The 71920-nt window shown below is 43.6% G+C and overlaps 2 protein-coding genes and 1 long non-coding RNA gene across 7 annotated transcripts; 2 read left to right on the top strand and 1 right to left on the bottom strand.

The window, feature by feature from the left end:
- Positions 1–20219: 20219 nt before the first annotated feature.
- Positions 20220–29635, top strand: GLT1 (NADH-dependent glutamate synthase 1). 4 transcript variants are annotated; one of them, XM_078575501.1, is made up of 23 exons: positions 20221–20464; positions 20597–20698; positions 20781–20900; positions 20987–21100; positions 21391–21543; positions 21631–21731; positions 21819–21915; positions 22209–22318; positions 22412–22515; positions 22614–22793; positions 22889–23232; positions 23321–23391; positions 23531–24000; positions 24089–24958; positions 25044–25198; positions 25542–25703; positions 25810–27387; positions 27461–27670; positions 27761–28029; positions 28134–28439; positions 28513–28780; positions 28854–29111; positions 29190–29635. In XM_078575501.1, the coding sequence occupies exons 1-23, from the start codon at positions 20336–20338 to the stop codon at positions 29478–29480; spliced, it is 6462 nt and encodes a 2153-aa protein (XP_078431627.1). In that variant the 5' UTR covers positions 20221–20335; the 3' UTR covers positions 29481–29635. The 4 variants fall into 4 exon arrangements, with proteins under 4 accessions (XP_078431625.1, XP_078431623.1, XP_078431627.1 ...); XM_078575500.1 differs by having other exon boundaries at positions 20579–20698; XM_078575499.1 differs by having other exon boundaries at positions 20220–20698; positions 27464–27670.
- A 22350-nt stretch (positions 29636–51985) lies between these two features.
- ATG6 (AUTOPHAGY 6) lies at positions 51986–62678 on the top strand. Of its 2 annotated transcripts, XM_078575496.1 has the most exons (10): positions 51989–52204; positions 52478–52836; positions 59350–59520; positions 60277–60401; positions 61024–61072; positions 61397–61555; positions 61663–61748; positions 62004–62075; positions 62154–62303; positions 62383–62678. In XM_078575496.1, exons 1-10 carry the CDS (start codon positions 52063–52065, stop codon positions 62609–62611), a joined length of 1542 nt encoding a protein of 513 aa, XP_078431622.1. In that variant the 5' UTR covers positions 51989–52062; the 3' UTR covers positions 62612–62678. The 2 variants fall into 2 exon arrangements, with proteins under 2 accessions (XP_078431621.1, XP_078431622.1); XM_078575495.1 differs by having other exon boundaries at positions 51986–52204; positions 62004–62303.
- LOC144703823 (uncharacterized) lies at positions 56243–56964 on the bottom strand. The gene is made up of 2 exons (XR_013581636.1): positions 56855–56964; positions 56243–56507 (listed from the first exon to the last, which is right to left on the bottom strand). It is a non-coding gene; the product is annotated as an uncharacterized LOC144703823 (long non-coding RNA).
- Positions 62679–71920: the final 9242 nt, after the last annotated feature.

The following is a 71920-nucleotide window of genomic DNA, read 5'->3' as shown; positions in this document are numbered from 1 at the left end:
TTTCGCGGCCGGTGGGGGGCCGCTGGGCGATCCAACGGACCAGGAGGACCCCCCAGAGCTGCCTCTTTCCATCCGACGGCGTCTAGGCTTCCTCCCAAGCCGATAAGGGGCTAAGGACCCCTAATTTCAACTACCTTTCGACCGAGATCCGAGAACGACGTAGGACCCGTCCGGCGGCGGCGAGAATGGCAGGAGGGTCGTGACAACCTCCTGGCGATTCGAGAAGCTCCGGGAGGCTTCAAGGAAAAGCTGGGCGAGCTGAATTCTGCGCCAGCACGGGAGAAAAGAGAAGGGGAACCCGCATACCGACGCTAGGCGGCGGCGACCGGCGCTGCCATCCTCGTTCTTTTCTTTAGGGCAGAATCTGGTAATCCTAATTCTTCTTTGTTGAAACCTAGTTTAATACTTCAATTTGAATTAGGTTGTTCAAATTAATCCAGTTCGATCAAAAATCAGTTTCCGCGATTTCATCTGAACATTTCATCGAACACCTTGAGTGTTCGATGAATTGATCTCAGTTTGTCTAAGTTCTACCTTATTCGACATTATAAAAAAATCATATATATTCGGCCCTTCTATAGGGCATTCTGTTGAACACCCTGCGGGCGTTTGACAGAAGTACCCCTCTCATCCTCTACCGAAACGTAAACAACACCAAAAAATATATATATATATATATATATATATATATATATATATATATATATATATATATATATATATCACTCTCGCTTCCGTTCAGGTATTTTGTCGAACACCTAAAGGGCGTTCGACGAAAGGCTCTACTTACTTCGATTTCTTATAAAGAAAACTCATAGAAAATTACAGTATAATCGAATATAGTAAAGATCTTACCATTTTCGACTAAATCAACCGATTAATCGACTAAATCGATTATATAAACTATATATGGTAATATAAATCATATAAATAAATATATACATAAATACCTAAACTAAATTTAAATAGTATTCTCTTCCTAACTATCTTATTAATGCATAAATATTTCCCTATATTATCTTTCTCTCTTAATGTACACACTCATCTATACAACTCCTCTTCTTTCTTCTATCCTCTTATTACTAATTAATCTTATAAAGTACTCTATATTTCTTCACTAACTACATTACCCTTATTCTTAAATATAATACTTAAAACATTAATGCTTTCTTCTTCTTAGTAGCTATAAAGTATATAGCCATATCTCTAATATTTTCCCTTCTATATCTATCTTACTATAATAACATCTTCTTTAATTATACTTCCTCTTACTCTTATTAAACTACTTATTACTATTCTATTCTTCCCTAACTTTTTATTAACTCCATTATTATCCTTCTTGAATCTAATATCTAATATCTCACTTCTTTATTATTCTTAGTATCCTGATACATATACCTATGATATCAGATAAGTTCTTATTTTTCTTACTACCCCATTAATCTATATACTTACTAATTACTTAACTCTTCTTATTACCTTTAGTATTATTCCTATATTTTAATAAACAACAACTCAATTATTGAATTTACACCTAAAGGCCAGTCCATGTGGAGACGACCTAACTCATGCTATACATGAGTAAGCTTCTATACATTTTACAAATTTATTTGATTGTAGGCAAATTAAAATTACAACGACTATTAAAAATAACACCGTAATTTGCCTCCATCACCCGTCCGTTACGTGAGAGCACCGACAGATTTAATCCATTCGGCGCCGTAGATTCCTTTGTCGCTCCAAGGAGGGTCAGGTGGTCACCGTAACCGTCATTAGTCGGCCGTCCCGGAGCACGATGCTCGGTGAACCCCACGAGTTAGGGCCTACACGTGCCGTCACCTAGGCTTGCATCACATCACATAGTCGCATCTCGGTAGGTCCTCATCGACGAACGCCGTCTTCGACGACCTCCGTGATGGATATATATGTGGCCGGCAAGCCAATCACACATTCCACATCTCGTTCCATATTCATTAATAGAACATATTCATTATAATGCGTATAATGAAGTCCATGAATACATGATCGAATTTAGTGAATTACGATGAGATCGTAATACGGAGATCAGTAGTCTTTAAGCATGTATTTTAAACATTCCTATTCAAAGGATACGCGAGAAGGACATCGAAGTATCCATATAGAATAGCACTATCTAGCCTCACTCATATGATGAGTATGGCCGGTCCCGTAGCCATTAGTGTGGCGACACTAAGGATAGATAGTGGGTGCTCTTTAGTGGAAAGAGTTCACTGAATTGATCCGCATGAATCCATGAATGGTATTATACCGACAATCAGGTTGATTCACGTCGCGGTTGTGTAAGTGGTCCTTAGACCTGAGACACCAAAGACGTCTTGTGGACGAACGGTTGTACTTTGGCTATGGCCAACGAGTTTCTAATCATGGGATTCTAAACGGTCTTAGTTCGGGTGCATCAAGAAGTACACGAAGGCGATTGAGTGGTCAAGATGGGATCGTCCACCCTCGGTATAAGAGGTGACAGCTCAAGGAAGATGATGCGATGAAGTCCTTGGCCAAGGCAGTGAAATATCGTAGAAGAGTTCTCCGATGATTTCCGAATGCATCAGTACTAACTCGGGTGATCGATTAGGTTTTGACAGTTGACCATACCCTAAGTCGTCCAAGGAGCGTCAAGTGGATGAGGGATTATACATACACGGTAACTGATGACGAACAGGTTCCATGAGTGAGTCGATACACACTCCTTTGTATCTTCTAGGACACGAGGTGTAGCTTGGCACCCCACGTGTCGGAGTCTCGACCTATCGATTGGGTTAAATCGATCTGACATTAATTAATCTATATGATGATATAGTTAATTAATTTGGAAGGCCAATAAAGGTTATTGGGCCGCTGGAGTCGTTAACTAGACTAATACATGGGCCTAGAGGGTCACACGCAAATGGTCTTTTAGACGTTGGAAGATATACTTAAGTTTTGGGGGTTTATATGAAAAATACCCACTTAGTATAAATAGGGGAAGGCCCTGAACGAAATTCACCCAGGCCAGAATTGTTCAAGGGCCTTTCCCCTTCTTCTCCACTTTCCCCACACCCCCTCTCCATCCTTGATGTGATCGGGACGACGTAACGATGCCGACGAAGAAAGAATGGGGCTCGTCAACGAGAAGGAGGAGATCCGATGCGCCGAGGACCGCGTGGATACGTCTAGAGGCTGCACACTTGAGCAGCTCGACTCGTCTCGCTCTGGGATCGAAGAAATCACGAATGAGATTCGTGCAAAGGTATTTCGTTTAAATGTTTTATTGATGTCGTTCGATTCGCAAAAGTCTTCCGCTGTGCATCGTTTTGTTCTGTTCATCCATCTCAAGGCCTCAAGAACCCAAGACTCCGCATATTATCTCCCTCAGTATCCGAGCATCGCCTCGAAGACCCCTCCATCAGGACGACATCCGCGACGTCATCCTGCTCTCGCCTCGGTACCCAACCACATCCAGACGATAACACCGTCGTCGTCCTGCATGTATTCCAACGTTTGTCAGTCTTCCGCGACCACCAACGATGTCATTGCTATAGTTTGGCTGAAATCGTCCATGATTGTTGGTTCATATTAGGACAATATTTCGGTTTCAAAGCTCAGTCACAGAGATTGTTCATCTCAACTGCCGTCATCAACAGTTTTCTCCTGTAATAAATCTACAAGGGTATTTATCCCAGTCGAGATCGATAGGGGGCCGCGGTTGAGTTCTTCTTCTGGGGGCGTCCTCTCCACTGTTCTCTGAAATCCATCCGGATTCTTCCGACGCGAATTTCCTTCTCCGTTCATCGGACCCCTTCCAGATCCTCCCTCGCAGATTTTCCCTTTCTATTAATTGTGTCCTTGATTATTTAATGAGCATGAGTCATCACTTATGTCCAATAGAAATGCTTACAATTGACGACGTACAGAACTATGGAATTAAGGGTTGGGTCAACTGACCCCTTCCTCCTAGCTGTGCTATTGTCAAGGACTCCAACCTTCTTTGGGCCGGTCACTCCACAATATTATCTAGTTCCAAAAGCTTCATTGTCGGCAGCATATCCAGATCAGGTCACTTCCATTTTCCCTGTACTTCCTTTAAATTTACAGCTTAATTACTTTATTCAGTGCCGACAACATCATTTTTTGCCAGAGAGATATAATTTTATTTAGAATTAGCCACATCAACTCAAAACAGTTATATCTTTTTTGGTATTGGAATATATTAACTAGTTCTGAGGGCTGTGAACACCTATGGATAGTGATTGTCCACCTTATTTCGCCGACTTTCAGTCAAGTCGAACGGGTCATTGGGAGTCTACCGGCCCTAGAATAGTGGTGTTATCTCCTGATCTTCGTTCTAAATTGGCAACAATTGAACCACTTCTTGTTATTTTAAAAGTTGCATCATTCAAATCCTGGCATCGCATTCATCTATTTATTGTGGTGTAAACCAATTCGGTGACAATATCGTATTGTTTTATATCATGATTTTATTCATTTTTATTCCCCTACATAAATCTCATCTATTATTGTTAATCATGGTTTTACTAAAAGTGACCTTTAGATGAAAAAAACAAATTAGTTATAAGTTTACAAAAAAATGTCATATCTGATGGAATATTATGTGGCCATCAAGCTAATCACACTTCCATGCCATGTTTTAAGTTTATTGAAACAAATGTTTGTCGATTAATTTTCCTTTTCAATTTTTACAATGAAGTCCATGAGTTCATGAAATGACTTAGGAAATCATGATGAGATCATGCATGGATGGTTATATTTCGACTAAGATAGGCGTGTCCCTAATCATGGAATTTAAACATTTATTAGCTTGGATACAAGAAGAAGTCCACAAAGGTGATTGATAATGAATATGCGATTGTCTTCCCTCAATATAGAAGGAGATTGACTCAAGAGAATTAATCCCCTATCCATGTTAGTGGAGTTATTAGAGAATATGTTATCGAATGATCCCCATTATACATTAGGACTAAGTCAAATACAGATTTAGTTTTGATGGTTAACCATAACCTAAGTCATTCAGGAGTCTTTCAGGGATGAAGTATTACATATATATAGTAACCTATGAGAGTTTAATCACTACTTTATCTATTCTAGAGCACAATGTGCAGCTTGGCACCCCATGGGCTAGAAACTTGACCTATATTCTAGGTTAAACCAATCCTTGATTATTTAATCTTTATGTTGCTATATTTCATTGAGAAGCTTGGCCTACAAAATTATTGGACCATTAAATTAATTAACTATACTAATACATGGCTCAAGAGGATCACACACATAATATTAATGGACATCGATAGGTATAAATAAACATAAATAGAGGGGACACTCATTTTAGGTGCCCATGCTGGCCATACCTTCGTGCCTACTTTCTTCCCTTCTGTTCACTTCACTCACTCCATTAGTGAGACTTGATGGTGAACAGATCAACAGATCTTCAAGAGCAGTTCAAGAAGAAGAGGAAATCCATTGTCACATAGATACATCTAGATGTCAGACACATGAATGACTTGAAGAGCCTCTCCCAAGGAACACGTAAATGTGGAATTAGTTCTTGATAATGTATCATAGCTATTTGACCTTTATAGAATAATTATATATAAATCCATATCTCACACAATATGGAAAATGGTTTTTCATCACTCAATCAAGGCCACAGAACCCGCAATAATTTATCTATAAATATGTTAAGGAGAAATATTTGAGGCATCTTGTTGCATGGTAAAGACCTTAATTACCCATATGTATCAATAGGTTGTGTTCCACATAGTAATATTCATCTGATTTACTGTCCCTTTTGGCTTAGGGTTCTAATATCTGGAATATCCATGAATCAAGTATTTGTCAAAGTTATGGATAGGGATTTTTAAATATATAAAATGATAATTTATTTTGCGGATTGTTCCAATTTTTGATTGAAGAAAAAATCAACCTCAAGATTGACATGAGCAACAACAATAGCAAAATTTTCAAAATGAGATTCATTTCTCACAAGGGCATGTACCTCAATGATTGGTGGAAGTAGATGCATTAAAAGGATTTGAGTGTGAAGATGGGTATAAAATTCATTCATCCTTATATTAAAAATTCTTAATTGTCGTGTGATATCATCAGAATCATAAACACCACTTTCATCCAAAAATGTTTCATTTTTTTGAGGGGGTTTGTATGAGACTGAACCCTACACTTAGTCGCCTCACCTCTAAGAACATAATAAGTGATGTGTCTTGACCCATGCCACGTGAGCCCAAAGTATTGACCCACTCTAGGGAGTAAAGGATATCATGAAGCATACATAGTGACGTCAACATGGAGTTTGAAGATGCTGGGGGAAGGGTCTAGCCAGGTAACGGTTGTTGGCCAGATGTTGCATCCCTAGATAATGGGTTGGCTCCTATAAGTGCATTGTCTTTCTGAGTTTGGTGGCTGAGAAATACATCCAGAGATGATGAACTGAAATGGAGGGCATTCAAATGACCCCAAGCTCTACGCCACTATCTAGTGGTGGCAAAATGAATGGTGCAATCAAGACAAAAAGATGGCGTGATAAGTTGCTTGAGAAAAGTTTTACCTTGAGCCGCGCTCGGCAGTTGGCAGCTCTCTCCATGAAGAGTAAGTAATTAAAATTTCTTAGAGCATTAAATTTTTTTTTTTGAATTTGATGAAAAAGAAAAGTCCAATAATCTCATAGTTTGTGCAAAGTTAGAGGATCATGAAAGAATGATATATGTAGAAAGTGACCCTCAAATCCACACCTTTATCAATGCACTTTTTATCATTGAGTGTACCCAAATTATTGGAATTTTGGGGTGGCTGAAAACTCTCATCAGGGAAAGTTCTCTTCTTCTTTTCCTTGAATGTTGTTTATATATTATGATTTCTAGACAAACTAATTTAATAAGTTGGATTTTTTAGGTTGTCTCACAAAATCAGAATTATCAGTCATGATGTAGTAATGTAGGTAATGAGCACATAGTAATCATTTCAAAAATGAAAAGGAGTTCCTAAAGATAAATTTAAATAATATCAAAACTGTTGGGTTTAGTGCCTTGGTTCATCCATGGAAAACATGATTCCATGGATGCGGAGGCGTGGTAATCGATTCATAATCAATATTTAAAATAAACATCAAATGTACCTTGTGGGGAACTTGTTTCACCATTGATTTTGTCTCTCTGAGATCGTTCTGTAGGCATTCACGCGTTTGGCCTCTAGATGTATCCACGCAATCACTTGGTGCTTGGATCTCCACATCATCTTCTTCAACTCTTCTTGAAAATCTTGAAGATCTTCTCACCATGAAGACACTCTCCTTGGTTGAGTGGAGAAAGGGAGGGGCTCTCAAATCTAGCTGGCCTTGGGGTTCCCTAATTTTATTTTACTTAATTTTTTTCAAAGACCCTACAAAGTAAAATATATCCACCAATGCCCTATGATCTTGTGCATGTGACCCTCTAGGCCCATGTATCATTCTAGTAAATAATTTTAGTGACCCAATAATAATTATTGGCCAACCTTATTAATTAACTATATCAACCTGCAGATTAATTAACTAAGGATAGATTTAACCCAATAGATAGGTTAAGTTTCCAGCTCGTGGGTTCCAAGTTACACCTCGTGCTCTATAAAATATCGAGTAGTGTTGAACTCTCTCATGGAACTTTACCGTCATCGGTTACTGTATATGTATAATACATCATCCACGAGAGACTCTCAAAAAACTAAGGGTATGGTTTATCATCAAACCCTAATCCGTCATTGGATTAGTACTTATACGTAACGGGGATCATTGAAGAGCTCCTCCAATATCCTCACTACCCTGGCCAAGGATTTTTATGCATCATCTTCCTTGAGTTAATCTTCTCTTATACCTAGCGCAGATGATCATGTCTTTAATACTCAATCATCGCCGTGAGCTTCTTACTGTTGGATTCTAGATGCCTAGATCTGGATGAAGAAATACAAAGGATACATAGCGCAAAAATTTTGTAAAATCGTATGGCATCGATAAAACCATGAAACGAAGTACCTTTGCATGGGTTGCATCCATGATTTCTTGGATCACAGAGCGAGACAATCAAGCTACTCAAATGCGCAGCCTCTAGACGTATCCACACGATCCTCAACACATCAAATCTCCTCCTTCTCGTTGACAAGCCCTGTTCAATCTCCGTTGTCATATTACGTCATCTCAATCGCGTCGGGGATGGAGAGGGGGTGTGGGGAGAAGGGAAAAGAAGGAGAAAGGCCCCTAGACAGTTCTGGATGGATTAAATTTCATTCAGGCCTTCCTTTATTGGCCTTAAAAATTAATTAATTATATTGACATATAGATTAATTAATGTTAGATCGATTAAACCCAATCAATAGGTTGAGTCTCCAACACGTGGGGTGCCAAGCTACACCTCATGTTCTAGAAGATACAAAGGAGTGTGTATCGACTCACTCATGGAACCTTCTCATCATCGGTTACCGTGTATGTATAGTCCCTCACCCACATAACGCTCCTAGGATGACTTAGGGTATGGTCAACTGTCAAACCCTAATCCACATAACGCTCCTACTATTGCTAAGCCTAGGTCTACTCCGGTTGACTCTGCTCCCGCACAACCAACTACTCCTATGTATCCTCAGCGACAACTAGCATTCCCACCGACATCAGCACTACTCCTTTCCATTGAGCAATATTCTCACTTATCAGAATACCTCCGTAGAGCACAAACTATTTTTAATGAATCTGCGGAAAATCAAAATTCCAAGAAATTTTCATGAGGCTCTTGCTCAACCACATTGGAAAGCAGCTATGAATGATGAAATGGCCGCTTTATATGCTAACCAGACATGGGAACTAACTAGTCTACCTCCGGGTAAACGCCCTATTGGATGTCGTTGGATATACATGGTTAAGTATTAAGCTGATGGTCAATTGGAACGCTAAAAAGCCCAGTTAGTTGCACAAGGCTATACACAAAAACAAGGAGTGGATTATACATAAACCTTTGCACCGGTGGCAAAAATGAACACCATACGGATTCTGATTTACTTAGCATCTAATCAGCAATGGGATCTGCTACAGTTTGATGTAAAAAACACATTTTTATGTGGTAATCTGAATGAGGAAGTTTACATAAAGCCGAACCCCAGCTATGAAATGCCCGAAGGAAAAGTATGACGTCTTCATAAGGACCTATATGGACTCAAACAGTCTCCTCGTGCATGGCTTGAGCGATTTACCGAGGCCATGAAACAACTTAAGTATCAACAATCAAATGGGGATCACTCTATTTTCTTTCAACGGGTAACTCCCAACTCTATTGTGATTCTCATTGTCTATGTTGATGATATCATCATCACTGGAAACTCCTCTCAAGGGATTACCAAATTAAGCCAACAACTCTGTCACCAATTCAACATTAAAAGTCTAGGTCCACTCAAATACTTCTTAGGCATAGAAGTCAGTCTTTCATCAAGTCGTATCACTATTTCACAGCAAGAATATACATATGATCTTCTGGATGAAAGTGGCTATCTACAATGTCAACCAATATCTTTACCAATGTGATGCCGGACGTCGTCAAGACGTCGTCCGGTCGTCACCGAGGGTAACGGCTCGGTATCGAATCGAGGACTCAGTCGGACGACGATGAGCAACGTCGTCCTAGGATGCTAACAGACAAGTAAGGATGATGACGTGAATGCGAGAAAACCTACGTGTAGTACGTGTGTGCGCCGACGAGCGATGGATGCCGTTCCAGAGAATTGATGGGTCACTTTGAGTGAGGCCGGACGGACCTCCTGAACCTCACCCGAGAAGGTCGAGGGCGAGTACGTCGCCGAATGGGAAAATCCCGCTGAAGTGCTCACACGCGTCGGATGGATCCGACTCGTACCGGGCAGGTAAGACTCTCGTTAATGGCGTCGTTTTCTCAACCTGTCTCGCTCTCACCTATCTAACCCGAGCGCGGAGGAGGCAATACGAAAGTGCACTGAAGGACGTAAGAGACATAAAGGAGCAGGATTGGGAGTACCTTTGTCGCGCTGGCGACAAATATCTCGATCAAGGGAGGTCCGGAGAGGTCAGCTGGTCGATGACGCCGTGATGGTCAGGTGCGAGGCGGAGCAGATGTCGGCAGGTTGTCGAGGAGTGATGGTGACGGCGCTCGTGAGCAGAACGCGGGGCAAAGGACTCGGGCTCGGCGAGGTGTTCGGGCGAGAGGGCGCGCCGGGCATGCCGGGCATGCCGGGCGGCGGGCGTACCGCGCAGCGTGTGCGCGCAAATGGTCGACACTGGCGGCTGCGCGTAGGCGGACACAGCAAACGCGCACAGACGCTGTCCTTAGCGGCGGGGCGCGCGACGGTGCACGCGCATGCAGACTCCGCGTGCGGCCGGCGCACGCGCGGACGGTTGGGCGCACGGCTGGCACACACACAGGCGGCGAGAGACCCTGGCAGGTGCGGAGTCGTCCGGTAGGTGAACGGCCGGAAGAGCTTGTGCGGGGCTCGCGGTAGGTGGCGTGGACGCGCAGGCGGAAGGCAGGGGAGAGAGTCGCCGGCGGAGCCTGAGAGCGAACTGCGTCGTGGGTGCGGAGGAGAATTGGGTGGGTCGAGCGGGATGGCGGCATGTGGCTGCGGAGGATGGCACGACTGGCGTCGATGACGAGTCGGAACGGAAAAAGCGGGGCGGATGAGGCGAGCGGACGGCGGGAAGGGGCTGCCGACCGTGGTGGAGGTGCTGGCGGCTGGGCGGCCAGCCGGTGGCGAGCTCGGTCGACGAAGGCACGTCTCGTCAGCGGCGGTGAAGACTGACGACGAGGGTGACAGTTGCCGACGGAGGCGTGGGTCGGGCAACAGCGGCGACCAGGGGCAGGCGAGCTTCCCTTTCTCTCTTCTCTTCCTCTTCCTTCTCCTTCTTCTTCTTCTTCTTTCTTCTTCTTCCTTCCTCTCACGAAATGACTCTTCAACTTCCAATATGAAAACTTCCAAATTCAAGAGTACCTCACTTGGGCGCCCACCCCCCCTTATATAATAGGTGAAGATGGGCCCCTTTATAACAACAAACAAGAAAGAAAAAGGAAAATAAAAAGGGAAAATGGGCTTGTCAGGCCCATGGGAGGGGAAGATGTCCTCATATGGGCTCTTCCCCTCACTACACGACAACAAGGGAGACGACAATGACAAAAGATAAAGAAAGAGGACAAAAGTAAAGATAAGAAAAGAAAACAAAGGATAAGTGGGGTGCTTCGACGATGAGGTGGCGTGTGCGTCATGCCGAGTATCTGAACTCGGGGTTGCGCGTCGCTGCGGCGGCTCGTCGTGTCGGCTGGACACGTGTCGGTGGCGGGCTCGGTGATGACAGTGACTCCTCGCGTGATGGCTCTACGGCGTCCGGCAATGCTGCGCCATCACAATGGAAGAAAATCTAAAAATTAAACAAGACAATAATGAACCAGACATTGACTCTCTAACTTATCAGCGTCTCATTGGAAAAATAATTTATCTGGCTCATACTCGCCCCGACATTCCCTACGCTGTCAATGTCCTTAGCCAGTTTATGCATCATCCTAAAATATCTCATTTGCAGGCTGCGTACAGATCCTACATTACCTGAAGGGAACGATTGGGCTTAGTCTATCTTTCACTCAAGGTATCCCCTTGTTACTCAAACTGTATACTAACTCCGACTATGCTGGCTCACAGGTTGATCGCGAGTCTACCACTGGGTACTGCTCTTTCCTATACTAACTTAGTCACATGGCGCAACAAGAAGTGACAATCGTGCCTTTATCCAATACTGAATTCCGAGCCCTTAGTAAGGGTATCTGTGAAGCACTCTGGATTCAAGGCATCCTCTAGGAGCTAGGTTTCTCGCCTAGCCAACCTACACTCCTTCATTGCGACAATAAATCTGCTATCAGCCTGGCCCATGATCCAGTCCAACATGACCGCACCAAACACATGGAGATCAACCGTCACTTTATCAAAGACAAACTTGATTCCCAAGTCATCAACATTGTCTACATTCCTACTGAACAACAATTGGCTGACATCCTTACCAAAGCTCTGCAAAAGGATCAACATGATACCCTGGTGTCCAAGCTAGGAATGAAAGACATCCACTCCTCTGCTTGAGGGGGGGTGTTATGGGATTATTGTAGAGCATGTGGGGCCCACATGATGTATCGCATACGGCTCAAGAGTAGCCGTTAAAATTTCTAGCCGTTGTGATTTCCTTCTTTGTAATTTCCTTTATAAAACCTTTGTCAAAGTAATAAAAGGTGTGCAACGTTTTTAGGTTTCTTTATTGTCTCCAATATTCTCTAAATTTCCAAAAAATTGGCCCTGAGTCCTCAAGACTTTGTTTCCTAAGGAAATAGTTTTCAGTTTATTGGACCACCTGCTTTGATTTATGACTCCAACAAGAGAACTACCAGTCTAAATGGGACAAAATTCAAAAAGAAGCCAAAGACTATCGAAAAATCAAACTTTGGCTTCTATTTTCGAAGCAAGAAACTAAACATTAAAATAATTCAATGCAGGGCAAAGGAAGAAACGGCCCCTAAAAGGAAATGTAGAGACTCCTGCCCGACAAGGTCCCATTCAAGCGTATGTGTGGCCATAACTAAAAAAAGAAACTCTGATTCTTCGTCTAACCCAAGAAATATCATATTTTACATCCTTTTGTAAAGTTATAAATAAATTCAAAAGTCACCCTCTCATTGAATCTTTTAAAATCATGAAGCCACAATGGTTGGTCTGCAGTTTTCAGAACAGAGTGTGGCTTACACGGAAGCTTTTTCAGTGATGAAAGATTATCATCGCTTTTTAAAGATAAGGCAGTCCAAGTGTGGCCCATGAGAAAGAATCTAGTTTCTCAGTGTGTGATGCAGAATGGACCAATGCTTTTTTAGTTGATGGGTTAAAATGGTATACACCGCAGCCCCAGTGCCTTCCTTTGGCTGGCAGAATGGTCCCTGATGGGTTCTATCGGAAAGTAAATAAGTCGGAATAAAAGCAAAGAAATAGAAAATAGTTGAGGAAATTATGCAGCCATTCTACAGAAATATGAGAGATTCAGTGAGACGAAATTGAATCTCTCATATTTAACCGCATGCAAAGATATTAACCAGCATCATGCGATAATGAACCCATCCTGGCAGACTGATAGTTGTTTGAATTTCCTTGTCCATGTCCATCGGTTATTCTTACGATTGAAGAACCTAACCTGTGACGAGGATATCTTCTCATGTGACAGAGTAAGAGAAAAAAGAGAGAGAAGAGAGGGAGAAATGGAGACAGTGAGAGCAGAAAGAGACAGAGAGAGAAGAGAACACGTCCCCCGTCATCATCACGCCCAAGTGGTGAGCTACATCGGGCATTAAATCATGTAAATTTATATTGGCTTTCCGATGCGGCTATCGTAATGCCAAACGAAGAACCCATCCGGGGTTAAAACACGTATTTGATGTCACAGAAAGGACAAGGAAACGTTCAAAGAAAAGCTTGTAAAAATAAGTCTCGAGTGTTTATCAGATATCACTTATCAGATAACGACGAAAGATGATCTGAGAAGCTCGAAAAGAGAGAAAGACCACTTGTGCATGGCGACGGCAATTTGCAAAGAAGACAGCGCCGGGCCCATGTCGGGCCCAAGAGATTCGCCCTTTAGGGCCGATGAGCAGCCCTTTCTCTCATTGAAGAGCCAGGCCCACGCCTTAAACTTTTGGGAAATCCGCAGCGGCGGCGTTGGTGGCGGTATATATTAGAACTAGACGTGGTCGTTCTGTTCTTTTGGTGCGAATTTTTGCGAATTATTCGTTCTGTTCAGTTTTCCCGAACAGAACAAAAACGAATTCGAACAGAACATCGCACAGACCCGTGTGCGGTTCTTTTGTTCGTTTTGTGCGAATTTTAGTCTAATTTTGTGCGAATGTGCGAATTTGTGCGAATTTTGTTCGTTTTTGAAAAAGAAAAAGAACATAACAAAGAACAAGGCCATGTGCGGTTCTTTTATGCAAATTTTTTGTTCATTTCAAACAAACAGAACATAACGACCATGTCTAATTAGAACCCCCGCTATTTTGGTTTCAAGTGAAGAGAGAGCTGGATAAAATATGGAGATATTTTGTGAGTTTTTGTCAGCTTATTATTGTTCTAGAAGCATGCAGGAAAAGGATTCTCAGCTACGTATAAATCAATTTAATTGATTGGGAGGATATTTTCAAGGCTGAGGACAATCTAGCTAGACATGGTCATTCTGTTCTTTTTGTGAGAATTGTTCGTTCTGTTCGGTTTTTTGAACAGCACGAAAAAAAATTTGAACAGAACATCACACAGACCCGTGTGCGGTTCTTTTGTTCACTTTGTGCGAATTTTGTTCTAGTTTTGTGCAAATTTGTGCGAATGCGCGAATTTGTTCTTTTAAAAAAAAAAGAACAGAACGAAGAACAAGGCCGTGTGCAGTTCTTTTGTGTGAATTTTTTGTTCTTTTAAAATGAATAGAACAGAACAACCGTGTCTAAATTCAGCAACTTGAAAAGGGAGTGCCGTGTGCACACGACGTATTGAAAGTCATTGTTGAAATACAATATTTTTATTGCTTTAGCCAATGCCTTTATTGCATCATATTTCTTGAGTTGTCTCCAGTTATACCTAGGGTACACCATCTCATCTTGACAACTCCATCACCTTTGTGGACTTGTTGTTGCACCTGATCTACTCGAGATATTTTGGAATCCTTGAGGACTTTGTATGTACACAGTCAAAATGCAGGGGTCAATCCACAATGCGTCTTTATTCTCTCTGGTTTGATGACCACTTCTGTTATCAGGGCATGAATCTACTTGATGGAAAATTAAGTGCAATCTTTCCACACAAAGTACTCAGTGTTTGTCATGTAGGTCTCAAAAGTATTCAGTACTGGATCTCATCATAATTTAGTAATCATTACACATACCTTGGACTTCATTATAAGCATTGTACAATCAGTATATGAATAAATTTCCACCATTTCATACTCGAGTAGATGTGAAATGTGCAATTGGCTTGCAATCCATGTATAAATCCATTAGTACATTGTAAATCTTAAAAAATAATGTAATATAAAGAAACATTTCATCATAATGAATTGTCTTACCTAAAAGCAGCACAAACATTCTTAAAATTAAGAAATGATCATTTAAGTTTTTTACAATGCTTTTAGTAATTTTATTGGTACTTTAACAATCTAAATGTTCAAGTATTTCATACCAAAAACCTATAGTTTATGTCTTTCCTAAATTTAGGTATTTTTATTTACATTAAATGATTTAAATTTGAAATTATTAATAGTCATAAATTGAATGCATATTTTTTATTTTTCTCAAGATTTGAATGACATTACATAATTAAAATCAAAATATTTTGAATAAATAAATTCGACTTATTGTACTACCTGATTTTCTATTGAATTGAGTTGACATTAAAAAATTAAACCTTAATAGACTTTAACTCAAAAATATAAATAACTTGAAATATATGAGGTTTTGTTATTAATTTCTGAATTTTATGAGGTTTATTATTAGTAATCATAATTAGCCAAGTCATTTGATTATTTTCATAAATATGGATATCGTATAATGTATATCCAATAAAACTGACGACCAAATCTAGCTAGTGGCTGGAGTATTCACCTATGACCCGGAGGTCATAGGTTCTACTCCTATAGATCCCATTGAAGCACTCAGGTCAGGGCTTGCAACATGGAGTGACAGCCCATGTGGTGTAGGATATGCAATGCATGCTTCTGACATGGTTGAAGCCCATTTGGTGTTGGCCTTCCATGTCATCATGCCAACAGAATGGCATATGCCACTTGTGTGGCGCTATTCCACATGGTGTAGGCTGCTCATTTGGTGTAGACCACCCACTTGACTCTAGCCTACATGGTGCAAGCCATCCATGTAATGTAGCCCAACAGCACCATTTTGGGATCAAGTCTAACCCGATTCACATCAGTTTGAGGTTGGCCTTTCTGAGCAGGCCCCACAAATTACAGATTGGCACTCCTCTCAATCACGCTAGCAGGTAGCTCTCCTGGCATTCAGCCCCTCGTGATCACCTCATTCACTATGAGCGAGTGATTAACCAAACATTAGGGCAAATTACATCATTCAAGACATTGATTAATAAAATAATCTTTATAATTTTCCATATCAGCATAGAGTAACGAATAAGTGAATTTTAAGGTTAGTTTCAAATTATTTAGTAATTATATACATTTGATGAAGTAAAATTTAATTTATTAAAATAAATCTTGTAAAATTTGGTTTAAAATAATTTTAGGAAGGTGAAAAAATATTATTCTTTTTTAAGCTAATTTATTCAAAGTGTGTGTAAGAATGTTATGAACTTAAGTACATTTTCAAGTAAAAAATAGTAATTGTTGCTTAGGTAGCACAAGGTGGGGGGGGAGTTGTGCAAGTTTGGACAATGTTGGTGAGTATAACTAAATATTTTACTGCCACAAATTGCGGGTGATGACGATGGATGAGTTGGTGGTAGTATTTGGGATGGTGTTAATGTAGGTAATCCTCACTGATGATAACATCAAAAAAAGGACAAATATGTGTGTCTGAAAAAGATGAAAATTGCACTAACCTCATTGTCATGTGCACAATAGGCTGAGTGGTGCTTTCTCTTCACAAGTCTTCACAATAAAGTCACTTTTTTAATCCTTCACACTCAAAACTCAAGACCAGACCCAAATGAGAATTTGAATGACCAAATCATTATGCTAATCGTGATCAGGAACAATATCCAATAATGCCTTTCTTTTAGGGATATGGTTCTATATAGATCCAATACCATGGATGGATATAGAAGGTTAAACAGAAACTACCCTTAACAATTCATCCCTGAGCTACTCCTAGATAGTTGCATATCACGATTTGGTCTTGGAGAAATCATGGCCATTCATTTTTTTCTCTCTTCATCATGGATCACCATCATGTGATAGAATCTTATAATTTCCTAACTATTTTGAATCAAAATCAGGTGTAAATAGATGCTCCAATAAAAATATTGACATATGCCCTACATTTCCCCACAAAGTGCCAATCATTTGCATCAATTTATGTGTTGAAAACGTTGCACTGAATTATGGTATGCAACATGTAACAAAAAATATTGAAAAAAATAAAATGATTTTTTTTTATTAACTGCACTTTTGTCAGAGTGATGCCTGATTCTTTATGTTCATAAATAATAATGTATTATGTTAAAAATGCGCGTATTAGTCATTGGCTGTGTATTATCCATCATCAATCCAAACAATCAGATCGTGACACATGAGGAGAAATTTAAATTTTATCTAGAAAATTTTCATTCTTAAATATCTTTTGAGTGGAAATGATTGGAATTAGTTTTCAAAAATATATCATCACCAATTGTTATACCATCACTGTTCACTAATTGTTGCAAATATTCTTATACATCATTATAAGCATTGCACATGCATAATAATGAATGTATTTATATCAATAAAATTGAACCAGATGTAGGATTTGCGATTGGCTTGCAATCCATTCATTATTCCACTATTGTACAATATGTTTTGACTCACTGCCACTAGCCTAGTATGACCACTCCCACAACCTACTAGACATGACACACTCCATTTGACCACCCTGAAACATAGAATACAGATTTGACAATCCTATTTCTGAAAATAAATTTAAGTAAATACATAATGTGTATATATTCTAGGTTTAAATTATATCTATACAAATTTAAAAAGCTAAAAATACATAAGAAAACACATAATTAATTACAGATTTTGTAGAATAATTTTGGGCACCATTTCACACATGACATTTTGAAATTATAAAATTTGAAATAGTTAGCATGAATAATGTAAATATGTAAAAATAAATAATAGGATAAATCATTTTAATGACTCATACGCAAAAGTGATTAAAATTGATGTTTAAATGAATAATATAGGTGCATGTTATCAATGCCTAATTCATAAATTTTAGATATCATGTTATCGACTGGTTACAGAGCTCTATGCCAAACACAGCTAATAAATATTGGAGTAGATATTAATGAGCTTCCACTGTCAATTGGCCTAGTAGCTTGCATACAAACTCGTCTGGTTTGCTCTTGTTTAGAGAAAATCTGACAAAATTTTCCAACATTATATTTTATTCCCAAGAACTTTTGTTACTATGTGGGATTTAATATTTGATGATTGCAATTGTAAAGGTCTGGTGATGTTTAAACATTCACATGACTTTTATGACATTAGGTAAAAAAATTATGGTAAAATTTGAGGATTTAAAATTTAATGATTATTTTATGAAAATCTAATAGAATCCACATGCTTCGGAGAAAAAAATAGTTGATAGTCTCGTGTCCCCCTATGTCTCTTTTTAGTGATCAAAGATACTATACCATCAATGGCATATACATAGTTATTATGAGTTAGGGAATATAATTAGTTCTCTTGATAATATTTATAATCTCTCCATCATAAGTTAATCAAGAACAATAATTATTTATGAATAATTTAATCAAAATGTATTATTCCAATGGTAAAAAATGGTTTATAAAGTACTAAACCGAAAGATAGGACGAGAGTAATGCGCGCCTTTGGAATTTTCTATCTACAAAACTTAAGCTAAAACAATATCAGAATGGGAAAACATTTTCAAAAACTTGTCATCGAGTTCACAAAACTTCTTGTAGTAAGAAAATAAGTTTTGAGTCCCCATTGAAAACGCCTGCTTTGACTTATGGCTCCACAAGGACAAAGACCTCTCGAAATGGGAACAGCTTTAAAGAGAAGCCAAAAAATCTCAAAAGGTCAATTTTTTTGCTTATGTACGTGCGATTGGCAAGAAAATAAACGATAAAATAATTCAACGCAAGGCTAAGGAAGACACAGTCCCTAAAGCGGATTTCAAGATTCCAGCACGACAGGGTCCCATAAACTAAAAAAAGAAACTCTGTTTTTTCGTTTAATCTGAAAATTCACCTCCTCCCGCATATTAAACGTTTTTAAATCATATGAAGCCACAGTGGTTGGTCTGCAGTTTTCAGAACAGAGGGTGACTCTACAGAAGCTTCCCAATTGGGTAATGCAGACTCGAGCAACATTTTTTTAATTGATGGGTAAAACTGGTTCACCGCAACCCCAACAACCAATAAATCGTAGATGGGTTTTACCTTTTCGGTTTTAGCGATAAGCGATATCTATCTCAAATATAGTAAGTCAGAATAAAAGGAAGGAAATAGCAAATGATTATTGCAGTAATAAAAAACGAACAAACAGATTTTTACAGCAACCAGATGACTACGAGAATAGCAGAAGAACCAAAGGATAACGTCGGGTGCCCTTCTGTCTGGATGCGCGTAATGACGGTTGACCTTCATGCGAAGATATTTACCAGCACCATGCGCCATAAATCCCCGTATATTCTATAATTATCACGACAGGTGTTGGAATTTCCTCGCCCATCTCCATCGGTTATTATTATTCTAACTATGACGATTGACGAACACATCTGCCCTCCCGTGTCATAATCACGCCAAAGTATTAAATCTCTGGAGAATCTCGTAGATTTTAATTGGTTTTCCGATTTGTTTATCGTAATCCCAACGAAGATCCCGTCCGGGGTTAAAAAATCATTATGAAAAGTCACGGATGGGGACAAAAAAAGCCCAAAAAAAGCTCGTAAATAGGTTTATGGTAGCACTTATCAGATAACGACGAAGCTCGCAAAGAGGCAGGCCGACGCCTGAGACTTGTAGGATTCCGCGGCGGTGTTCGTAGAGAGAGAGAGAGAAATGGATAAAAGAAAAGAGATATTTTGAGAATTTTGGCGGCTTATTATTTTCTAGAAGCGTGCGAGAAAAGGACTCGTGGCGAATCAGGCGTCGCGGGGAAGAACAAAAATTGAATTTAATTAATCGGGAACTATTGGGCGGGGGGATATTATAAGAACGAGGACAACGCAGCAACGGAAAAAGGGCGTGCCACGTAGCAGCCGAGGGGCGCGTGAGAGGTGACGTCGGCGGGGAGGGGGGAAATATCCCAGCTGTAATTAATCGGAGAAAATAAATAAGGCGAGTAAATAAATCGGAGAAAAGAAGAGGGGAATGGGAGGGGGGGGGGGATGGAATCTGGGGAGAGTCTATATAAGTCGATGGCTATGGCGGATTTGGGAGAGAGGAAGGGATTTAAGGGGGGAGGAGTGAAGCGGAGATCGCGCGGAGGAGTGGAGATTTTTGTGTAATTTTGATCCAGATTCGTGATTTTTTTTTGAAAGGAATGGCGGCGATGGCGGGGTCTTCGTCTCTGCAAATGTTGAACGAGCCGCGGGTGTTGCGAGCCGTCGTCCGGGGGAAGAACGTCAGCGCGGTGGGGCGGCGTCCCGCCGGCAAGCGTCGCGGAGTAGAGGTAGTGAAGATCGAGAGCAAGTTCTTCGGTGAGAGATTACGCGCCGGGGAGCGGTCTCATCAATGGAGATCCGCAGGCCCGGGTCAGTATCCAAAGCTCAGAGTTGTTAGGCAGTCCATGTCCTTCTCTCAGGTCCCCGAGAAGAACCTGGGGCTCTACGACCCGTCTCTCGACAAGGATGCTTGCGGGGTTGGGTTTGTGGCCGAGCTCTCCGGCCAATATAACCGCAAGACTGTAAGCGTCGTGCTGCCACTGATGAAAAAATTCGGGGAGATGTTGTTGATCGTGTAAACTGATGAATTTATCGTTTTTATAGGTTGCGGATGCGGTGGAGATGCTGGAGCGCATGGCTCATCGTGGCGCTTGTGGGTGTGAGACGAATACTGGGGATGGGGCTGGTATCCTTGTAGCCCTTCCTCACAGTTTCTTCGCCGAGGTTTGTTTTGTCTTCTCTGTTTGCATCTTTTTGAAATTGATTTGATCGGTCTCTGATATTTATTTGTCATGGGTTTTTTTTTCCAGAATACCAAGGCTTTGGGATTTGAGTTGCCACCCCCAGGTGAGTACGCTGTGGGCATGTTTTTCCTGCCAACCATAGAAAGTCGCCGAGAAGAGAGCAAGGCAGTGCTTGCCCAGGTAATTTTACCCGACCCCCGCCTCATGTTCTTTCTTTGTTTGATTCATTATATCGAGTCTACCAAATTTTATTGAATTTTATGTATATCTAGGAGACAATATGACAGATGGAGTGGATTCTCTGTTGTTTTTTTTTTTTGTAATTGTTTTGGTAATGATTTTTTTTATAATTGTTTCTTTTGCCTTTTATTTCATTTCTTAGTCCGCTGAAGCGGATGATAGAGCTTAATGGGTAAAGAAGTGAGTTATCGATTTGACACCCACATATGTTACTATCGCTATTCTTATAGGTGGCGGAGTCGCTGGGGCATACTGTTCTTGGATGGCGGTCTGTCCCTACTGATAATTCTGGCCTTGGGAAATCTGCCGTCCATACCGAACCGGTGATCGAGCAAGTTTTTCTAACTCAAAGTTCAAGGTCCTCTATCGATTTTGAGCAACAGGTATTGTATTTACCGTGAAATTTAGTGAGCAACAGGTCTCTATCTGTATGAGCCGCGACTAACATTTGGAGGCCTCTGCGTGGGAAGATGTACATTCTGAGGAGAGATACGACGGTTGCCATCCGGGCTACCTTGAGCATGGAGTACGGAGTAGATAAGGAATTCTACATATGTTCCCTGTCCTCAAGGTTAATAGTCATTTAAGCCAGTGCATCTTATCTGAGTTATTGTGCTTTCGATTTCTGACTGTAGTTTTTCTTCCCTCTGAAATCTAGGACTATTGTATACAAAGGCCAGCTGAGGCCCGATCAGCTGAAGGCATACTACTATGCTGATGTTGGCTGTGAAAAATTCACAAGTTACATGGCCTTGGTAGGTGAACTCGGTGGAATTCTTTGTACGCCACTGTCGCTAATAGACTGATAGCTGCAGGAAAATTGGAGTTCATGAACTTCTTCCGTCTAATACGTTTCGAATTAATCAAGCGCATCGATTATGGAGTTTGTAAAAGTGTTTGATGCTTGCAATTTTTTCTAGTAAATTGGAAAATTACTTTTCACGCGTGCAATTTTATGTCAGCTTTTTCTTCCTAATGGCGAACACTCTGTATAAATGCTGACTTGGGTTAATTGAACACCTCAATTCGTATTGATCTGAATTCGTAGGTCCACTCTCGGTTCTCTACCAATACTTTTCCGAGCTGGGACAGGGCACAGCCGATGCGTGTCTTGGGTCACAACGGGGAGATCAACACGCTTCGAGGAAATAAAAACTGGTAACTGCCACTTTCATTATTCAAATGAATCACATATATCAATCTGTGAGTACTTCTCCCGTAGTCTAAATCTGTGGAACTCTGCATTGTCAGGATGAAGGCACGTGAAGGTCTCCTGAAGTGCGAACAGATGGGTCTTACAAAGAATGAGCTGAAAAAACTTCTGCCCATCGTCGATGCCAGCTCATCTGATTCAGGTTCTACATTTGTTGAATAACAATTATTCTGAGGATCCCAAATTTAAATTATTTGTATCTGATTCTAACTAAAAAGTGCGACTTCTGTACCTATACAGGGGCTTTTGATGGCGTTCTTGAACTTCTAATTCGGTCTGGGCGGAGTCTTCCTGAAGCCGTCATGATGATGATACCCGAAGCATGGCAGAATGATAAGAACATGGATCCTGAGAGGCGAGCTCTGTATGAGTACTTTTCTGCTCTTATGGAACCGTGGGATGGACCGGCGCTCATCGCATGTATGAAACTACAGAATCGCCCAGATTTTGCTTAATATATTTACATCTCGGTATAATCTCTAAACTTGGAAAATACATCCATTCCCTCGATGCAGTTACTGATGGGCGTTACCTGGGAGCTACTCTGGATCGCAATGGCTTACGACCTGGTCGATTCTATATCACGCACAGCGGTCGTGTCATCATGGCGAGCGAAGTTGGCGTGGTGGACATCGCCCCTGAAGACGTGGCCAAGAAGGGAAGGCTGAACCCAGGAATGATGCTGCTGGTGGATTTCGAGAACCACGCGGTGGTCGACGACGAGGCTCTAAAGAAGCAGTACTCGCAGGCGAGGCCTTATGGCGAATGGCTGAAGAGACAGAAGATGCTTCTTGAGGACATCGTCAGCTCTGTTCCAGAGGCAGATAAGCTTCACCCTCCTGTTTCGGGGGCGGTGCAAGTAAGTTGAAACAACGTGAATTTCATCCGAGTTTATGTGATTTGTTTTTGTTAATCGTGGATTAATCGTTCGTTGTTTCCTTCATCAGGCCGGCGATCATGCTGAGACCATGGAAGACGCGGGTGTCCGTGGCTTAGTGGCTCCTTTGAAGGCGTTTGGGTCAGTATTTCTCTCCCGCATCCGCTTTGTTTGAAGTCAACTTTTGATTCTAGGTTTTGGGAATAAGAACAGTGAGACAGAAGAAGTTGTCAATTACTGTTTTCTAGATAGGAAATCATCTGTGGGTTCTTCTGCGTAGGTATACTGTGGAGGCGTTGGAAATGTTGCTCATTCCCATGGTGAAGGATGCAGCCGAAGCCCTGGGATCCATGGGAAATGATACTCCGCTCGCTGTCATGTCGGACAGGGCGAAAATTCCTTCGGAATACTTCAAACAGATGTTCGCTCAGGTCACGAACCCTCCGATCGATCCGATCCGAGAGAAAATCGTCACATCGACGGAGTGCATGATTGGCCCAGAAGGAGACTTGACTGAAACCACGGAGGAACAGTGCAATCGCTTGGCTTTGAAGGGCCCTCTGCTCTCAATCGGAGAAATGGAAGCCATAAAGAAGATGGACTTCAAGGGGTGGCGTAGCAAGGTTTTGGACATCACCTTCCCCAAGAGTCACGGGCGTAGAGGTTTAGAAGAAACCCTGGACAGAATCTGTTCCGAAGCTCGCCAGGCCATCCACGAGGGCTACATGCTGCTGGTATTATCCGACAGAGGTAAAAACGAAGGCAATCTCATCCGGGAAATCGTTTAATTCAACACTTTTAGCATGGTTTCCATGGAATTATTTTGCTGGGCACGTAGGTTTCTCTGCGGAGCGCGTGGCGGTCAGCTCGTTGTTGGCAGTGGGCGCGGTTCACCAACACTTGGTATCAAAACTGGAGCGCACGCGAATCGGACTGATAGTGGAGTCGGCGGAGCCGCGCGAAGTTCACAACTTCTGCACTCTGGTGGGGTTCGGCGCCGACGCCATCTGCCCGTACTTGGCCGTGGAAGCGATATGGCGAATGCAGATCGACGGGAGGATCCCTCCAAAGGCAAACGGAGAGCTTCACTCTCGCGCGGAGCTCTTGCAGAGATACTTCAAGGCGAGCAACGACGGGATGATGAAGGTTCTGGCCAAGATGGGCATCTCCACGTTGGCGTCTTACAAGGGCGCCCAGATCTTCGAAGCCCTGGGGCTTTCTTCCGAGGTGGTTGGCAAGTGCTTCAGCGGCACGCCCAGCAGAGTCGAAGGCGCGACGTTTGAGATTCTCGCGAGGGACTCTCTCCGTCTTCACGAGCTGGCCTTCCCCACTCGCGCGCTGCCGCCCGGCAGCGCGGAAGCCGTGGCGCTGCCCAACCCTGGAGACTACCACTGGAGAAAAGGCGGAGAGATTCATCTCAACGACCCTCTCGCCATCGCCAAGCTGCAGGAAGCTGCTCGGACGAACAGCGTGGCGGCTTACAAGGAGTACTCGGCGCGCGTGCAGGAGCTGAACAAGTTGTGCAATCTTCGAGGCATGTTGAAGTTCAAGGACGTTCCTGGGAAGATCAGCTTGGAGGAGGTGGAGCCTGCCGCGGCTATCGTGAAGCGTTTCTGCACCGGCGCGATGAGTTACGGGTCGATTTCTCTGGAGGCCCACACGGCGCTGGCCGTTGCGATGAACACGATTGGAGGGAAATCTAATACCGGTACGACCCTTTTTACGTACATCTTCATTTATATGTTTATTCTTGTATTTTCTGTTCATCTGAAATCCTGTTTGCGACTGTGAAGGCGAGGGAGGGGAGGATCCTACCCGGATGGTGCCTCTTCCAGACGGCTCGATGAACCCGAAGAGAAGCTCCATCAAGCAGGTTGCCAGCGGGCGATTCGGAGTCACGAGTTACTACCTCACTAACGCCGACGAGCTCCAGATTAAGATGGCTCAGGTAATGCGACGCTTAGAACAAGTCGTTAATCGTTTTTTTTTTTTTTTCTGTTCATTCCTTTTTCTGCCCTCGTGTGTGTGCTGCCGAGAGAAAGGTGCCCGTCGAAACGAACATATGCTTCCTATTTTCGCGATGCACTCGTTTTGGGAACGGGCGTTCCTCTTGTTTATGAATTTATGTTCGTGACAGATGTGGCTGAGTCTACAAAGCACCATGTGTGTCTTTGTATAGATGATGCGTACCTTATGAAATTGGGTGAGGTTAGACGTGGTTGGCATTTCCATTCGCTCCTTGACATTGATGTTTTCTAACTCATGCGTTTCGTTCTAATCTCTCGCGACAGGGAGCCAAACCGGGAGAAGGAGGCGAGCTGCCGGGCCACAAGGTCGTAGGAGACATCGCCACCACAAGAAATTCCACCGCCGGAGTCGGCCTCATCAGCCCTCCTCCCCATCACGACATTTACTCCATCGAAGACCTCGCCCAGCTCATCCACGATCTCAAGGTATTCATCCCATTTCCTCTTCTTTCTTTGAGTTTTTTTGAGCGAACGGGGGTGTTGATAAAAAATCGATTTTTTTTTTTTTTGTTTTTTGTCTTTGGGTGCGAAGAACGCGAACCCAGGCGCACGAATCAGCGTGAAACTGGTGTCTGAGGCCGGAGTCGGGGTGATCGCCAGCGGCGTAGTGAAGGGGCACGCGGACCACGTTTTGATATCGGGGCACGACGGAGGAACGGGGGCGTCTCGCTGGACGGGCATCAAGAACGCCGGGCTTCCGTGGGAGCTGGGGCTGGCCGAGACCCATCAGACCCTGGTGGCCAACGACCTCCGAGGAAGAACAGTTCTGCAAACGGACGGGCAGTTGAAAACGGGACGGGACGTGGCGATCGCGGCTCTCCTCGGCGCGGAAGAGTTCGGATTCAGCACCGCGCCGCTGATAACTCTCGGATGCATCATGATGAGAAAGTGCCACAAGAACACCTGCCCGGTGGGGATCGCGACGCAGGACCCGGTTCTACGAGCCAAGTTCGCGGGGCAGCCCGAGCACGTCATCAACTACTTCTTCATGCTGGCGGAAGAGGTCCGCCAGATCATGTCCGAGCTGGGTTTCCGCACCGTCACGGAGATGATCGGCCGGTCCGACGTGCTAGAACTGGACGAGGAAGTGGTGAAGAAGAACGAGAAGCTGGAGAACATCGACCTGTCGCTGCTTCTGAAGCCGGCAGCGGAGATCCGGCCCGAGGCGGCGCAGTACTGCGTGCAGAAGCAAGACCACGGGCTGAGCGCCGCCCTGGACAACAAGCTGATCGCCTTATCGAAGCCGGCTCTGGACAAGCGCGTTCCGGTCTTCATCGACCTGCCGGTTCAGAACGTGAACCGGGCGGTGGGGACGATGCTCAGCCACGAAGTGTCCAAGAAGTACCATATCAAGGGGCTGCCGTCGGACTCAATCCACATCAAGCTGACGGGGAGCGCCGGGCAGAGCTTGGGCGCGTTCGTCTGCCCGGGGATCACCATCGAGCTGGAAGGAGACGGGAACGACTACGTCGGGAAGGGGCTCTCCGGGGGGAAGATCGTCGTCTACCCTCCGAGACGAAGCAACTTCGACCCCAAGGAGAACATCGTCATCGGCAACGTGGCGCTCTACGGCGCCACCAAGGGCGAGGCCTACTTCAACGGGCTGGCCGCCGAGAGGTTCTGCGTGAGGAACTCCGGCGCCAGGGCCGTGGTGGAGGGCGTCGGCGACCACGGCTGCGAGTACATGACCGGCGGCGTCGTCGTCGTCCTCGGCAGAACGGGACGGAACTTCGCCGCCGGCATGAGCGGGGGAATCGCCTTCGTGCTCGACGTCGACGGGAGCTTCCGCACCCGGTGTAATACGGAGCTCGTCGATCTCGACAAGGTCGAAGACGACGAGGACGTGACTACCCTTCGCATGATGATCCAGCAGCACCAGCGCCACACCAGGAGCCAGCTCGCCGGACAAGTGCTCGCCGATTTCGATATCCTTCTCGCCAAGTTCGTCAAGGTGTTCCCTCGCGATTACAAGCGGATTCTTCTGAAGATGAAGGCCGACGAGGAAGCCAGGGACGCTCGGCAGAGGGAGGAGGAGGCGGAGCTCCTGAAGAAGAACGCCTTCCTGGAGCTCAAGAAGCTGGCTTCTGCGGCCGCCGCGGTCGAGAAGAAGGTAATCCAGTCCAGTCCGCTGTTTTTTAATCTTCCTTGGATTTTGCGCCTATAATCTGGTAGATGGTTTTTAGAAGGTGGAGACGCCGGAGAGGCCGACGCGGGTGGCTAACGCGGTCAAGCACCGAGGGTTCGTCAACTATGAGCGGGAAGGCGTGGCTTACAGAAACCCAGTTGATCGCATCAAGGATTGGAAGGAAGTTGCCGAGGAGTCCAAGCCCGGGCCGCTCCTCAAGACTCAGTCGGCCAGATGCATGGACTGCGGCACCCCCTTCTGCCACCAGGTAGATGAGACCGTCCGTCTTCGTTGCTCGAGGACAAGAACCGGGGGCCCTCTGAAATTCTAAAATTCTTGCGTTTCTGGTGGGTTGCAGGATAACTCGGGGTGCCCTCTGGGGAACAAAATACCGGAGTTCAACGAGTTAGTGCACCAGGAGAGGTGGCGGGAGGCGCTGGACAGGCTTCTGGAGACGAACAACTTCCCAGAGTTCACCGGGCGCGTCTGTCCGGCGCCGTGCGAGGGCTCCTGCGTTCTGGGCATCATCGAGAACCCCGTCTCCATTAAGAGCATCGAGTGCGCCATCATCGACAAGGGCTTCAAGGAGGGCTGGATGGTCCCTCGCCCTCCCCAGAAGAGAACTGGGTCAGTCCGAGGAGATGAAATCAGATCAGATCGGATCAAATCAAATCAAATCAAGGTCGTCTTCTTCCATGGGCTGACGGGAGTTTGGGGCTTGGTTTGTGCAGGAAGAAGGTGGCGATTGTGGGGAGCGGGCCGGCGGGGCTGGCGGCGGCGGACCAGCTGAACAAGATGGGCCACACGGTCACGGTCTTCGAGCGCGCGGACCGGATCGGCGGTCTGATGATGTACGGCGTCCCCAACATGAAGACCGACAAGATCGACATCGTCCAGCGTCGCGTCGACCTCATGGCCGAAGAAGGCGTCAACTTTGTCGTCAACGCCAACGTCGGGACCGACCCGGCCTTCTCTCTCGCCCGTCTCCGCTACGACAACGACGCCCTCATCCTCGCCTGCGGCGCCACCAAGCCACGGTCAGCTTCTTCTTCTTCTTTCTCTTCTTCTTGTATTCTTGGGTCTCTGGTCTTACCGGGTTTTGGGTCTCAGCGATCTTCCGGTGCCGGGGAGGGAGCTGGCTGGGGTGCACTTCGCCATGGAGTTCTTGCACGCGAACACGAAGAGTTTGCTGGACAGCAATCTAGCGGACGGCAAGTTCATCTCGGCCAAGGGGAAGAAGGTGGTCGTCATCGGGGGAGGCGACACGGGCACGGACTGCATCGGCACCTCGATCCGCCATGGCTGCGCCAGCCTCGTCAACCTCGAGCTCCTCCCCGAGCCCCCCGTCAAGCGGGCTCCCGGCAACCCCTGGCCCCAGGTGCGACCCGCCGACCCACCGATTTCCGCCCTCGTCTTCAGAAACTAACTTGAGACTCTCCTTGCTCGGGCAGTGGCCGCGGATCTTCCGAGTGGACTACGGGCACCAGGAGGCGGCGACCAAGTTCGGCAAGGACCCGCGGTCCTACGAGGTCCTGACCAAGCGGTTCATCGGGGACGAGACCGGCGCGGTCCGCGGGCTCGAGATCGTGCAAGTCCGCTGGGCCAAGGACGCCACCGGCCGCTTCTCCTTCCAGGAAGTCGCCGGCTCGGAGGAGGTCCTCGAGGCGGACCTCGTCCTCCTCGCCATGGGCTTCCTCGGCCCGGAACAGGTGCTGAAAACAAAAAAACAAAAAAAAAATTCAAGTTATTGAATGATTAATCAACTGTTTGTTTGGTGGGTTCTGCAGAAAATCGCGGACGAGCTCGGAGTGGAGAGGGACGGGAGGTCCAACTTCAAGGCGGAGTACGGGCGGTTCTCGACCAGCGTGGAGGGCGTGTTCGCGGCAGGGGACTGCAGAAGAGGGCAGTCGCTGGTCGTGTGGGCTATCGCCGAGGGCCGCCAAGCGGCTTCCCAGGTGGACCGCTTCCTCAAGGAGGAGCCCGCCGTCGCCCCCGACGTGGCTACCAACGGCTCGTGCCACTCCGACCTGGAAGACCTCGTCAAGAACCCCTCCGCCAAGCGCACCGTCGCCGCTTAGCTTCGCCGAACCCCCCCCCCCCCCTCCCCCCAAGTTTTGCCCTCTTTTCCTGGAAGAAAAAGGGTTATTTATTTGTTTTGCGTTTCGTTTCGGAGTCCTGTACAACCTCCGGAACAAATAAAGAAATGAATAAATTAGCACGGGTTCATCCTGAACGACTTGGAGATGCAGCATTGATGATGAATTACAAGAGGAAGTGCCCGGGATCGGTAAAATCCGCCAGCAACTGATACAGCGCGAGAGCAAATCTCCATCGGCGATCGGTGCTGTTCTAAGACTGGATTGACCTCCGAAAGCGGAGATGAGAGATTAAACCTCGGGGCTAGATCTCTATCACGCTCTCCAGTGTAGGCCTCCAGACGACGAGCTTGGCCTTCCTCCGCGCCTCCCTCCGCCTGGCAATCTCCTTCATCACGTCTTCGAGTCGCTTCCCTCCTTCTTCCTCGATCTGCCGCGCCAGCCACTCCACTTCCTCTCTCGTCAGCACCACCTTGATCTTCGTCGCTCGCCGCTCCTCGCCGCCCTTCTCCTCCGCCGAGCTCCGCTGCGCGCAGTTCCCCATTCCACTTCGCCGCGGAAGAAACTCAGCGGGCTCCTTCTTCCCTCGTCTTAAAAAGAGAGGGGAAGATGTGGGCCGATTGGGCGTCTTGCAATAATTGACAGGCCCACAAAGTAACAGCAGGCTAATATAATCCGCTGGCACCAACTTTCCAGCTCTGCAGCTCTACCTTCTCCCAATATTTCTATTAAAAATTAAACCCACATTCCAGCTGTTTTCATCCCTCGACATGATGAAATATTGGGACGGGAGGAATTACAGTAAAATTAGACTGATTCCTTTAATAAAATCAGTGAGTCTTATTATTTGAATCTGCCCCCCTTACCCGCTCCGTCGGATGGCTGTACACTTGTAATGCTGCGGTCTGACTGAAGTTTGGTCACGACAGCACTGAGACTGTTGGTGCATGTTATTAGGGGGGGACCAAACTTTCCGGCAGGTTTCGGTTGGGCATTACACTGGGCCTAAGATTCCAATTATTATTGCTAGTAATATTATATTTTGTGAAGTTAAATAGTAAGATACTCTGGCATTAACATTACTGTTTCTGCCTCATTAGGGATTAAGCCCCAGAGACAGCTGTCATCTTCAATGGTAAAAACTCATGGTCAAATGGCGGCGATTTTCTGTGCAAGTTTCTTCCAGTCTAGGCCTCACTCAAACTGAGCTAGGGATTGGGGATTGAATCAAATCGGATTATTAAAAAATTTGGACTTAGTTTTCACTGAACAAAAGTCAATTTGATCCGAGCAGTTATTGATGGCAAAAGTAATCTACGACTGTTTCATCAAAGTCAAACGGTTCAAAAAACCAAGTAAAAACAAAATCTCTCTCTCTCTCTCTCTCTCTGAATGTATATATATATATATAGGGTTAATATCACGGTTCAGCCTAAAGTTTTCCGAAAATTCGAGTTACAGCCCTATCTTTTTTTTGGCCGCGTCACAGCCCGAAACGCCCATTTGGTCCGCCGCCGCAGCCCGGGCGTGACGTGGACTCGACGTGGCTGCCAGGTGGAATTCTGGCGGCGTCCACGTAAGCTGAATCCACCTGGCAGACACGTGGAGTCCACGTCATAACGCGATTTGAAGAAAGTGAGAAATAGGAATGATTAGTCACCTGGGAGTGAGTCACCCGGGAGAGAACGCAGAAGGGTGGTGAAGGAGAAGGAGACGGTGGAGAAGGAGGAAGAAAGGGCGTCGGGGAGAAGGGGCTTCCATTTTACGTGAGCTTCGTTGGAGAGGAGAGGAGAGCTCGTTGCGAGCTTCTTCTTGTCTACGGGCGTTCCACGAGGTAGGGTTCTTGGCTCTATGTCCCTACTAAGGTTCTAATCAGGCAGATCGTTCCTTTTTGCTGCGTCACTTGGGCGATCTATAGGGCATTTAGTTTGAGGAAATACATTTCAGTCTTACCGTTTTATGCACATTCCACCTGCATATTCCTATTCCCAAATACATTGAGCCAGTTTTCTCTTCTTCCTTTCTCTCCCGAATAGAACACCTAGGTTCGTATCAGAGGCCACTTCAACTAAAACACTTTTCGTAGCCATTCAGGCCCACTAATCTGCTAATTAGAGGTCTAAGATATACCTATGTAACATTGATTTTTTTTTAACACAAACTCTGTAATGTTAAATTCCTCAAGGTAATATTGATCTGAGGAAAGTCGTATAAAACCAGAGCAAACATCTATTCAACAGAGTTTGAAGCTATCCTACCGTCTATTTCTTGATATTGCCGCCAATTTGTGGGCCAAATTGGTGAAATCTAATGAAAATTTAATGACGATGGATTAGCATTGAATGGTTTGAGTCATTCTTCCGCGTGTTCATTCACTTAATCATGGGTCATCTCCTAGTTTTTTCTCGGAATTTTCATGTTTATTTTCGACGAATGTATCCTGCTGCGTGTCGGTCGACAGTTCTTGCGTGTGAAAATTGTCCTAAAATTCTCTTGGCTATTTTTTTTATCACCGCTAATTTCTGGCCCATATTGCTGAAATGTTTTGCAAATTTAATGATGATGAGTAAGCATTGAATGGTTCGACTAATTCATCTGCATATTCATTTGCTGAGTCATCGTTCATTTCCTCGTTTTTTCTCAGATTTTTCATGTATATTTTCTAAGAATGTATCTTATTGCGCGTCGATTGACAGTACTGGCTTTTGAAAATTGCCTTAAACATTCATTGCCTGGGCTGTAGAAGCTATCCTACTGTCTATTTCTTGTTATTGCCGGAAATTTCTGGCCCATGTTGCTGAAATTTTATGAAAATTTAATGACGATGGATTAACATTGAATGGTTTGAGTCATTCATCCGCGTGTTCATTCTGTGATAGGTCGATTTTAAATGATCTTTAGTTGGGATAGGTGGATTTTAAATGATCTTATAATTTGTTAGATATAACCATCTTTCTATCTGTGGATTGTTTCCTCGTGTGGTGACCTGCTGGTTTTTTTAAACCGCAAAGGATATCTGTGGACTGTATATCTCAATCTTTATGTCAGTTTATTAATGTGTTTTTTCTACATGATTTCTTACTTATCAATGTACATATCTACAGGCTTTTTGTCTAGCTACGTAGCTCTCTATCTTTGTACATATCTACCTTGATGCAAAATTCCTTTTTAACCCATACGTTTTGGAATTCTATTTGACTTAACTCCTCGGCTCAATGCGAACATCCTTTTGTTTTTTTGCATTTTTAGGCGTTCTTCTATTCTTTGACGGTGGACGCTTGGCTTTAAGTAATGTAAGTTTTTATTATCTTTATTTTTCCCTTTGTACTTAAATATTGTATTTTTTATTATTTCCAATGTAATTTCAGATCTCTGTTTGTCGTAGAAGAATGTAAGATCTCCTTGGTAATTTAAGTATTTTGCACGCATGATCAATTACTGTTTTCCATCTATCTCTTATACAGGGATGATGACGAGTGTAAGGTGTTTGGTTCTGATTACGATAGCGATGATGACTCTGAATATGATATAGGTAGGGAAGAGGAGGAAAGTGAAGTGTACTTAAGTGCCCCCGACGAATATTCGAGTGACGAATGGGATGAGGAATTGGTAGACGGCCACAGACTTAGAAACGAACATGTCCAACAACAAACATTTGTTGCTGGATATCATAGCGAGTATGATGATTCCGAGGGTGACATGTTAACCCCCAATGATACCGATGATGAGGATGAAAATGGAAGGTACATATATAGGCGGAAGACGTATGATCCAGGCTGTCCCACTGAGAGTTTTATATTTCAATTGGGCATGAAATTTGAATCGGCTTCTCAGTTTAGGGCAGCTGTAAAGGACCATGCTATATGGAACGGATTCAACATCACTTTTCCAAGGTCCGGTGACCGGAAAGTTGAAGTTGTTTGCAAGGGATGTTGCCCGTGGAGGATATACGCTAGTTGGGATAGAACGAGAGAGGCATTTGTAGTGAAAACGCTTAATGATACTCATTCGTGTACTGGAGCTCCGAGGAACAGCCAAGCCGATTATCATTGGGTTGCGAAACACTTTTTAGAGAAAATTTGGATGAATATGTATTTGAAGGTGGCAGATATGATGCGGGAAATAAATGAACTATTCGGAATCACCGTTTCAAAGCAAACCTGTTATAGATCTAGGTCCGAGGCGCGCATGAAGCTTCGAGGAACTTTGGACGACCATTATCACATGCTTCCTGCATATGTTGCCGAGTTAAAAAAGGTAAATAGGAATGGTACTTTTGAGCTGGTTCTTGATAGAGCGACTCCAGATTCTTTGGTTAGGTTTAAGCGCCTCTACATATGTTTTGATTCTATAGCAAGAGGTTTTCTTGAAGGTTGTAGACGAGTCATTGGATTGGACGGATGTTTTTTGAAGACCCAACTTAAAGGCCAACTATTGAGTGCTATTGGGAAGGACGGGAATAATCAAATGTTCCCCATTGCCTGAGCGGTAGTCGAAGGTGAAAATCAATCTTCGTGGACTTGGTTTATTCAGCTTCTGATGAATGATTTAGGAATGGTTGACGGAAATGGCTGGACTCTTATTAGAGATCAGCAGAAGGTACAAATGTTTTTTATTTCTTTGAACTCTTAATGCTTATCGTCCAACAACTGTAGTATTTTAACAGATTGGTCCTGTCTAACATCGTGCAGGGACTGGAAAATGCAGTGGCGAATTTATTACCCAATGCGGAGCATAGGAATTGTGCTAGGCACATCTATGCAAATTGGAAGAAGAAAGGGCATTCTACAGAAATTTTGAAGAACTTATTCTGGAGAGCTGTGAAGTCTACAACGCATGAAGATATCCAACGGATTATGAGGGAGATGAGCATAGTGAATCCACAAGCTGCGCAAGACTTCCAAGACATAGGTATATAGAAGTTTTGCAGGGCGTACATTAGTAGGGATACAAAGTGTGAGGTGATTGACAACAACATTTGCGAGTGCTTCAACAATTACATCATACATGCTGGAAGAAATTAGAGGTGCAGTCATGCAGAGAGTAGCAAAAAAAAGGGAGTTGTTTTCTAACAGAAATGATACGTTATGCCCTCGGATAAGGGAGTTGGTCGAAGAGAACAAGAAGAAGTCAAGGACATGCACTCTTAGGCATGCGGGGAAGTATCAATTCGAGGTTACAGACTTGGGAAGCAGATTTGTGGTTGATCTACTTCGTAGAACATGCAGTTGCGGATATTGGGAGTTAAGGGGCATTCCATGCCCCCATGCTATAGCTTGCATTCATTGGATCAAGGAGGACCCCGTCATTTTTGTCAGTGAGTGGTTGAAGAAAGATGTCTACCAACTAGCATATAGTTACGGTATCCCGCCAATGAATGGAAAAAACTTATGGTGCGAAGCTGACGGGAGCTATCTTTTCCCTCCTCTTGTGAGGAGACAACCTGGAAGGCCCAAGCTGAAGAGGAAAATTGACGTCAGTGAGAAAGAACCCATGGTACAAAGACTATCGAAGAAAGGCGTGCATATCACGTGCTCCCTCTGCCACCAAGTTGGCCATAATCGGAAGACATGTATCGAACGAAGAATAGAAGCTGGAGGCCAAGTACAGTTTTAATTTTATGCCCAACTTTGTTTACATGCTTCTTTGAGTTTTTTCAATGTTAACTAATAAAGTTGTTTGATCGATCATGCAGGGATCTCAGCGGTCTACATATCCGCCAATTATCAAAGAATGCAGGGATCGCCGGTGAAGTTACAATGGGGCGACGAAACCTCAATGCGCTCGACCTTATTATTCACGTGCACTGTCAGAACATTTGTAGAACATGATTTACTTGTTATTTAATGATATGAATAATTTCCGTATTCGCTATATATGTGGCCGTCTATGTGGTCCTCTATCACAATTGATATGTTTCTCTTTGTTTATGTTAATATCTATCTCATCAGATATGTTTTGATAGATATGTCCTCTCTACATATTCACGTCTATATCCTTATATATGTCTATCTTTATCTCAAAGTCTGTATTGATCTACGCGTATTTATGGTTCTATCCTTATCTTTACCTCTTTATATATTTCTGTTGATCTACTTCTATTTATGTCTCGGCTTCTCAGTTTCTGTTGATCTACTCAATGGGGCTTATTTAAAATTTGTGCCTAATCATTCAAGAAAAGAATTTATACATTTACCTTCAATCGTGGTCGTAATGATTTGTCAAAACATTTCAAACCGCTGTTTATGATGTTGCTTTTAATGTGAATGGTTTTATCGACATAGATGTGTATCAATAATTTCTGTTAAAAACGTCATGAAATTTGTATGTGTTTGCTTCCTCAGGTGGCATAATTTCAAACATTTAGAAGACAATTTCATTATGCACTAGATCAGCATTATAATGTAATTTGCTTAATTTCCTCAGGTCTGCTCAATTAATTCATTAACCAAAACGATAAACCAAACTAAACATTAAGTGCAATAACCAGAAGTCAGCATGCGAAAGTGGGGATACAACTTTAAATTCCTTCAGTTGCACAACAACATCAATTATGGACGGCCTGTCATGGGGATACATATTCGCCTTATATTCTTGGGTCCACAATACTGCATACATCTCCTTGTTCCAGTTTTGTTTGAGCTCTCTGAGTAATGTGGGTTCTGTCCACATCAATTGCTGGCCTTCCAGTAACGAGCTCAAGTAGAACGACCCCCAAACTGTAAATATCAGTTTTCTCAGACATTCTATTTGTTTGAACGCATCTGCACAAGAAAATTTAAAGTTAATAATTTACAGATTTCTTATATTTAGAGACACCTACAATTCTATAAATTTGACATTAAATTATGAAAAAAATTTAAGGTGGAAGATCATCTCCCACGCCAAGATTCTCGTGGAATGGGAAGTCGGCTGAACTGATTAACAAAAGCAAATATAATTATTCTCTAACAGAAATTGGTACTTATGAATGAACAAAAAAAATGTCTTATTAAGAATAATGTTCATATTACAAAAAAAGAAATTATTGACTAGTGGATAGCTCACTTACCTGCAGTGCCTGCGTCAGAGCCAAGAGCTCTCCGCACTCTTCAGTAAGTGCTCGTTCTTCACAGACCACCTCAGCAAGATCAGGAGCAACACTCTGCATTCCTTCAACCTGGTGAAAAATCATACACGGGCCTACTAAATTTCCAATTGCTGCTTCCCAGTAAATGATGAGATTTATCTGGTGAAAAAGAAACCCTTTGGCAAAGACATAAGACTCGGAAAGCTAACGATTCAAGAACCTCAGTTGCAAATGAGAGGGCCTCTCCAATCTGATTGATAACAACCTGGGAAGGAATACTTTCTCAGATTTTTATCACAAAATTCAAGGTAGTTAAAAATTTACATTCCACTTGGGAAGTTAAATTTAGTAGAATTAAGATAGATTGAAATTGAGATAGATTGCGATATTTAGATTGCGATATCATACTTCCCAAATTGAAGATCAATCAAACCTGGAGCTCTGGTCGAATGCGCCGATTGTGCCACTATGGCTATCAGCAGGCATGGGAGTCAGCCACTGAGAGTAATCACGATCGAAATACTCCCAATCCGGAAGCATAATCCCAGAGATTCCAAGGATATCGAAGATATAAGTGGCGATCATCTTCTTGACGGAGAAGGTCAAGAAAGCCACAATAAGAACAACTGCTCCCAACATAACCAGGCACGTCCGTAGAACATCTTCTCTGCCCACATTCTCATGTTCGAAGAACCCTAGAACAACAAGCGCAAATGGGCAAATGGGTATGGAAGAGCATGAATTTAGCTTGCCCATCTCCTCTTTCTCCCAAGGCACCTCCGTGGCCTGGGCGCAGGCGTTGATGACGGTGTTGCAGGTGAGGACCGTCGGCGCGACAGAGTCGAGTGGCCGCTTCAGCCGATCAAGGAGGGCAAGGGCGACGGCGAGAAGGAGGAAGAAAGGGCGTGGTCGCCGTTGTGGCCAAAGTCCTTGATCAGCGCGAACGCCCCTTCTCCCCGACGCCCTTTCTTCCTCCTTCTCCACCGTCTCCTTCTCCTTCACCACCCTTCTGCGCTCTCTCCCGGGTGACTCACTCCCAGGTGACTAATCGTTCCTATTTCTCACTTTCTTCAAATCGCGTTATGACGTGGACTCCACGTGTCTGCCAGGTGGATTCCGCTTACGTGGACACCGCCAGAATTCCACCTGGCAGCCACGTCGAGTCCACGTCACGCCTGGGCTGCGGCGGCGGACCAAATGGGCATTTCGGGCTGTGACGCGGCGAAAAAAAAGATAGGGCTGTAACTCGAATTTTCGGAAAACTTTAGGCTGAACCGTGATATTAACCCATATATATATCTCATTGGCAGGCACTCTCTCTTGTTCTCTTGCTCTCTCTATACTGTTTGATCTTTCTCTCTAGCACTATCTCATTTTATTTATGATACCTATAAATTTTAATAATTCCCAGATTTTATTCAGATCAGATTTGAAGCAGTCGTTTCAATTGAATTGGTTAGGGTCTTCTTTAACCAAATATTGGGCACTCAGACTGTTTAATTTGATCCCACCCAATATATAAATCTAGTCTGAATCAATTTTCCGACCCACCTGACAGAGGTTCTGATTAGATTAATCAATTCCTCAATCCAATCAAACATTTGACCAATCATATAAAATCCCAGATCAATAGAGCTAACTTCAGGTCTAGGTTTAGGGTTTTGCTAAAATAGTACAGAGAGCAGACGGCAAATTCTTTAGTCTTACATCTGGTTGACAGATAATTATCAGACAGCCCAATGGGGCATTGGGCTTAATAGCCCAGGTAGCAGATACGTGGCGGGCTTACAGCTTGCCACGTGCCATCCTGTTCTTGACGTTTCCCATATGAGAGTATGAGACTTTGGGACGGAGATTTGGAATTTCAGAGATCGCACGGAGGGTTGGAGATGAAATCTCTTCTTCGCTATAGGGGGCGCCTGATCTTTGGCGATGCTCATCGTCTCGCCTGGATCATTTCTCGTCCTCGATCCTACGCCTCTGCTGGGGAGTCGCCATCGCAGGTGGATCATCATCTCTCCAAGAACGGTAGCGAGGCGTCGTCTTCTCCGTCGGCTCCGGCATCCGATGCTGAAGAGGTAAAGGTGAAATTGGCGGAGGAGGGTAAAGTTACTGGGGATTATGTGAACGAAACTACCGGGGAGATTGGCGGGCCGAGAGGACCGGAGCCGACCCGCTATGGAGATTGGGAGCGCGGTGGCAGATGCTCCGATTTCTGATCCTCCATGTGGTAATATTCCTGTTCTCCTTGCGTCAAACGGATAATTTTTGGGTAATTATTCGTTCTGAGATCGAAAGTGACTTTTCATCCGGTGCCAACGCCTCCATAGCTTTTCTTATAAATTTTTTTCATTTTACGGATTCGAAGATTCGGAATCGCCTCCCTGTGAATAGTGGGAGAATTTATGCTCAGTGATCCTCGAATCTCACAAAGTCTACGGTAAATTCGTAGACTTTGTCATGAAAAGGACGATGTATAGTAAAGGATACTAAACTTGTTGAAGGAGTTAAACTAATGGCGTTGGATGTCAGTTCCTCTCTGTTACCTGCAGAAGGAGAGATTGCCAAGCCGATTCCCAAAATTCCGCTCATGTAGCATCACGTCTAGGTGTTGACCCCATGACGAAACCAGGGGAAAACATTCTAATAACGGCTAAGTCCCCTACGGCCGATAGCGAGTTGGGTCCTGGTCTCACTTGAGAGATTAAATGTGGGCACAATTTAGTCCTCCTTACGCATCTGTTGTTCATGTCACTTTACATTCAGGCAATGTCCAATTTGGTTGACATCCCAGCGGCAATTAGATCAGGTAGGCAGGATCATGCCAGGTGGTTACTTGAGTTTCCTTAATCTTACCGGATGTCTGATGGACTTTTGCCTGTATAATGTAGACTCCCATGATTTGATCCCCAGTTCTTGATTTGACCCTAGTTTACCTGTAGTGCGACGACCTGGAGCTGCTTATATCTATGTAGATGGTGACTGTATAAACCCACAGAAGGGAGCAATAAGTCCCACTTTTTTCTGGGTATTTTAATGGCAGCGGCATCTTCAGATGGGGGCATTTTGGTTATTGAGATATCGACAATGAGTTTTCATCTCTCTCTTCTTTTATCTATTTGAGTGGTTTTCTTGCTCTATCTTCTTTGGCCCCGGGGAAGATGAGAACCCTTAATCAAATAACGAGGCTCATTAAGCCCAAAGTGTCTCACTTCCAACAATATCCTTGCAGACGATCAGGAAATAGTGGGATGTTTCTATGATGACACGATGAAGCTAGTTCTAATTTCTCTTCTCAGAACAGTCCTCCCTTATTCTTCTTTCTTTCTCTCTTCAATATTTAGTTCAACACAAGTACTAAATATCAATTTCTGCTTCGATTATGAGCTCGTGGAGTAGATTGTTTCCTCTAATTTTTATATTAATTGTTTCGCAATCGATGAAATAGGTTTTTTTACTAATTCTGGTTGCTTTTCACTTCAAGAAAAAACGTCTTATTTTCTTCTAGTCCAATACATCAAATCAGACATCAATTGACGGTATCTGGGGGCTTTTCTTGACTGTTACTTTTTTCTCGTTGACAAAGTTTTTTTCTTTTAAGATTCGTACTTCGACTAAGACCTAGTTCTTGGGCAGGAAAACTGCGAAGTCGTTCCCCATCAATAAGAAGTTCTCGGCTGATGCTTAGAGATCTCTCCTCTCTGAGAATCGCTTATATTGCTCTACGCTCCGACTAACACACTTGTCTACTTCTCACACATATCCGTGCACTGTTTGATTTCCTTTTTTGTGCTGATTAAATATTCAAACTTCGGTAGGAGATTAATCAGATTATTGACCTGCAAATTTCGTCTTTTGCTTTGTTGTGCACACCAGAGGGATGGTAGAGATTTGGCATCAGCATTATTATTATTTATTATTGATCTCTGGTATTATTTATTAACACCTCGATCCCATGGCATATTAATCTTCTATGAGATGTGGAATTATGGATACCAATCAATTACATAAGATCATGTCAAAAGAGGGGATAGCAAGGGGGTGGCAGCTGTTGGGGGAGCTGGTATCGGTCATTATTAGTGGTCTATTATCATTAGCAGGGACGGCTAATCTGTATTTATGTAGATAATGGGGTCAAGAGTGAGGGCGAGAGGGAGGGGTTTAAGGGATGAGAGAGAGAGAGAATGAAGGTGATAGAGAGGGAGAGAGAGATGGGGGGGGGAGGTTATAAAATCAATGAGAAAATAAGTACATTGAGAATGTGGGGTGTGAAAATTTAAGACTGTTTTTTTTTTATTTTGATACAAATGAGACATGGGTTGCTATAAAATTAGTTCAACAACTGAACTAACACTTTGATAGGTCTAAGTTATATCTTGATGTTTTTAATTCTAGAAATGTGTTCTATGTGCACATAAATATTAAATTAAGTGTTGATGCTAGTTGTAACTGTAGAAACCTGCATTGAAAATTAGAGAAAATGAAAAGCCCTAAATGTTATGGTTTGATGTATCTTATAGAAAAGAGAGAAGACATGTCTAATGTGTCAGAGTAAGGGCCCATTAGACAGTGGAAAGTTAAAGAGCCCATTACACAATAATATTGGAAGACTCCCCCTCAAGGTAGAGAAAGGATGTTGTCCAGACCCAGCTTGCCACACAGTTCTTGAAAGCGAATCATGGGCAAGCCTTTGGTGAATATATCCACCCTTTGTTGGATAGAGGGAACATAAATGGTGCAGAAGTTGTCGTGGTTCAGCTTTTCTTTAATGAAATGGTGATGGAGGACCATCGAGAAGCTCCTGTTCAAGCTCGCCAACAGCCACAATGTGACGTCTGAGCCGACACGAAGGATCCAACCTTCAAGTACTGGGCTTGACGACTGATCCAATTATGTTTATTTATGCATTTATTTGTTGTTTATGAACAAGTTTATGGCCACCTGTTTGGGCCAAATTCTAGTTTATTTTGTACCTTGTGGACCATTAGGGGAATGTCTTTCAATGGACCATTCCCCTAATGGCCCATTAGAGTAATCATCCTTATAAATAAAGGAAGGTCTATTCTAGTGGGGGAAGACTTTTTGTTTTGGTAATATCAAAAGTTATCAAAAATACACTTGTTAGGACAAATTAGAGCCCCTCCAAGGATGATAACAGAAAAGTGCGTAAATAAAACTCATATATCCCTTATATCATAGGGTATGATGAACAGGGTTTTTTCCTTTCTTCTTTTGGTGGGTCCCAAATCTGGAATTGGCAGTTCCTGATCATTCCCTCATCAGGTGGAACTCAGCCACCCTCTCCACCCAACTATCGTCGATCAAGCTCAAGGGATCAATCCACATCTTGTGGATTACTGGTCCCTACGATATCGTAGACATCCTCTTCTCATCAACAAGGTGAAGATGTTCTCTTTTCTTCTCCATGGTGATTACCCGGCGTTGGACGGTTTCTCAACGCCCGATATTGTTGCTTCGCCGACGCTTGGTGGAGTCACCATTCCATGAACAAATCGACTTCAGCGGCGTCACTCTAAGTTTGGGCATCGTGGGGTACTCTGAATCGGTGGTAGCTTCTGTGTAACAGCTAGGACGACCGCAGATCTCTGCCGTGAATGATTACCACTCCATCAGTAAATTCATTATGCATTCGACCGGCTTCTCAACGCTCTCCCAATCGGTGTTTCGCCATTATTCGGTGTTGATAATCTCGGCAACCAAATCCCTCTCTGGCCTGGGATCTTGTCGCCCTCACCCAAAGGGGTTCCGATCTGCAATCGTCATTCATCGCATGTTGCCCCTTCCGGTCGTCCCTCACTATGATCTCGTTCGCTCAGCATCGATAGTGGAACCATCGATCGAGGACAAGACTTCATTGAACCTGGACCATTCTGACCGTGGCACTGCATTCATCCACCGAAGGGTCGTGTTGATCCTTCACTGTCAATTATATTTGGAGTTCATTCCTCTTCCTTGATAGATTCTTATGACCTCCTTCGGTTGGATATCATTGTGACTGTCCACTGATTACTCTGAGTCAAGAAGATTCCTCCATTCTGATAAGTCTTGCCGGAACATTTCCCCTACGTCAGACACCGGGTGTTGAAGAATGTGGAAGACTAAAATCAGGTCAAGTTCTTCCCTATCATTCCCCTTTAATTTTCAGCTTAATTATTTTCTTCATTGCTGACGATGTCGTTCCTCTGTCGGAGAGATTTATTTACTTAGGATTAGCCACTTCAACTTTGAAATAGTATTCTTTTTCTTAGCGTCGCAATAGAGTAACTAGCAACGAGGTTGTGGACACTTACGGGCAGTGATTGCCACCCCACTTCGTCAGTTTTTGGATCAATCGATCAGGTCATCAGGAGCCTATCAATCCTAGACTTCTCGTGTCCCTTGACCCATCGTTCTAAATTGGAAACAATTGAGTTACTTCTCGTTATTTTACAAATTTCATCATTCATCCGCGACATCGCATTCGACTTTCTTTATTTACTGTGTCGTAGACAAATTCAATGACACCGTCGAATTGTTTAACATTAAGTGGCAATTGACTCCACATGTTTAGTATGATCATGTAGTACGGGATCATGAGAAATACTAAAAGTCAACTTGTTGTCACAGAACAGATGACTGGGCTGGTCACTAAACAGTTGGAGCTCAGTTAGTAGACTTCTAAAGCCAAAACCCTTCACATATACCTTGAGCACAAGCCCAAAATTTGGCCTCAACACTTGAGTAAGATACACCATTTTGTTTCTTGGTACACCAGGTGATGAGATTACCGCCAAGAAAGGAACAATACCTTATGGTTGACCGATGATCAATTGGGGAGCCTGCGCAACCAGAATCGAAGTAAATATCCAAATGGAGTCCAATGTGTGTTTTGAAGACTAACCCAAGACCAATAGTACCCTTGAGGTAACAAAGTACATAGTCATCAACATACATTGTTGGGTTCTAGAGGCCTTTACTTGGACTAATATAACGAGTCCATGCAGCGAAAGACTTATAATAGAATTATAATGACATCATTAAAATCATGAAAAGAAACACATGTGCACCGATCACATTCGTAATTTCTTGGATCTTGAAATGAGACGAGTTTAGCTCATGTGTGCAGCCTCTAGAAGTATCCACACATTGATGAGCACCGTTCAACCTCTATCACTGTCGTTACGTTATCCCAATCACATCGGGAATGGAGAGGAGTCATGGGAAGAAGGACGAAGAAGAGGAAGGCCCACTAAAAAATTCTGGCTTGGGTGAATTTCATTCATGGCCTTCCCCTATTAAGTAGGTATTTTTCATAAAACCTCTCAAAATTTAGTATATCTTATGACATCTAAAAGACCATATTTATGCAACCTTCTAGGCCCATATATCGTTCTAGTTAACAACTTCAGCGGCCCAATAACCTTTATTAGCCTTTTAAATTAATTATATCATCATATAGTTTAATTAATGTCAGATCAATTTAACCCAATCGATAGGTTGAGTCTCCAACCCATGGGGTACCAAACTACACCTCTTGTCTAGAAGATAAACTTCTTGATGCATACAGATTGACTCACTCATGGAACCTATTTGTCATTGGTTACCGTGTATGTATAATCTCCCATCCACTTGATGCTCCTAGGATGACTTAGGGTATGGTTATTTGTCAAACCTCAATCAATCATCTGAGTTTGTACTGATGCGTTTGGAAGTCATTAGAGAACTCTTCTGCGATATTTAAGTGTCTTGTTGTACCTAGAGTTGTTTCCTCTTATACCAAGGGTGGATGATTACATCTTGACCACTCAATCATCATCATAAACTTCTTGATGCACCCAAACTAAAATTGTTAGAATCTCATGATTAGAAACTCATAGGTCATAGTCAAAGTACGACTATCCATACACAAGACGTCTTTGGTGTCTAAGGTCTACGGACCACTTACACAACTGCGACATAAATCAACTTGATTGAAAATTTTGTATAATATCACTAAGAGCACCCACTATCAATCATTATTGTCTCGACACTAATCACTATGGGACCGACCATACTCATCATATGGTGATAGTAGATAGTGTTATTCTATCAAGATAATTTGATGTCCTTCTTGAGTATTCTTTAAATCAGAAATTTTTAGAACGCATGTTTAAATACTAGTGATCTCATCATAATTCTCTAAGTCTGATCATATATTCATGAACTTTATTATAAGCATCACACGTGCACTATAATGAATACGTTCTATTAATGATCATGAGCAAAATATGTAATGTGTGATTGGCTTTCCAACCACATATTTTCATCACACATATGACATAGATGGGGAGAATCCATAAATTCACACAAACTACTGACATCATAGACAATATTAAGACGAGTATGAGTGATATAGATGAGTTTGTAGACAAGGCGCTGGTACCGACCTTAGTCAATTGGATCGACATGTTCAACAAGAGCAAGATGATGGTTGGCTTCAATAGTTGGAAGAGGTTGTGCATCACGTTTTCCATACTCTTGAAGAAGATCAGTAATATATTTATGTTGACAAAGGAAGATACCCATGGTGGAATAAGACACCTCAATGCCAAGGAAGTAATTTAGTGGCCCAAGAGGTTTGATGTCAAATTCCTTACCAAGGTGGTTAGTTAGTTCAACACACAAAGGGGAAGAAGTCACTGTAATAATACTATTGTCAACATAAACCAGAAGAAGAGTCTCTCCCCATGATGATGAGTGGCGAAAGAACAAGGTATGGTTGACATTACACTGAGAATAACGAAGACGTTTCATGAAGTGAGTAAAGATACTAAATAGAGTATGCTGAGACTGATTCAAGTTGTAGAGAGCCTTCTTCATTGGGCAGATCAAGGGGTAGAGAAGGAGGCAATGTGTGGTTGGTTGTCGTTGGTAAGAGAGGTAATTAGCTAAGGGGTAAGGAGATGGATAAGGGAAAGGAAGTGGTTTAGGAAGAAGAGAGGGGTGGGTTAACTAGAAGTTGGCTCAATAGAGGGAGGATGGGCATGTTTTTCTTGAACATAAGTGGGATCGGTAAACTGTCAAGAGGGGAAGGAAGAGGGAAGGGAAGGATCTAGAGCAGGAAGAGGAGGACCTGGGGAAGATGGTAGAGAAGGAGTGTCCAGTGGCATAGGAGTGGAGACACAAACAGAAGGGGATAGTGGAACAACAAAGTCAAGAGTCATGTCAGAAGGGTCAAGAGGAGGGGAAGAGGTGGAAAGAGTTGAATAGGAGGGAGTAGGCTCATCAAAGGTAACATCCATACTCACATAGAACAGATGAGTAGATGGATGGTAGCACTTGTACCCCGTTTGATGGGAGGAATACCCCCACAAAGACACTATGAAGGGCTTTAGCATTAAGTTTATCATGATAAGGAGGGTGAAGGGAGATAAAGCAGATGCATCTAAAGACATGAGGCTTTAGGTGAGTTTGTAATTGAACAGAAGGAAAGAAATGATGAAGGGCCGCCAAGAGGGTAAGATTAGAAAGAACACGAGAAGGAAGATGATTAATTGAGGGAATGGAAGTAAGAGAAACTTCACCCCAAAAGTGTTTTGGTATGTTCATGTGAAGAAGAAAACTGTGGATAGTATCAAAGATATGACAGAATTTTTGTTCAGCCAGACCATTCTATTGGGTCGTGGAGGTACAATAAGTTTCATGAACAATGCCGTGGGCATTGTCTGCACACAAGAATGGAAAAGATGTTCCAACTTGAGTGAATGAGGGCATGAAAAGAGATGAGGACTTGAGGAAGCTCAGACTTATGCTTGAAGAGAAAGTTCTATGTAACCCGGGTAAAATCATCAATAAAAGTGACCAACCACAGTGCTCTTGAGAGACCAAAGACATGAGCAAATCCCTAGATATCAATACGGATGAGAGAGAATGGTGTAGAGGAGTGCAAAAATAAATCAAACGATAGGTAGCACACATATATTTAGCTAAACAACTGAAGTCACATACAAATTTGTCCATTGGACGTCCATGAAAAAGGCAAGGAAATAAGAGTTTAAGTGTAGGAAAGGAGGATATATGTCACCGAGGAGAGAAAAGAGGCTTCAACTGGAGTAAAAGAAGGGCGACGAAGAATGTAGAGACTGATAAGCCGAAAAATCACGTAAAATTGCGTGGTCGTTGCACTTTTTAGACTTATGCAATAAATTTATAATTCCCTTAATTACTAAATAAGAATATAGAGCAAGCAAGGGGTCGATCCGCAAGGAGATAACAATTCAGAATTTTCAAACAATTTTTATGAATCAAGTCAAGTAATTTTGAATTTTGCAATATTTAATTCAATTAATATTAAATAATATTCTTAAAATAATCAAAATTAAGTAAAACTTAATTTTGATTTCGGTCAGATAATTCCAGATAAGAATATTATTATTATTTTAAGCTCATAAAAATATAAATTATTAATTTCCCAATTTAATAAAATTTATAATAATTTTCAGAATTAAAATTGGGAAATTAATAATCAAGAAAGTGATTTTTGAATTGGAGTTCAAAATGGATGAATTTTCGGTTCAAATTTTATTTTTGGGTTTTTTATATATTAAATTAAATTCCTAAACAATAAAAACCGAAATCTAGAGAGAGAAACAAATCAAATTAACCTAGAGAGAGAAAGTGAAGAAATTGGGGAAAGCCCCAATTTCGACCCTAAATTAAAAATGTAATGAAGCAGAAATGTCCTAAAATGATTAAGAATTAATTATCAAAAGTCAGATGTCAAATCCAAATCAAAAAGAAGTGCTGATGCATTCAAAACATGAATCTAGGGCATGTACATTTCGCCCATGCCAAGGCGTTTTCGAATCGTTCTAGAAGATGATCAAATACAATTCAGAAACTTACAAATTTGATAAAGAGATCCAGATCTGACGACTTCCAGAATGCCTCCTGTGTCCTTCCTGGCCAATTTCTTGGGGAGAGCCTCCAAAAGTGAATTTCACCTTTTTTTCTGACCTCTATTTAAAGATCCAACCGTCCAGATTGTAGAGGAGGAAAAGACGAACCTGCCCTCAAAATTTCAGCCCAATCGGAGTTGTAGATCTCAAGATATCGCAGTTTTAGTGAGATCAAATGTGGGCCGTTGGATCTCTTTTATTTTCTCTAAAAATCGGAATTTCCTATTGGCTGGGCTTGATTTTCTCGCTTCAGTGTTTGGGACACGTGCACCCTCGTTGTCCGCGTCGGCCGCACTTTCTGACTTTTCAAATCTCTCTCCTCCTATTAAATATCTTTTCTTCTCTCTCCTCTCTAGCCGCTCTACTCTCTCTCCTCTCTCTTCCGCTTTTCTCTCTCTCTCTTTTAATCACTCTATTTGACTTTTCCTATCTCTCTCCTCTCTTCTCTCCTTTCTTATTTAATTAATATATCCCTTCATTCTTGAATTTCGGCGAATGACGTGGATATTCATTTTAAATGCATTTAAAATGCAAAATAAATAATCAATATATTATTTAATTAAATAAAAATCATTTCTTGCCTAAATAATGGTCAGAAAAATTCAGAAAAATTCAGAAAAATCAGGAGATGATTTACTGACCTTAAACCAAGCAAATAAAATCATGTAAAAATATTTCTTCACTGAAACAATGTCAAATTCCATGTAAAAAATGATAAAAAATATGAAATAATAGAAAAACGACATGTTAACTGATTTCAATGTATTTTATCATGATAACATGCAAATATGACCATTAAAACACATAAATAGAATGTATAATTCTGTAATTAAGTATATTAATTTGCATGTTATCAGAGACCCCCATGCTCCACAACAAGGGAAATCATCTGCCTCATCACCTAATCACGATAAAGACACTTATTAATTAGTGGTGAAGAGGAGATCCTAGCCCAGATCCTTAGCAAGTTGACAAAAGGATAAAAGATAAACAATGAGGTGCAGAACATGGAGGGCATTAGTGAGAGTGAGAAGGGAGGACAAGTGAAGATAGCCCGCACCAGCAACTGTGAGACTATCACTCGATGCGGTACAAATCTTACGACTACTAGGTGAAGTACAATAGGTAGAAAAAGAATGGGCATCTAGATTCATGTGAGCCGCTGCTACAGAATCGATAATCCATGATGATGGAGGAGACAATGATTCAAAAAGAGAAGGCATACCATTGTTGGCCAGAGACGTGGAGCTGACCACAGTTGTTTGAAGAAGACGACGAAGTTAGTCAATTTTATCTTGTTGAAGATCACCCATAGGAGACAAGGTTGGAAGTGGCAGGGCTGGAGCTAAGGGGACAAGTGGTAGAGCCATCACTCGAAAAGTACCACTTGGAAGAAACATACTAAGTTTAGAGGTAACAAGATGGATTTGATATGTCTTTGCATTGTAATTTGTAGCACATCTCTTTACTATGGCTTCACTTCTTGCAGTAGTTCCAGAAGAGAAATGGTTCACCTTTGGATTCTTGAGAGGACGATGCTGGTTTCATAGTGGGAGAAGTAGATAATAGAGATGGCCCTTGAAGATTGGCAGCTGGTAAGGGAGAACCCATGTGATGAGTGGTCATAACAGAAATAGGATTAGCATGAAGGATGTGGAGACGTGACTCCCCGGTCTGAATTCTGTGAAGAGCCTCCTTATAAGTAGGTATGTTATCCCAATGAATAAGTTGACTACAAAGGGACTCATACTCTGGGTTAAGACCCATGAGAAATTGGAATACTCAAAGTTGGAGTAGATAAATGCAAACAACAAACTTTGGATCAGGTGGCATGTAATGATCCAATTGGGCCCACAATACAATGAGTTCAGGCTATACTCAAGGACACTTCTGGGCCCCTAAACCAAGTTAGTAGATCGAGGAGCGAAGTCATAAAATAGCAAGGTTGTTATTCTTTGAGTGAGCCTCTTAAGATGTCTCCTAACCCCGTTAAGGGTTTACCAGAGATGAAAGTCGAAAAGGCCCCCTGATGTTTCAACTTCCTCGGGGGACGCTTCGACTTCCCTGCTAAGGGTTTATCAGAGATGGAAGCCGAAAAGGCCCCTTGATGTTTCAACTTCCCCATGGACGCTTTGACTTCCCCGGGGGATGTTTCGGCTCCCGACCAACCCTCTATTTAAGAGAGGAGACCAAGGAGCTGGGAGACATGAAGAAAATCCTATTGTGCGTCCCCTCCCTTCTCTCTCTCACCCTTTTCCCTCACCCTAACTCCTCTCCTTTCTTGTTCCTACAGCGACCTTCAACCCTGCAACCGAGCCTCTTGGCGACAAGGGAAGCAAGTGTGCTCCACTCCGTTCCTTTCTGTTTCCCTCTATCTTTTTCCTCCTTTTCCTATTTGTTCTGTGTTCGAACTTGGTTGAGGACAACATTTTGGAGTTTTCATTACGAGTATCAGTGGGTCTCAACATGATCCAATTGGGCCCACAATACAATGAGTTCAGGCTATACTCAAGGACACTTCTAGGTCCCTAAACCAAGTTAGTAGATTGAGTAACGAAGTCATAAAATAGCAAGGTTGTTATTCTTTAAGTGGGCCTCTTAAGCTGTCTCCCAGATATCCTTGGCAGATGCAAGTGGCAAGAAATCTGGAATAAAAGAAGGGCTACTGCTATCAAGCAGCCAACGGTGGATGTTCTACGTCCAACCAGTGATCATATCCAGGCATAGTCAATGGCGGTGCCTCTTCCAACAGATGTTTTAGAAACTTCCTTTTCAATGCCGATTGAACATATTGACGCCATTAGAGGAGGTTGAAGCCTTCAAAATGAAATTCTGGTGGAATACAAGGCAGGAGAAAAATCCAATTGTTGAAATCAAGGCTCGATGGAATAGTAGGAGTCACCGACAGAATAGCCGAAGGCGTACTTGAAAGTACCAGAAGTCATAGCTCAGAAGATGGTAAGGATGTGGAAGGAGAGCAAGGGAGCACTGAAGAAGCAGCAAGTGGAATGAAACGATGTAGGAGTCTCCAGTAATGTAGAATTCACAATCAGTTTTCAATGGTCAAAGGAAGCGATTCACACACAATGTCGTAAGTTGCTGTACTATAACACCAAAGAAGATTCGTCGAAGAATAATGCCTAAGAACACCAAAGACGAAGATCTGAAGAATTCTGGAGACGCTCCAAAAAGCAATGCGATTGAGTCATGCGGAAGAATGAGCCTCAAGGCTTTGATACCATGTAGAAACTCGTATTGAAAATTTGAGAAAATGAAATGCGCTCAATGTTAGGGTTTGATACATCTTATAGAAGAGAGAGAGAGAAGAAATATCTAATGGGTCACAATTATAAGGGCCCATTAGACAGTGGAACATTAATGATCCCATTACACAATAATTGACAAAGAATAACATCCTGCTGAAGATGAGAAGTAACACCCTTGTTATTAACCATAGCTTTTGGCATAGCGGTAGGCCCCTTGAGTCTTAACCCATGATCAAATCCTAGAAGAAACAAACAGCATGCTAAGACCCTAAACTAGGCAGTAGCAGGTTTTGGGATGGAGTGTTAAAGAACAATAATGGATTTTAGAGATCAATACTTAATCATAAAAAATATAGAGTTTAAAATGCTTGAACTTTAATAAAAATATATTGTAACTGTTTATGAGTTTTAATGAATTTGTGTGACAGAGAATTTCAATTAAGTTTGGAAAATGAGGAACCTAATGTTCTTTGTTTCAATTTACAATAAACATGAAGTTATGGCAAAGGAATGATATGGACTAAATTAGAATTGCAAGTTGAAGAGTACGTTGTCTTAAGTCAATGAATGCATATCGTGTATACGTAAATATATGTTTGAAGTAGGAAATAATTAGAATTTAGTTAAAGTGCGAGAATAGTAGACACTAATATCCTTATTTTGCCATCAAATAGACATGCATTGATAAATTTTTACATAAAGAATGTAAAATTGTATCATAATAATGGGAGTTGAGTGCTAATAAGCAATAATTCCGAATGCTTATTATGTGTAAATAAAAATACATATTTGAGAATTGATGTAATTAACCATGTATAATGTGTATAGAAGTGGTGGATATTGATTTACAGATATCAACTTAAATAAGGAAATTTATATAAAAAGTGATGTCAGTTGAATCATATGAATCTGATCCCCACGAATGTATAACGTGTCATTGTGAACTATGAAGTACAAGATTTTATTATGGAACAAGAACAATGAGATCAATTATTAAACTCCTGATGTTAACAAAGAAAGATTATAATGACATTAACTTAAAGCCATCAACTTATTAATACTATATACAGCGATAAATATTGAATCTTGTAATTCTAGAAGAATTCGAGAAATTAATTTTATATTGCCTAATTTCACCTATTCACATATTTCCCCCTTCTTGTTATCTTTAATAACTTTTTTACATCTTTCCCGGCTCTGTGAACGGTTTTACAAACAAGCGTGATCGATGAAAAAGGAAGAATTTTGCGAATTGATCGTCTGATTGCTTGGAAGGGGAGACGAGGGGCGAGATGGCGGGAGACCGGAGCGGAAGGAGCTTCCCCGTTGATCCCTCTCTGCCCCGATGGATGTGTCAAAAGTGCCGCCACTCTCTCTGCGTCGTCGGAGTCGACTCTTTCGCCGACAAATTCCCCACCGATGCCTCCCGCTCCGGTGAATACTGCCTTTAGTTCACCGTTTTCTCTTCCTGGTTTGATCGCAATTGTGCTGTCCATCTTTTTTCTCGAATAAATCGATCTCATATCCATGAAAATAGCTTAGAATTCGATATCAGTTTCTATTCACCCTTGGAAGGGTTCAATTTCCTCTCCAGGAACGCCGTATAACTTTACTGTTTTCTGCGACGTTCCCTCGGCCGATTTGATCATGATTCTGGCTTCTCGTATGCATAGAATTAATCTTTATTCACCTTTTGAGGGGTTTCAGGGATGCAGGCGGCCTCGATTCAGGGAAGCGTGCTGGGTTCCAGTCGCATGGACAATTCATTTGTTGTGTTGCCCAAGCAAAAGACGCAGGGTCCTGGAATTCCTCCCCGCCCTCGTCCGACGAACCATCAGCATCCTGAGAACAGCCATCCCAGTAGGGCGATGGAGGAATCTTTTGTTTTAGTCCCACACGCTGCTGCATCGATGTACAAGCATGATTCTGGTGCCGAAGGAGGGGCGGCCCATTCATCGGCTCTTGGAGAGAATCCATGCAGTCCATTCCAATCGAATAACGGGGGTTTTCACTCCAGTATAACTATTTTGAAGCGCGCATTTGACATCGCCACGTCTCAACTGCAGGTAGCAAGCATTTCTTTTTTCAAAATATTTAAGATCAGATTTTTCCTGAGACGATCAGATCAAATGAGGACAAATGCTCTGAAGAAATGTTGAAAATTCCACCCGAAGTTCAGAGCTTTTTCCGAATTCTTTCAAATTATTTCTAAACTGCAGGTATCACTATTTTGAAGCGCCCATGTGATATCGCCGCGTCTCAATTGCTGTTAGGAAGTAATTTTTCTAAAAAAAACATGATAATGATTATTCTGAGACTGTTGGAGGAGTTTTCCAGATCGAAGGTTCAGCATAAATTGTGAAAAGATTCAAACTGAAATTCGGAGCCTTTTTGTCTGTTTAACTCTGTAATTATTCTTTTCCAATAAACTAGGGGTAGATTGACAAACCCTAGAGAGTTTGGAGGAGAAGAAGGGTCGATGGAGGTTGAGAAATGAGAGAATAGATTGACATAAGGAAGTAAGTGGCTTACATTAGGGTATTTATACCCTATGAGAGAGAGGAAATAAGAGCTCCTAAAGGGCTTATAGAATAGGGCCCAAGAGGAGGATAAGCACTTAACTAACACCCCCCCGCAAGCGAAGTATGGATGTCGTCCATATTGAGCTTGGATACAGCATGTTGAAGCAGCGGCCGGGACAGTCCCTTGGTGAGGACATCCGCTGCCTGGTCAGCAGAGGAGACGTATTCGAGGTCGAAGAGCCCCTCGTCCATACGTTCCTTGAAGAAATAGCGGTTGCGCTCCATGTGCTTGATGCGCCCTTGCTGTCCGGGGTTCTTGGCCAAGGCGATAGTGGATTTGTTGTCACAGAAGAAGTGGATTGGTCCCACATACTTCACGTGAAGATCGGCGAGGATGTTGTGGATCCACTGTCCTCGGCTGCCCCATCAGCAAGAGCACGAAATTCGCCTCGCACTGGAGCGACACCTTGTCCTGCTTGCTACTTTTCCAGCTTACGAGGCTGCCAAGAACGAACGTGCAGTACCCGTGGTAGACTGACAATCCACAACGGAGCCAGCAAAATCGGCATCGGTGTACACCTTCACCGTCTTGTCCGAGCTATGAGGGAAGAGGAGTCCCTTGCCCGGGCAGCCCTTGAGATACGAAAGTACCCGGTGGGCGGCTTGACTGTGGATCTCCCTCGGTGAGTGCATGAACTGACTGAGCAGGTTGACCGCAAATGCAATGTCGGGCCGAGTGTGAGTCAGGTAGAGGAGTTTCCCACCAACTGCTGATAGCGGTGAGCATGCGTCAAAGGAGAGTCTCGCCTTGCCCAACTTGGACGTTGGGGTCGATAGGAGTGCTCACGGGCGCACACCGGTCATCCCTGTCAAAGTCAGCAAGTCGACGGCGTACTTCTGCTGTGAAACAAAGAGGCCCCGTGAGGAGTACGCCACCTCAAGGCCGAGGAAATATCGGAGAAGGCCAAGGGCCTTGATCTCAAATTCCTTGGCCAGGGCGGTGCTAAGACGAACGGCTTCAGCAACATCTGATCCCGTGATGAGGATGTCGTCGACATACACAGCAAGGATGGAGATCCCGGTCGGACGGTGGCGGAAGAACAAAGTGGCATCTCCGTTGCTCTGAGTGTACCCTTCGGCTTTCAGAACAGCGGAGAACCGGCCGAACCACATGCGCGGAGACTGCTTTAGTCCATAAAGGGACTTCCGCAGTCGGCAGACGTGGCCAGGGGGGCCGAGAGAGTAACCCGGCGGCTGCATGTACACCTCCTCCGTCAAGTCGCCATGCAAGAAGGCGTTCTTGACGTCGAACTGTCGGATAGCCCACCGGAAGTGAGCCGCGAGGGCCAGGAGGAGGCGAACGGTCTCCATCTTCGCCACAGGGGAGAACGTCTCGAAGTAGTCCACTCCGTAAGATTGGGTGAACCCGCGAGCCACAAGTCGAGACTTGTAGCGCTCAAGGGTGCCATCCGCATGATGCTTCTTGGTGTGGACCCACTTGCAATCCACCGCCCGCTTGCCAAGAGGGAGGGGGACGATGTTCCAAGTGCGGTTTCGGAGTAGAGACTGCATCTCCTCGTCCATCGCCGCTTTCCAATGAGGAGAAGCGATAGCATCGGCTAAGCGGCGAGGGATGGGATCCGACTCGATGCGAGCAAGAAACAGCCGGTAGGGAGTACTCAGCCGGTCGAAGGAAAGAAAATGCGAAAGAGGATAACGGGGCGTCTGAGTGCACTGACGAACCCCTTTCCGGAGGGCAATGGGCCATCCCAACTGGTCGTCATCGTCGAGAGAGGTTGAGGATGGCTCGGCCAATGGAAGATGAGCGGAAGCAGTGGGGGAGGGGGAGTCCTCGGGAGGAGGACGAGAAACCTCCACGGGAGAATCAGATAACGGAGCAGGGGAAGAAGACTCGTCATGGGAGGGAAGGAAAGGGTCATCAAGGGGAGGAGGCGCAACGGGAAGCGAGGAGGATGACTCGAGAGGGGACTGATCGGAGGAAGGAGGAAGAGGAGGAGCATGCCGGATGGCGGGAAGCAAAGATGGGGAGGACAGCACGTCCAAAGGCCCCTCGGGGGTCACCGACGGAGAAGAATCAAAGGGAGAGGGATCATGGAATGAGGAAGAAGATGCGGGAGCGGTGGGCTCCAAGAAAGGAACGGGCCCCAAGTGGGGAGCCGAGGGGGCCGCATCCAACGGGAGGCGGGATGAGGAAGAGTGGTCCCCAAAATAGGGTTCATGCTCGGCAAAGGTGACATTTGCCGAGATGAAGTATCGCCGAGACGGCGGATGGTAGCACCGATACCCCTTCTGAAGAGAGGAGTACCCAACGAAGACGCACCGAACAGCACGAGCGTCAAGCTTTGTCCGCCCGGACGTGTCGTGGACATATGCCGTGCAGCCGAATATCCGTGGCAAGAGACCCGTCCGCGCAGGCACGCGGTCGGGAAGGCCGCGCTCATCCGGTCCAGGGGGGTAGAGAACGCCAACAGCTGGGTGGGAATGCGATTGACGAGATGGGTGCTCGTCAGGACGGCATCACCCCAATACGGCCACGGGGCCTTGGCGTCGATAAGGAGCGTCCGGGCGCCGAGGTGACATAGCCGGCGCGACGCTCGCTAGTCCGTTCTGCCCGGGTGGCAGGGCATGAAGATTCGTGGAGGATCCCGGTCGGCGAAGAAGGCGCCGAGGTCGTTGTTGAAGAAGTCGCGGGCATTATCCGAGCGAAACCGCTGGATACCCGACCAAACTGCGTCGCCACCATCGCACAAAAATGACGGACATTCTGCGCAACTTCCGACTTCGCGGTGAGGAGGTAGACCCACGTATAGCGAAGCCTCGCCCACAAGTAGAAGGAAGTACCGATGACCTTTCAAGCTAGGTTTCGGGCAGGTCCCCACACGCCGCTATGCACCCGGAACAGCGGGACAGATGTGAGCCGAGGACGGAGTGAAGGAAGAACGGCGATGCTTCGCCAACTGACAAGCGTCACACACCAAGGTCTTAAGGTCCAAGCCAGAACATAATTCAGGGGAAAGACGGTGAAGAGTCGCAAAAGGCGGGTGGCCCAGCCGCTGGTGCGTCATCAGGAGTCGGCCCCACCGCTGCTCAGCCCCCGTCCAAAGTGTCCGGTGCACCGCGAAGCACTGCGACCGTCCCCCATCATCCAGCAACAGCAGCCCGTTCTCCCGCCTAATCCGTGTAGTCCGGCCGACCTTGTCAGACAGAAACATGCCGTCAGGTTGGAGATGAAATGAGCACTGGACGGCATCAACAAGGCGTTGTGGTGACAGAAGTACAGCCCGCAGGTCGGGAACGTGGAGGACGTTGCGGACCACACCAAGGCCGTCCACATAGACTGCCCCGATTCCAGCCATGCGAGTCGCCCACCCCGGCCGTGAGAACAGTACGTGCACCACTATGCCGGACGAGGAGACGAACCGAGTGTTGAGGGGGTCATGTGCTCAGTGGCCCCAGTCAAGCACCCAAGTTGTGTCCGATACGACCGGCGAGTGAGACGCATGGCCGCAATACCAAGTGTCGGTAGGGGAGGGAGACGCACCAAATGTGCCGAAGTAGGCGGTCGAAGAAGGCTGCATGGCGGCCACCTGATCACGGAGCCGGGCAAGCTCGGCTTGGATGCTGTCCAGAGCCGTGGTAGACGTGCTCGGGCCGAAGATTCAGATTGGGCCAACATGGCCTTGCTGTCCGCCTCTTTCTTCTTTCGCCAGTCGTTGAGACGTTTAGTGCACTTGTTTTTCCAGTGGCCCGACTTCCCGCAATAGGTGCAGACGGGTGTTTTTGCAGGGCGGGCAGCGGCTGCCGGAGTCGATAAGAGGGCCGAGGACTGCCCAGCAGCGGCAGCAGGTGCTGCCAGAAGCGCAGAGGACTCAGCCGGGTCGGAGGTGGGAGTCCCATGGAGAAGGAGATGACTCTCTTCCTCCTGGAGCTCCTGAACCAACGCCTCGAGATCCGGGAGGGCCATCTTTGTTGTGCAGGGCCCGACGACGAATGGCCTCATATTCCCGGTTTAGGCCGTTGAGAAACCCCATGATGCGCAGGATAAGCATGTTCTGATAGGTCTTGCACTTGGGGTCGTCCGTTGGCAGGTAGTGGTCCACTTCATCCCACGCCTTCTTGTGTGCGAGAGCATAATCGGAGATCGACAGAGAGCCCTGTTTCAGGTTGGAAGCTTGAGCAGCGAGGGCGTAGATGCGCCACCAATCATTCTCCCGCCCGCAAAATTTCGTGGCTTGGTCCCAAAACCCTTTGACCGTTTTCTGATGGGGAAAGCGGTCGCGGAAATCGGGGGCCAATGTGAACGTGGACAGCCACCCAAGGATGAACTGCTCCTCGGCGTCCCAAGCCGCATAGTGAGGGTGATCGGCGGTCAAGGGATGCTCGGTGCAGTGCTTGTACAGTTGACGGGATTTGAGGGTGGTCTCGATGAAGCGAGACCACTGCAGAAGATTCGGGCCGCGGAGAAGAGTTGATTCCGGGACCAGAGGCAACGGATGAGTGATCTTGTAGGAGAGCGGCTTCTCCGCAAAGTCGGTCTCTGTGTAAGGCATGGTCTCTATGTCGGTCTCTGCGCGGCTGACTGCGCGGCTGGCTGCGCGACTGGCTGTGCGGCTGGCTGTGCGGCTGGCTGCGCGGCTGGCGGTGCGGCTGGCTGCGCGGCTGGCTGTGCGGCTGGCTGTGCGGCTGGCTGTGCAGCTGGCTACACGGCTGGCTGTGCGGCGGCTGGCTGCTGCGCTGCTGGCTGGTCGCGCGGCTGGCTGCTGCGGCTGGCTGCTGCCGCGCCGGCTGTGCTGGCTGCGTGGCGGGCTGCGCGGGCGCTTGCTGCTGTGCGACTGGCTGGTCGCGCGGCTTGCTGCTGCGCCGGCTTGCTGCTGTGCGGCTGGCGGTCGCGCGGCGGCTGGCTGCTGCGCTGCTGGCTGGTCGCGGCGGCTGGCTGTCGCGGCGGCTGGTCGCGGCTGGCTGGTCGCGCGCTGGCTGCCGCGCGGCTGTGCTGGCTGCTGAGCGGGCTGCGCGCGGCTTGCTGCTGTGCGACGGGCTGGTCGCGCGCTTGCTGCTGCGCCGCTTGCTGCTGTGCGGCTGGCTGGTCGCGCGGCTGGCTGCCGCGCTGCTGGCTGGTCGCGCGGAGGCTGGCTGTGCGCGCGGCTGGTCGCGCGCTGGCTGGTCGTGCGGCTGGCTGCTGCGCTGTTGGCTGGTCGCGCGCGGCTGGCTGTGCGCGCGGCTGGTCGCGCGGCTGGCTGGTCGCGCGGCTGGCTGCTGCGCTGCTGGCTGGTCGCGCGGCGGCTGGCTGTGCGCGGCTGGCTGGTCGCGCGGCTTGCTGCTGCGCGGCTGTGCTGGCTGCTGAGCGGGCTGCGCGGCGGCTTGCTGCTGTGCGACGGGCTGGTCGCGCGGCAGCTTGCTGCTGCGCGGCTTGCTGCTGTGCGGCTGGCTGTGAGGAGGGAGGGAGGGTGAGATCAAGGGATCTCAAACCCTAAAGGGTGATGTCAAACCCTAGAGAGGAGAGGGAAGATCAGGAGCCCTAGAGCTCTGATACCATGACAAACCCTAGAGAGTTTGGAGGAGAAGAAGGGTCGATGGAGGTTGAGAAATGAGAGAATAGATTGACATAAGGAAGTAAGTGGCTTACATTAGGGTATTTATACCCTATGAGAGAGAGGAAATAAGAGCTCCTAAAGGGCTTATAGAATAGGGCCCAAGAGGAGGATAAGCACTTAACTAACATCGATCGAAGGTTGGAGGATAAGCACTTAACTAACATCGCCGCGTCTCAATTGCTGTTAGGAAGTAATTTTTCTAAAAAAAACATGATAATGATTATTCTGAGACTGTTGGAGGAGTTTTCCAGATCGAAGGTTCAGCATAAATTGTGAAAAGATTCAAACTGAAATTCGGAGCCTTTTTGTCTGTTTAACTCTGTAATTATTCTTTTCCAATAAACTAGGGGTAGATAAATAAAGTGATAATTCTGGTTATTTTTCTTTGTCTCAAGCATCAGTATTTTAGAGAACCATTTTGATTCAAAACGCTCTCCCTGGTCAGGTCGAGCAGCCTCTTTGCCTGGAGTGCATGAAGGTATTGTCAGACAAACTTGACAGCGAGGTTGAAGATGTGAACAGGGACATAAAAGCATATGAAGCGTGCCTACAACGTTTGGAGGAGGAATCTTATGGTGTACTTAGCGATGCCGATTTCTCAAGGGAGAAAAGGAAGGTATGTTTTTCCTATGCCCAAATAATTTACAGCAAGTATCGAGTACTTCTAATTTTTTTTTATGTCTTTCCATTGAAACCTTAAATTCCGTTTATGTCTAAAAGATATGAACTTGTGTTTCCGAGCAGAGCTTAGTGTTTGATCTTTTTCCTGCTACTTATTACTTCAATTCTTCTGATTATGTCCATTAGGCATTGAGCTTTACTAAGGACGTTTGGGATTCCCCCAGGACATCTTTTTTATTTACATTTCCTCAGTGATTCTAGTTCTCTAGGAATCTATTTCTTGAAAAAGTCGGTAATTTACGGAGATTGGGTTGAGTATTAGAGGGGAACAGCATTCTGCATACTTCTGTTTCTGATTTCTTTCATGGTGTTGCCGTCCTTCATGTAAACTCTTTAATGTTAAGATTTTATAATGTATGTTCTCTTGCACGTTCTGCTGTTCCTCTGTGTCTCTGAATAGAAAGCTGTGGAGCTTGGTAGTATAACTTTCTTGTTCGTCTTGTTCTCTTGACCTCTGTTCTTCTTGATCTTCTGTCTCATTTGCCCTCTCAAGATCAAGTTTACTATTAGAACTCTCATATCTCCACGCAGTACATGATTTTATTGTTCTTCCCCCTTTTAGTTTCTTAATTATGATGATCATTTACTAGTGCTCTACTAAAGTGCAATATTTCTCTATTTTAGTTATTATTGCGTATTTTAATTTATCTAGTCTTTTCCTTTTTGGTATCTGTATTTTTCCTTGCCTCAGATTGAAGAAGAAGAAAAAAAAATTTTGGCCGCCATTCAAGAAGTTGAAAAACAGTGTGCTGAGATTGATGCTGAGGTGAAGGAACTGGAAAAGAAATCCAAGAATTTCAATGATTTGGAGGAACGGTCAGTGCTATAAAAGCCTGTCTTTTATGGTTTCGTTTAATCGTAGTAGCTTCGTCCCTGGATACTGAAATTGTTGTGAGAAAATATCCATGTTTTTATTGAAAGTCGTAATTAAAATTCACAAGCTCGCAAAGTAGATGTTTCCCTCGAATTTAAAATCTGACAGATGTTATTTTCGTATAGTCTTCAACTTGTCAATTATTATTCGGGTATTGGCCGTCATTATTGTCAGATAAGAGCTTAGTTCTCACAGGGAGGAGTGAGATAGGGGTGCGGAATACATCATAAGAAGAAAGGCAAAAAACAGCTCAACTTTTCTATTAGGGTATGTGGCTATGAGGTCGAATTAGTCATGGCCCAATATGATAGACAACGGCTAGAACAAATGCCTCAAATTGTGTGCAGCACGTGACTTACTATAATTAGCACGATTACATTGCACAGGCTGATAAAGCAACACAGTAAACCTGACTGGTTGAAAGTCTACTTCAACTTTGAGTGGAAACATGTTTTTTTATTCATTTCTCTGATCTGTATAAGAAATATGTATTTTCATTTGTAATGTTTACTTTCTCTTCTGAATAGTGTTCTGAATAGTATTTTTTCTGATTTTTCTTTCTAGGTATTGGCACGAATTCAACAACTTCCAGTTCCAACTACAATCGCATCAGGTGCATAAGTTAAATGCCCCACATTAACGTCATACATTCTTATCCAGCTGTGCCGATCTTTTCTTTTTATACTTTCTAACAGTGTTTTGATTAATCAATTAGTTTATGTTGCTGGCTGATCGTTGAGATTACTGATATTACTTTTATGACTTGCATCTGAATATTTTACGTTCCCACCGAAAAAAATTAGAAAAGCCTGAATTTATCTCTGAATAATATCTTGAGGAATACTTGCTGATGAATTGCCATGGGTGATTTATTCTTTCTTGATGCGGGTTGGGGGATGATTATCCTTAAGTAATTGCTGAAGTTTTTGAGCGGCAGGAAGAGAGGGATGCTATTTTAGCAAGAATAGAAGTTTCACAAGCCCACTTAGAATTATTGAAGCGCACAAATGTTTTGAATGATGCATTCCCTATCTGGCATGACGGGGACTTTGGAACTATCAACAACTTCCGCCTTGGCCGCCTCCCAAAAGTCCCAGTAGAGTCTTTGATCTTCTCCTTTTTTTGTTGTGATCATATTACTTCACTTTGATCTTTGAACTTTAAGTCGTTTCCGCTCTGATACAAACCTGTTTTTGTTTAAAGGTTGAGTGGGACGAGATAAATGCTGCCTGGGGACAAGCCTGCCTCCTCCTACATACAATGGCACAATATTTTCGGCCAAAATTTCCGTATCTTTTTGGCTTAAGTTGAATAAAATGCTTCCTTACTAGGGAACATTAGTAGAATTCATAGTTTTAGGGGTTTTGGTTCTAAGATTTTATGGACTAACAGTTGGGTATTTTAGCGTTCAAGATTTACTTTTAAGGATTTATGGTTTTAGGGTTGTAGATGCATCTGCACTTCATAATTGATGTCTCTTGAAGTTAAAACGGAAAGTTTTCGGTGTGGGGCTGATTGCATTGGGGTTCCTTTACGTTCTATAGATATCGATTCAAAATCATTCCAATGGGAAGTTATCCTCGCATAATGGATGCCAACAACAACACCTATGAACTGTATTCATCTTTCCCTGATTTCTCTTTTTCTCGAGTTTCAAGATCATTAGCTGAAGAAAAGCTTCTTTTTTTCTTCAGGTTTGGTCCCGTTAACCTTTTCTGGAGCACAAGGTACGACAAGGCAATGACATTGTACTTGACATCCCTGAAAGATTTTGCAGACTTCGCCCATTCCAGAGACAAGGAAAATAATATCCCTCCGGAGAAGTGCTTCAAGCTCCCCTACAAGTAAGTTAAGCCCGTTCGATGAGTTTCTGAGATGATTAGATTTATGAATAACTTTCTTGGTGTGTTTAATAATGTTTAGAATAGAGAATGATCGGGTGGAGAATTACACCATCACTCAGAGCTTCAACAAGCAGGAGAACTGGACGAAGGCTCTCAAATATACTCTCTGCAATCTGAAGTGGGCACAGTATTGGTTCGTGGGCAATACCAACTTCCAGCCAATCTCTGCCATGGTTCCCTCTCATGCCCAAGTTCCACCCATCGACCCTTTATTATCAAAGACCAGTGCTAATGCCAAGAATTCCTAACTGGGCTCGCCCACTTTGTACACAATGAAATTTCCAGCAATATAGAACCGTTTTACTTTTGTTTCAACTGTCGATAGGTGAATGTCCGACTGTTTATTCATTCTCATTTGCTATCATGGTTCCTTATCATTTTCATTAATCCCGTTAGAACTAATACAAAGGAAGGCTCTCTCCAGGTCAGCAGCAAGATGTACGAGAAGGTGAGTCTTGTCATTGATAACATTTTAACAGTTCAAACGTCTTCCTTTTATCATCTTTTATAGGAGGAAAAAAATGCTTGTGCCTGAGACATTATGAAAAATTGCAACTTCCTTTCTCTAATGCTTAATAACACTTTTTTTACCCCCAAAATGATAGAACTAGCATTCATTGAATGTTTCGCCTTCATCTGGTGTCATATCTAAAACCTTTACGGGTTATAGGTCAGATTAGCTTCCTTCTCTCTTCATTATGTATAATATTAGAGGTAGATGTTCGCTGTGATCTTCATTTAAACAGTGTCTAAAATGTATAATATAAATGATTAGAATAATGTATAACTTTCAGGTTGCCATCCATTGTGCATTATCCTGATAACCATATCCTTGGGCCTTGAGAAACTCCAGTTGGTAACCGACGGTCCCAATCCTCTCAATTTTCATTTTGCCTTTTTGTCCTTTTTTCCCACTGTATAATTTTGTGAACACAATCTGAACATTATGTTCAGGCAATCGGCTTCATTTTGGTGTGTTCTGTGGAGGATTACAACCTTGGGAAGAAGAGTGGCACATTGATATGCATATAGTAAGACCATCAGAGAGGATGGTTAAATGGCACGGTGGTTAGCTTCGTGATAATATTATTTACTTTTGTATCTAATGATTGACAGTCAAGGATGTTGATGTATAACTCATATTTATTTACTTTTATCACCCTGAGGTTTGTTGGTATTTATCTCATATTACAATTGCAACAGCATAGGTCTAAATTATAAAGGCCTACGTGGAGTTCTTTTCTTTCAGGTGGGTCCAGTACCGGTGCCCATAGACCACTCTTTATAAGGTGGTGTCTTTCCATTTTACGGAAGAATCCATTGATGTTTTGCTTTCTTATAGGTTTTTCCCGACACGTGATTGTTGAGAATCGAACAGTACAAGTAAACAAGTTCAAGAGAATGGACTCAAGAAAGAGGAAGAAACCGTCACATGCCCTTTCACTATGATGGGAAGAAGCACATCTTACCGTTAGATCCGTGATGAGCGAGTGGAGGATGCTTTCCATCAGGCTACATAACTAACCGTGATGACGGTAGCCCTAGAATGCCACGAGGACTCTGGGGGCAACGGGAGCTGTCTGCTTCAACACTTTTTCCTCATAATTCATCTGGACCTTACGTTGCACCTTGCACAACTAGTCAACATGCGTATTACATGTAAAGGTGGTTTTCTAATTCTTCCTTCCCTGGAACTTTGATTTGCTTTTGCTTTTTCCCGTATTTCAAGGATAAGTATTTCACAACCAAAACAAGGTCTCCTTAGCCCCATGCTATGCTATTCCACGATATTTTATTGGTAAAATAAAAATGGAAGCATTATGTTTGTATTAGGATTGAAAGCTGGGTGGAGGGAGGTTTTGATTGTAATTAGAACAATGGAAGCTTGCTTGGAACTCCATTAGATTACGGGAGGGGGAGAGGAGAGTGACAGCTTTGCATCCTGATTGGTGCGTAGCAGTTACCATGAATGAGGTACACGTTTATGAGCATTTAGAAGTGAAGTAAATGTTATCCAATTAATTCGGAACGTAAGGTTCCATAGTTAAGTTACCTAGTCAATTCAGACGAATCGTCAGGTTACAAAGTAGTTGAAGATGAAGATTATTGTTATGAAGTAAATTAAGATTCTGGCATTACTTCAGGAGTGGAGTCAAGGATGAAGAAGATGAACAAGAAAGTTATGTTATTTTTCACATAAGAAGTTAATTAACAGTATACAAATGAAGAAAAAATCAACCTAGGAATGATCCTTCCTATTGAGCACTTTGCTTCTTATAGCCAAGGGTGTTTTCAAGTGCCTGAATTTAAGTTGCAATTTTCAATTATGAGCGGGAACTTTTTTTTCTGTTATTCTTTTACTTCAGATAACCAAAAGTGCCAGTTTTGAAGCAAGGGAAAACTTAGGAACAAATTGATAATGTAGATTTAGGTGCAAGAAAGCAAGAAAACAAAGAAAATGGAGGCCACCCAACCTCTTCTCGCTTCCTTTCGTAAATTCACTGCTTTTTTCTTTTTTGCAGAACCAAACCCTTCTATTCCGAAAGTCATACCTTTGGTTTCAATACTTTGTGACATTTCCTGTCACTAAGGAAATACCAAAAAATTTCCATCTTTTATTGACCCATGGGAGTTTATTCAACCCATTTCCTAGTCTCCTGGACAGCTCAATTATGCAACTCCGTATTAAGAAATCCTTCCCTTCTGCTCTTCCCACTCTCTTTTACATGGTAATCAAAGTGGAGGAAGGGTTGATAGTAGGTAACATAAGCTCTCTGTTCCACACATCTATCTGGAAGCAAGTCTAGTTGACCAGTTCCACCAAATGCTCTTATCTCTTGGCGAAGATCATGTGAGTAAGCATTTATGCTTTGGATTCTTTTCACTATTTAATCATTTAAGCATTTTTCACCATTGATCACCCCATTTCTATTCTTTTTTTGTGCACTCATGTTGTATCTTTGACACATAAGGGTGCTGCGCGAAGCAGCCCTTGCCTCTGTCCAGTCAATCATTCTGCTGGTATCTCAGATTCACAACACTATTTGAGTAGATTGGTGATGAAGTTTTAGATCTGTGAGTCGTAGTGGGCAATTGAATCCACCAGTTATCTCCTTCTATGACATGACGTTGGTGTCATCATATGCCACGAGTCACTCAGTCATATCTACCTCATTGAGTTGCTGAACCCTTGAAATAAGTGGACTTCATTCCATGATTTTATTACTGCCCTCTAAATGATCAGAAAAAGGTAAAGCTTGAAAGTAATTGTTTTATTCTATAAATTTCTTAGTTCTTCTATTCGGGTGAGTGCTGGTCAGTCTTTCGGCCATATACCCTAAAAACCATATGTGCAGTTCTCCTTGCATGCCGCTCTCACCATTTGTCCTTGTAATAAAATTGAGACTGTTCTAATTCTCCACTCGCTCTTGTAAATGCGCTGCACGTGCCTGAATTTGAACCCACTTGTTAACTCTTGGGAACCTGTTCAAGAATGAATGATCATTCATGCTGAACCCTTCCAATTTTATCAAATTAACTGACCTGGCCACCTCTGGCTCTTCCACTATCCATTGTCCCTTACCTTTGGAACCTATGCATTGCTCCCCCTACACATGCCAATCATGCTTGTGCCTATGACATTTTTGCCATATGGTATTTGCTAGTAATGTCCTCCTCTTCATTGGCTGTTTGTATGGGTGGAAGGAAGTTGAGTAATTGAATTGGATAGCAAGCATGTTACACATTTCACGGAGCCAAGATGTGAGGTGCAACTGATGATGATCACCTCGGCGTATGTGCTAGCACCCTTGATATTCACTTCAGGATCTGCTAGCACAAGTGAAACACAAATGGCGATATAATCACTCCATTCATCCAATTGGATGAGTAGATAACAAGGTGGTGGCACACACGACCATGCTCCATCATCCGACGCAACACCACCAACACAGGAGGAGATGTCCCATGTCATTTTGACATGTTGTCATCATCAACCTCGGTCGTGGAAGTTGAATTTCATTTATTATTAAATTTCATTTCTAAAATTTGTTTGAAATTTCTAGTTATTTTCTCTTTCATTCCATGGCCTAGAAATAGGGAATTGCTGTAATGGATCATTGGTGATATCTTGGAATTGAATATTTCTTCTCAAAAATTGCCCTAAGCTTCCTCTCTACAGCTGCTGCCACCGATTGTTGCCGCCACCGTTGAGAGGAGGCAGCCCATCTCATGCGCCACCTGACCATTGAGCGCCATTCCATGATGCACATGCTGTCCACACCTGCAAGCACCGCCTGTGCCACCATGCACCCCTCAGGCACTTCCATGAGGTTGCCGCGCACCCCTCAAGCACTTCCATGAGGTCGCCGCGCACCGCCATCTGCCCGTGCGGTCACCGTGCGCAGCCGCTCGCCCACTCGGCCACCATGCACTACCGCTCACGCTGTCTACATTAGGCCCTTCGCCCGCAGCATGTGGCCTCTACATCAGGCAATTCGTCCTCCATTGGATCTGCGTCTGGCCCTGTCGAAGTGCACGTCATCTGCTCCTGCCAATGAATGTCTCCACAACTTCCATCATTGCTCTATCGTGCTACGCTTGCGCGAAAGGTCCAGACTCCCCTCTTTGATGATCCACATTATTTTATCTAGTATTTTCTTGTGTGTTTTCCACTTCCGTTGGACTTAGTAGAATAGGTATGCATCTTTTCATAGTCGATCGTTCAAGATATTGGATTTGGAGCTTGTTTTCACCCCAGTTGTTGTAAGACAGTCCTTCCGCCCTCGACTGAGGAAAAGGGCTATACTATCATCATTTTCTCCGGATTTAAATGTCCAAAAATAGATCGTGCTGATTTGTAGTCTGTTCTGTCCTTCTTTAGTTGACATTTAGTCTTACCTACCCGTGTTAGTCCTAGCCATCCTGCATCACAAGGCTACCTTGACAACCTTATCCCTATTATCCAAAAAAGTAAGTTTGATACACTTAAGCTGCTCACTACCTGGCCTCATTCTTACCTAGTGATTATGATGCATAACAAAACCTACACTGTATTGGGGGACCAAGCTGGGCCTATCTACCTACATAGGAGCTTACTCGACGTCAACAGCTTTGCAATGCACTAGAATAATCTTGATGCGGAACGACTGGTCGGGATCGAATGACCGTTCCAATGTAAATTGGGTGGGTGAAATGCAAGTGGATGGTTATGCTAATGCGTCACTAAAATCAACAAGAAGTACACACTTGGCATCAGCAAACACAGATGACCAATAAATCCCCGTACGGGGAACTTGAAAATGCCAGGCTCCCAATGACCAGGACGTCAAGTTGAATGCCGACGGTGCGTGCATGACAGCTGCCATTTGTGCATGCACACTAGGGATTCCAATGAGGAATGTATCGTCACCTACCAGCCACATACCAATAGAGACCCTATTGCAAAGAGGGTGGTGGCGCAGCTTCGCGCGGCGGCACATGCACTTGACGAGGCAACAAGGGAGAAGATCACTGCGATGACGGTGAAGAAGATGAGGGCACCGTTGATGACACAGCTCCTGGGGTAGATAGTGGAGTTGCGGCAGCAGCAGCAGACGGAGCAGCAGACAGGCCAAGTGATGGTGGGAAAGCTAGAGATGCAGGGCAGAAGGGCGGCAGCAGATGGTGACTGTCGAGTTGACCAAGCAGCAGCGACGACGGAGGACAATTTCACCAAGGAGAACCCCATACATGTAATGGCAATTTTGTAAATAAATTGTAAAGTAAAAAATAACAATAAAAATAAATGAAAACAGTCTTTCTTTTCTCTTTTCTTCTCTAATTAACAAGGGGTACCCCCCCCCCCCCAATATGGGTGAATATGGGCCTCCCCTATTAGCAAAAAGGGAAAAGGCCCACACAAAATGATTTTAAGGCTCCCCCTAACAGGGACAGGTCCACACATGGGCCCAAGCTCGTCGTCCCGAATACACAAACACATGGACCCGAATACATAAACCTGACACACAAATGAATAGATGTAATAAAATCACGACGAAGATAACATAAACCTCTGGGGGCTTGTTGACAAGGCCGAATATTCACCCCTATGTGAGGAGTCCCTCCTTCAGCCCAAGATCTGCGAGCTACCTAAGACCACATATTGGATTTGATGGTCTCCATCAAATCCAATATGTAGTTCCACACCATCTACTACTTATTGTAACACTAATTGTAACACTAATTGTAACACACCAAGAGAAGAAAAATGTTGAGGTTGATAATCTGAAGCAAATTTTTTTATTTGCATGTTCCTGGTCATCATGGAAAAGAAAGGTTCTGTTAAGAAAGAGACTATTCACCTAAGTTCATCCAGTTCTACTAACCAATACAAAAAATGTATCTCTTTCTATGGTTTCGCTTGTAAAAACTCGTCAAGTTGCAACTTGTATATAATCTGAGTACTATCTGAGGCTATTAAGAGCTCATAATGTGATGATTAACGAAGTAAGCCAGAACCCTTGATTGTGGCAGGGGAAGGATCATGCTCGCCTCCAAACCACGACATCCTAAGAAGCATCTTCTTACATTGAAGATACTTCTACCATGGCCTCCCAGCTATGTGTTGAAAAAAAGGTAGTAGCTAAAGCGAATCTAAAGCTTAGCTGCTTTTTGCTTATTACTCTTTTCCAATGGGCTGCTTAACACCAAGAAACCACTGAGCAGTAGTATTTTTAACATATAAATATTAGTAGTCTCTAATAATAATATAATACTAAGATGCTTGTGATGTGGTGCCGCATCAGCACACCATGTCAGCACACTTTTTGTCTTTTTCCTCTAGACCTATGGCCCTTGGCGTGCCACGTGTCCTACGCCAAATAAGACTAATTGGAACACACCAAATAAATAAGTAATAAAATAATAATAAATAAATCATTACTGCCTGAAAATGTGTGTAAAAAGGCGATGTGTCAGTGAGTGCCACATCCACCCAGATCTCGAAAAGAACAATCAGATTAAAAAATCTTTGCACCATGGGTAAATATGCATGTATGTGTACATGTGATACTTTGACATCACAATATGTGGGTTGGAGCCACCATTTTTTACCTGTGAACATCATTAAAAGAAAATAATTTTTTGAATTACATCTCATTTGTCCACACACACATTTTTGAAATTAAAGTGGGCAGATTTTGTGATTCATCCACATCATCATCTCTTTATAAAATAATATACACATCAGTAATAATTGTTCAGTTTGTCATCGCTAATTGTGATGCTATAATTGCATATTTTCAATGATTGGTTGCACCGATCAGTAACATGATTACGTGATTTGTCACTATTGGACGAATCGAATGGTGACACATGGTGGCAAAAAAATTCAACCCAAAAATACATTAATAAATTCATATAAAACTAAATATAAGGTCAAATAATATACATAAATAAATCTTATGACTTAGAAATTTTATTTTATGATTTTAGGCTTGAAAAAACATATAGTTAACCAATTTAATGTAAATTAAGATGTACATATCATCACATTAACATATTAAGAATGTGTGTTATCAAATATCATTCCTTTGAGCTTTGGTCTGGTGACCGTTGTCCCCAGGCAAGTGTTTCACGAGCTAGCTGGTCTCCTGATATGACGAAGGTTCTTGAAATGTGAGTTAATGATCAACTTGAGGAATGAAGTGATAAAAACTATTATAGGTGATGTTAATATAGGTAGTGGAAGAATTAAAGAAGATTAATAACAAAGAGAGAATAGTAAAATACAAGTAGTAGGAGACATGAGGTTATTTTTTAAATTAATAGTAAGTTATATCTTAGATAGGAGATAGGTATAATAATAAAAAATATGAAGTCTTACTTAAATTGTGAAGAGTAATTTTATTTTTACTAAGATGTAAGGAGTTAATTAGTAGATATAGTTATTATAATAAGAGGTAAGAGGAAGAATAAAGAATGAAGGAGAATAGAATTATTGCAGATAAAGATAAGGAGAGATTAAGGAATTATTAAATAATATATAGATATACTATAGAATATAGATATATAGTGATATATTGATATGTTAAGAGCTTGAAATAAGGAGAGGTAGAGATAATAGATTTAATTTGCTTTTAGAGGAATTAAGTTAATTAGATGGAGAGATGGAGAGTGATAAGAGATAATTAGAGGATAAAAAGAACTTCAGAGGTTAAATTTTTTAAATGTTTTAAATTTAGGATCGCTTAGAATGATAGAAATACATTTTATATAAGTTGATATACTTAATACTTCTTTTTAGTATGTTTATAAGGTAAAATAAGGAATTAGGGTGTTTGTGTCGACACCCTGCATGTGTTCGACAGAATGCCTCAATGAGCTCCAAATGAAAGAATGAATTTAATAGGTATTTATGTATACTTTTCATAAGGTAAAATTGGTATAAAATTCATATGAAACATCTGATGCTCGTAAGGTGTTCATTGAAATGTGTCAGCAAGGCCAATCTCAAAAACAAGAGAGAACAAATTTTGACTTTGATTTGAATAAAATACACATCTTAGAAATTGAAAACACATAATTCTACCTTCTAGAGTTAGAGAACTCACCTGAATCACCCTGATTCAGGTGGTCGGAAATTGGGGGCACCGATTGCAACCGTTTAGTGTGCTTCTCCTCCCACCTATCTCCGTGTTGGCACAAATCCAAGGAGAAATGGGCCTCCTCTAGCACCTTCCTGAGCTGGCCAGACCACCTTGGAGCTATCCCCTTCTCTGATATAGTTGTACAAGCTCAGGATGAATCTTCCACCACTGATATGTTTCTTGATCAGGGAGATCCAGAATTAGGGGTTGTAAGCCCCTTTTGCGTTTTTGGAGGGCCTTTCTGATTTTGTATAAGTTTTCTAGCCAAGGGTGCCCTCCAATGACTGTAGGTTAGCCTCTGGTCCCCCCTTCTTGCTAGAATCCACCGTTTCGGCCACCAACGTTGATGACAAGGGGCAAAGATGGATGAATCTGCCCTTGACCATCCGATCCCCATGATAACTTGTTCAACGACTGTGATTAAATCGCAACCACGGAACTGATTAATAAGGGGCACTCATTTTTCCATGCGAGCATCCTCATCAGCTTTCCCCATTACCATCCCCATGCATGATTTACTCGCAGAGGGTTCCCGATATCCTTGTGAAGCACTGCCACCAATCAGCGCCCTGGAAAAAGAAATAAAAATATTAAATATTACAAGACAGATCTCACCGTCCAACCTTCCATAAATATATTGGACGGTTGAGATCATGTCGATGTACTTAAAATGATCTGACATGACACAGGCTTCGGGTGGTGTCGGCTCAAAGCCCAGTTACGTCTTCAATCTAGGCCTGGCCTGTGTGGAGCTGAAACTTAAAAGGTAATTTTAATACCATATCAAAGTATTCTGAAATATGTAACATTATATAAACTCTATCCCATGTCATGGTATAAAATAAATAAACCTTCCCTCTCATGTGTGTGCACGGACCCCTGTGTGGGCCTCATATGGGCCCCCATGTGGATCTTGTGTGGGCCTCCGTG

Source organism: Wolffia australiana, chromosome 5, assembly GCF_029677425.1.
Source record: "Wolffia australiana isolate 7733 chromosome 5, ASM2967742v1".
In the NCBI taxonomy this organism is placed as follows: Eukaryota; Viridiplantae; Streptophyta; class Magnoliopsida; order Alismatales; family Araceae; genus Wolffia; species Wolffia australiana.
The sequence above is the reverse complement of the archived record's forward strand: the minus strand, read 5'-3'. Positions and strand labels throughout refer to the sequence as shown.

Bases quoted from the DNA above. Each gene is read 5' to 3' on its own strand.
- GLT1 (XM_078575497.1), top strand. From the start codon at position 20,336: ATGGCGGCGATGGCGGGGTCTTCGTCTCTGCAAATGTTGAACGAGCCG. The intron at 21,544-21,630 runs GTATTGTATTTA...CTGCGTGGGAAG, and splicing joins CTATCGATTTTGAGCAACAG to ATGTACATTCTGAGGAGAGA. The intron at 23,392-23,530 runs GTCAGTATTTCT...TCTTCTGCGTAG, and splicing joins GCTCCTTTGAAGGCGTTTGG to GTATACTGTGGAGGCGTTGG.
- ATG6 (XM_078575495.1), top strand. From the start codon at position 52,063: ATGGCGGGAGACCGGAGCGGAAGGAGCTTCCCCGTTGATCCCTCTCTG. The intron at 61,073-61,396 runs GTGCATAAGTTA...TTTGAGCGGCAG, and splicing joins TCCAACTACAATCGCATCAG to GAAGAGAGGGATGCTATTTT. The intron at 62,304-62,382 runs GTAAGTTAAGCC...AATAATGTTTAG, and splicing joins TGCTTCAAGCTCCCCTACAA to AATAGAGAATGATCGGGTGG.